The 72,089-nt window shown below is 35.7% G+C and overlaps 2 protein-coding genes and 1 non-coding gene across 3 annotated transcripts; all 3 read left to right on the forward strand.

The window, feature by feature from the left end:
- Window positions 1–10,660: 10,660 nt before the first annotated feature.
- LOC149844936 (uncharacterized) lies at window positions 10,661–45,927 on the forward strand. The gene is made up of 7 exons (XM_089997391.1): window positions 10,661–11,069; window positions 11,201–11,297; window positions 11,412–11,527; window positions 15,159–15,203; window positions 37,706–37,731; window positions 40,451–40,586; window positions 45,569–45,927. Exons 1-7 carry the CDS (start codon window positions 10,727–10,729, stop codon window positions 45,673–45,675), a joined length of 870 nt encoding a protein of 289 aa, XP_089853517.1. The 5' UTR covers window positions 10,661–10,726; the 3' UTR covers window positions 45,676–45,927.
- A 9,065-nt stretch (window positions 45,928–54,992) lies between these two features.
- On the forward strand, window positions 54,993–55,072 carry TRNAL-UAG (transfer RNA leucine (anticodon UAG)). Its single transcript has one exon. It is a non-coding gene; the product is annotated as a tRNA-Leu (tRNA).
- A 4,897-nt stretch (window positions 55,073–59,969) lies between these two features.
- Window positions 59,970–65,348, forward strand: LOC149844938 (transcription termination factor MTERF8, chloroplastic-like). Its single transcript, XM_089986542.1, has 2 exons — window positions 59,970–61,003; window positions 64,984–65,348. Exon 1 carries the CDS (start codon window positions 59,970–59,972, stop codon window positions 60,969–60,971), a length of 1,002 nt encoding a protein of 333 aa, XP_089842668.1. The 3' UTR covers window positions 60,972–61,003; window positions 64,984–65,348.
- The last annotated feature ends 6,741 nt before the right edge of the window (window positions 65,349–72,089 follow it).

The following is a 72,089-nucleotide window of genomic DNA, read 5'->3' on the forward strand; positions in this document are numbered from 1 at the left end:
CCCCAATGCTTAGTTCAGTTGGTACATCACCATGGATAAGACTCGTATTGTCTAGAAAATTTAAGTGAATGGGGATATTCATGTGGTATGTGTGTTTTGGGGGGTTTATAATTATTGAATATCATTGTAATACGATGCATACGAATGTAGTTGAGGCATACGTACAATTGTTTATATGATATAATTCATGTATATGCAGTTGAGACATATGTACGAATGTTATTGTATTATGATTCATATGTATGCAGTTGAGACATACATATGAATGTTATGTGTTGTGATTTGTGTACATGCAGTTGAGGCATATATACAAATGCTTATATAAATTAACGTTTATGTATGCAACTAACATATGTACGAATGAATGCGATGTATGTTTATTATTATACGCAATTTATGGGATGATGTATGAAATGAGACATAATGTATAGATGCATATATTAAAAATTAACCGCATGAGGTTGTTTGCACATATTAGAATGTATCTGGTTATGGTATATCAAATATTCATGGGTGGATGACATACATGTAATGGTTTGACATGTATATGTAATGGGCATTGACCCTTTATGATGGTTTTAAATATGAAACCTTGTGAGACATGATTGACATTTGCAAATGTGGCAAATGGTGGGTTATAAAGGTTATGCATGTTCAAAAGACATGTTTTGTATTTCGTATTGACCCCAATATTTGTTTTATATACTTTAACTATATTCTATGCATTAAATCTTGCAAGTATGGCAAGTTCAATCTATGAACAATGTGTGTGATCGAATAGCATGACATTTATAGGTGTTGACCCAAGTTATTGTTTGTTGTGTTAAATTTTTGTTATTCGTATTTTAATCTTCAATTCGTGCATATATGATTCATGATATGTATGATTGAATAACATGAAATTTGTGGGTATTGACCAAAGTGCAACTGTTGACGGAATGTTGCCTAGTATGTTCATTTACTTTGTGAAATGATATGTATTGAGAAAAAGTTATCAAAAATTAAAAAAGTTGCACTATACGCTTCACTCTGAAAGATAGTGTGACATTGACTCGTACTATTGAGGTCGAGCAAATGGGTCAAATGTGAACTTGTGTCTGCACTAACTCTGTGGAATTATGATCCTGTCAAACATGGACTTTGGCAATCTCATCGGTCAAACATGAACCCCTCTCCTACCATAGAGGTTTAAGGGGACTTTGCGCTTCAATACACGTGGCAGAGTTTGAGCTACTGTTGTATGTCGATAGTAGTGTGATTAAGATATCCCAGTTTGAGGGATGATGTGACGATGTCTCTCAGACTTTGGTGCTAGTTTCTTGTTCTTCTAGGGATTAAAATATGAAAAATATAACTTGTATGAATGAACACCTCTAGGAAAATCTGTGTACCTATCAGTGTTGTGAGAGGCGTACGCCTCAGTACCTGAAGCATACGCCTCAGAGGCGAGGCGCACGCTCAAGGTACTGAGGCGTGCTGTGATGCGCAAATTGCCGGTGGATCCACCTACTGAAGCCTTCCTTCATCCCCAAGTCTTCCTCCTCCGCCCGATTTGTCGGTTGTGCTAACCCCAAGTGCCGGTGGATCCACCGCCAGGTGATGGCCAGCTGCTCCACCGCCGCTCCCTGCCTCCCCTCCCACCGCTTCACTTTCATACCAGTTATGAGAGGCGTACACCTCAGTACCTGAGGCGTACGCCTCAGAGGCGAAGCGCAGGCTCAATGCCTCGCTTTGCCTCATCACATTTAACAACCTTGGTACCTATAGTTGGTCGGGCGTGGTGCCCTGGGGTAACATGATGAAATTTAAGTTTGATGTTTGCAAGCATTGCATAAATTACAAAAAAAAAGTTAATTAAAAGAAAGGAAAACTATTCATGCATGAGATAAGTCATGGCATGACTGCATACTTGTACGCATTTAAATTATTTACGAGTATGCTCGTATATTTGATTTGATATATGAATAATTGTATGCATGGAATATGTGTGAGCATGATTGCATGCTTAAATGAGATAAATGTTTAACTGTTAGCATGAATTAGTATGCGAGTATAAGTTTATGCTCGAAGACATGTGTGCATAACTGTATGCATGAATATAGGTACATATGATTATATGTTTGAATTATGTGTACTTACGCATAAAAATATATGTAAGTTATATGCTTTATTTAATTATAGATGTTTGTGTAAGATTGTATGCTTAAGTACATATAAAGGAATGCATGTATTATATGTTTGATATACGCACAAGAGTGTGAGTGAATAATTTGCTTGTTGAGACCTAGTAAGGGTCTTTGGAATTGTGTTGAGACATGATGTATCTCACTATCATTTTCTTTTCTCTTTTCAGCTCTACAGGAATATGCAAACGGATGTTAAGATACATGATTACTTTTGTGTTGGATTGGACTATACCCTTCTACTTCTTTTTGCATTTTTTGTAGAAACTCTGAAATTTCATTTATGACATAAATGAAATCATTTTGTGATATTTGAATTATAATGGTTTGATTCAAACTCTGTGACACACCTAAGTTTGGGGATGGTTTTAAATTGGTTTGAAAAAGTCTTCCACTGTGTTTCAAAAAAAAGATTTCTAGTCAAGGTGGGGCATTATATTGGTGTAGGTGTTCTTTCACATTTGACAAACAAGGTCACCCCATCTTCCAGAGTGTGACCATCACCCAACTTTCAGAGTATAATAATTAGTGCAACTTTCCTTATCTTTTTGAGAACTTTTTCTCAAATTCATGTTATTTCTTAAAGTAAGTGCAACATAACACATTTCATAACATGCATCTCAAGCATCAATTATATTTTCCATACTTGCAAATTTAAAACATGAATAGCAAAACTTTAATATAGGAAGCAAGCATTCACATGAAAAGTATCCAACGCATTATAACATGAATTCACTCTATTCTTTTCCGAACTGGTCCTTGGACATTTCCAAAACCATAGATTTGCACATTTAGCTCAACTATGACCTTTCATGCATATGACATACATGCATGACAATGTCTTCATTTATCATTGATGCATATGCCATAATTGTGAACATACATCATATGATTTTCATTCATCCATGAATGTATATATCATAATTGTAAACATGCATCATTCATCATTCATGTACATGTCATAATTGCAAATATACATCATAAATCTTCATTCATTCATGATTTGCTAAACTTGCAAAAACCTGATATGATTTTCATAAAATTTTCACACCAGATCATGCTTCAAAAATTCAACAAAATTTTGTTTAGGATGCCCTGACTCGTCCCTGATCTAAGGACACCAATTTTACCAAGAACTCATCTCTAACTTCTCCTACACAAGTCAGATTCCAAAACAAGACCGAATCATGTCCATTTAGAACATGATTTTCATAAAATCATTTTATATTTATAAAATTCTCAAATAAAAATATCTAGGACACTATTAAGGTGTCCCAGATCATACAAAATTGTTTCCCTATTAAAAGAATTTAGAAACTCATTTTTGACAGACAAAACATATTGTTCTTTCTGTCTCGTCGGTTTTATACCCCTGGCTTATAAAATCCATCAAAAATCTAAATTCTAACAAAATAAATTCAAAAAAAAATATTAGATCATCCACTGTTGTGTCTTAGACACACAAGAGGTGTTTACCTCAAAATTTTGAAACTCGTAACTATTTTAAACTGAATAAATTTCCAATCAGGGTAAAATCTATCCTTGACTAGGGTCGGTTTTCACATTTCAATATAAGATTTTTATAGGATAAATCTGATTGCTAAAAATTCTAAAAAATTGAACCATAAACAAAGTACATACTGACAACATCCCACAAAAATCACCACAATTAAATTCAACCTGATTCCACTTCAAATGGGTCATTCATTCATCACCAAACTCGAATGGGACAAAATAGACAGTCGTTCTTGGCTATTTGGTTAAGCCAACTAGGTTGGGACCTAGTTACCCCAACCAAAAGACTAACTAGGAACCCATGCCTTCTAGCTGGTTGGATCTCAACTAGTCCTAGACCTAAACCCGATTGGTCCAGATCTAGACCCATATCTGGAAGTTCTATTTGAGCTTCCCAAAGGCCAAACCCCTCATTTTCTCTTTTTGACGTAACTTTCTCTCTCTTGTGCATACTCCCTTTACTCTCATAGTGAGACCCTTACCTTTTCACACTCCCACCTCCTTCCTCACCTTGCTGGATGACCCACTTGCTCCACCACCATCTTGTGGTTGAGTTGCACCACCATGGAGCCTTGTTGTAGTTGGTACACTACTGAGTAGGTGCTTAGTCCATGTGAAGGCCTTGGGTTGGAGGAACAACCTCCCTAGTTGAGTGTTGCGGTTGTGGACAACATGAGCTTATGTGTGCGGGAGTTGCATGTGTTGGTGTTCTTCATTCTTTTTTAAGAAATTAGTGAGCAAGGTAGGTGCTTGATTCCCCATCTCGTAGATAGTAAGCATGCTAGGACTGCATGTAGTATGTGATGTGCCTTTTATAAAATAGCATGCTTAGGATCATGCTTAGAATGCTCTAATATATTGAAAAATTTAATTTTAGGTGATGTTTGTGGTTGTTGATAAGTTTAATTGAGTTAAGACACCCCTATGAGTGTTGGAGTTGAGTTTCATTCGAGTTGGATGCTTCAAACCTTGAGAATTCGGTGTTTTGGAGGTGTGGTAGACCAGGAAGCACTGATAACATACACCATCCAAGTGTACTCAAGTCCCAGGATATCAGAGAACATATACCTTGCAAGTATACCCAGAATCTACAAATTATCCAATAACATACACCTTTCAAGTGTACCCAAATTCTGTCACCTAGGGTTATCTTTATTAAGAGAATCAGTAAGACATATCTATGTATCTTTTTTTTTTCATATGCTATTTTGCAATATGCCACTTATGGCCATAATGCCCAAATATCCCCTTTCCAGGGTAGCTCTCTAACATTGCCTTTCTTGGTGAGAGAAAACAAGCTGCCCACTCATGGGTGTTTTTGCTAAGGTGTTATAGACACATTCTGCCACCTGACATAAGATAATTTTTATGAGTACAAGGCATCTCACCTAGTCTCTAATTACTTGGATGGTAGGAGGTCTGAACTGTCAATGTGTCCTAGGCGGTAGGTCACATGACTGCTTGAGTAGTAGAGGATGCATCCTAGCATTTTATGCCTTTGTGGGGTCTCTCTCAAACAAGCTCCGGCCGCTTAGAAATCCGAATCAGTAAGTCATTTGGGACATAAAATACTTAGCATAATAAACATCCTTTTTGGTCTCCTCTATCTCGATGAATTTCCCATGCGTACCCGATAGGAGTGATAATCAAGATAAACAAATACTTTATATTTGATCACATTTAATTTATGTTAAACATGTATTGAAAACATGCCCTAATATTAGAAAAAAATCAATTAGGAATATTTGCCCATTGTTGCATGACATTAATTGAAAATATGAAATTATTGAGAAAGCCACATGTGAGCTTCTGAATTGGCTTTGGTTAAAATTGTAATAGCATGCATCAATTTTAAACTGTGTTGAAAGCATGCAATTAGTTATTCGTATGCTTAATCGTGGTTGTGTTTTCATAATTGTAAATGAATACATGAGTACCTGCTTTAAATGCTTAATTGTTGCATGATTAATTGTTATGGTTATTATGTTGAGATGCATATGACATCAATGGGGTAAGATTATGTGTATTTTTAGTTTTGTATAAGCATGCAATGTTAGTATGTTCCTACTGAGACTCGATGAGTCCGACCCTATATTTTAATCAATCAGGTAATGGATAGTTTTTGTCTTGGTGGAGTGATGTCGGGATGCGAGAGGCGGTGTCAAGAACCAAACTTTTTTTAAGATCTCAAAAACTTGTTTTTAAAACTAGTTATGTTTCTAAGACTATCAATTTTACTTTGCTTTATTAGGACGATCTATTTTACCTTGATGTATTAGGATGGCTACATTTTAATTTAGAATTAGATAGATATGCATGCTTAATGATTGGTTTGAAATACATTGTATGGATCGTATGTTAACCTTTTGTTTCAAATTTAGATTTTTAGTTAGAATTGAATTACAAGTGGACATGTACCCAAGTCAAGAATGAGATTTGAATCCATTCCAATGTTATATTCAATTACCTGTATCCCACCCAAGATTTCTTACAAAAAAATGAAAATAAATGTTTTTATTGTATTCTGGGTTCTTTGATGAAAATATTTGTGTCTTTGGTTGCCTCTTCCTTGGACTTGATTCTATTGAGCTATTAAACACTAGCGCTTGCGCACAAACTGACCCTTTAGAGCTTAGTTTGGTTAGAGTAATGCCGTATATAGGACACTTATTTATGATTTTTTCTTTCTCGAATTTGGTTATAGAGAGCTATTAAATACTAGCGCTTGCACACAAGTTGACTCCCTAGAGCTTAGTCTGGATAAAGTAATATCATAGGTAAGGCATCACACTAATTGCCTTGTAAAAAAAAGTGGCTAAGTTTTCGGGTTAAAATTTTTGGGGTATTGCAACTTTGGTATAGAGCGGGATAACTTTTTTTGGATTATGACACGTCTATCAATCTGTTATCGCAACTAAGTATATTTAAGCTTTATTGTATAATTTCAATATGCACTTATGTTAATAAAATATTGTTTGCTTTGTGTATGAGAACCTAGAAATGTCTAAAGATATCACTCGATAGACATGACTACTAGGCATGCAGTTGAGTTATATATAAAAATTTGGAATATTTCCTTTTATTTTATTTTGTTCAACTAGATGGCTTGGTCGGCAAGATGCAATAATATCATGGACACATTAAACAAGCTTACCAAGGTAGTGACCCAGTGGGTGGCCACAATGCAGACCATGAAAAATAACCTGCAACAAATAACCAATAAAAAACAGGTTGTAGGTTGAGCAAGTTGACCTTTTAGAGATTAGTCTGATTAGAGCAATGCCATAGGTAAGGTTTTTGACTTTGATAGTCTCTTTCTCAAACTTTGTTCTATTGGGCTATTAAACGCTAGCTCTTGCGTACAAACTGATCCTTTAAAGCTTAGTCTGGTTAGGATAATGCTAAAATAGGGCACTTGTCCTTAGTTTTTTTTTTTAACTTGGTTATAGGGTGCTATTAAACACTAGCACCTGCGCACAAGCTGACTCCCTAGAGCTTAGTTCAGATAGAGTAATGACATAGGTAAGGCCTCACATTAATTGCCTTAAAAAAAGTTTTTGGGTTAAGAATGTTAGGGCGTTACAACTTTGGTATCAAAGTGTGATAAAATTTTTGGATCATGGCTTGTCTAGCAATCCGTGATCGCAAGTAAGCATACTCTAGCTTTATCGTTTGATTTCGATATACACTCATGGTAATGAATATTTATTGCTATGTGTACGATAACCTAGAAATGTCTAGGTTCTTCACTCGATAGACATGACTACTAGGCATATAGTCGAGTTAGATATAAGAATTTGTGCTATTCTCTTTTGTTTCTTTGTTCGGCTAGATGGCTTGGTGGGCAATATGCAACAATATCATAAACACGTTGAACGACCTTATTAAGGTAGTGACTTAACAGGCAACCGCAATGCAGGCCATGAGAAATAACCTGCAACAAATAGGCAAGGAAAAGCAGACTGTAGGTGCAATGATCACCTACAAAAAATTGATGGACATAGATACTCTACATTCGTGGGCAAGATTGACCTTGAGGCTGCCGAAAATTAGATCCAGGAGATAAAACACATTTTTTGCATGCTCGAGTTTTCAGATGACCATAAGGTCAATTTTGAGACATATCAACTGAAGGAACATTCAGAAAAAGTGGTGGGAGATTGTCCACGAGGTCAAGTTCCAGAATAGACCTGTGATCTAGATACAGTTCATTGAGGTCTTTTACGCAATGTATTTTTCGAAGCATGAGAGGACCAAGAATGTAATACCCAAGATTTTTTCATAGATTTTTTATGATTATTAAATAAATAAGAGTGAAATTTTGCATCAAATATGGTTTACAATTTTAATTTATATTTAAATTATTAATTGGCATTCAATTTATATTTAGATGTTTAGTTTCTATTTGGTACTTAATTAAGTCTATTAAGGTATTTGGACCTAGTTGGGGATCCAAGTGAGGGTCGCCTTAATGGATCTTGGGTTTGAACCCACTTGAAAAAAGGGATCTAAGTGGGGGGCACATATGGAGATAATGGAATCATTGTTTGTAGGGACCGCCAATTAGGGCAACCCCAAAAGGAACTAAGAGGAAGCTTGTAGAAGCTTCCCTCCCCTATAACCCTCTCATTTTATGCATTTCTTTCATTCTCCCTTGTTGAGGCCTAACCCTGACCCTATCTCTTTCTATATCAAACCTTGATCCCATCTCATCTCCCTCTCACTCTAACGCATTGCTTCTCATCCTCCATCTTTCTCTCTATCTCTCAATGTCTCTATCTCTATCTTCCCTTCACGATTTTGGAGAGGAGCATCATTATCGACTTTCAAAGAAGTCATTAATGTTTTAAGGAGTTCTTTGTTGGCATTTTTGTAGGAATCAACATTTTTGAAGGTTCCTTTTCCAGTGATTTTGGAGAGCTCTACTCCATTGACAGTTTGGTGAAGCTCCATCTCCAACAACTTTGGTGAAATTTCATTCCCAAAGTTTTTGGTGATTCTCTATTTCTAACAAATATGAAGGAGGTGTTCTTAAGACAGACTTCATTCTCCATTTTGGTGAAACTACCTTCCAATATTTTTGAGGATTTCTTTATTCTACGATTTTCGAAGATTTTAGATTTCTACATATTTGTAAGGTAGATAAATACCCTAACCTTGCATGGTTGTAGAACTCTAAAGCATGTCAAATATGAATTTCATATGCATGTTAAATTTGAGTTTTATGTAAATCTGAATTTTAAATGCATGCTATAATGATATTTTATGTGAATTAGGATTTATTCATGTGTTAGATTTAGGATTTTCCCTAGATCTGAATTCTATATGATGTTAGAATTATGTTTTATATAAATTTGAGTTTTAAATGCATGTTAGAATGATGTTATATGTGAATTAAAATTTATTCATGTGTTAGATTTGAGATTTTTACAAAATCTAAATTCTATATACATTTAGAATTAAGTTTTATGTAAATTTGAATTTTAAATGCATGTTAGAATGATGTTTTATGTGGATTAGAATTTATTCATGTGTTAGATTTGATGTTTTCCAAAAATCTGAATTCTATAAGCACGTTAGAATTAAGTTTTATGCAAATTTGAATTTTAAATGCATGTTAGAATCATGTTTGATGTGAATTATAATTTATTTATGTGTTAGATTTGAGATTTCTCTAAATCTGAATTGTATATGCATGTTATAACCATGTTTTATGTAAGTCTGAATTATTTATGCATGTTAGAATCATGTTTCAATGCAAATCTAAATTTATATATGCATTAGAATCATGTTTCTATACAAATTTGAATTTATACATGCATTATAATCATGTTGCTATACAAATCTGAATTTATACATGCATTAGAATTATGTTTTTATGATATTAGTTTTTTAAATTTTCTTTAATTAGGTCATTGAATCAATTGTTTTAAATGATGGCTCCTTATAGTTAATTTGATTATCGTTTTCTTTGATTTGATTAGAGCTTTTTTTTTTATTATTTTTTCATTGATTAGGGCTTTGAATCAAATTTCTTAAATTATGATTTATTTTCTTGCATTTTAAGGTTTTTATGATTAACTAGGGTTTGATAACTTGTTTTTTATAATTAATTTGATTTTAGGGTTTGATATTTTTATGATAAACTTTCATAATTAGATGTAATATAACATTGATTAAATTATTTACATATTAAAAAATATAATTTTTTATTTTTTTTATCAAATTACTCAAATTTTAAACATTTTTAAGTTTTTAGATCGAATCCAAGATTTTGGTTTTGCAATATTTTTTTATGGTATGGTATTTGGATCTAATTCGAGATCCATATTTTGGGCAAAAATCTATGATTTTAGACATATGTTCATAATTGAATCCATATTCGATACTAATTATAACATTGTGATATTGAAAAAATTGTTGCATATTTATTTTATGTACTTTTTTTTATCTTATGGTATTTGGATCTAATTTGAGATCCGTATTCAAAGCAAAAATTTATGATTTTAAACATATGTTCGTATATGGATTCATATCCAGGGCAAACATCCATAATAAACATGTTAAAAATATATAAATTGGTGGGTAAATTGGGTCATACGAGTAAAAACTATGTAATCTAACCTAGTATCCATGTCTCTCCAAGTTGTTTGCACATCTTCGTCAAACAACATATATTTGAAGCACACCATTTGAACAATCCAAACAAACATTAGACGTGGTGAACAAAATGAACGAGTGTTGTCTATTTTTTTATTCATAATTCTGTACAAGCCATCAAACAAGCCCTATGCGATAAAAAAAGTTGAGACAATTGTGGTGGTATTTTGGGGAAGATAACATTAAAAAATTGGAGGTGGCAGTGAAGGCTTATTTTTCAAACTCACGTATTGGTGAGGGAACCATTTTCCAACTTTTTTTTCCTTCAAAATAACCAAACCTTCGACACTGATGAGAAGCAATTTCCCGCCGGTAGCAGCACCGAGGTCCACCGCCACATATACTCGCACTGGCGCCCCCTTTAAAAAATGAGAGCGCTCGTCCGGACGTCACTGCTCTGCGCGCTCTCCCGCTGCTCTCCCTGCTCTGGTCTTCCGATCACTCCCTCCTTCCCTCGCCGGAGAATCCCGTCCGGCGTCTCCGCCGCAAAACCCTCCGGAGCCACCAGGAGCCGAGCCTTCTGCACCAGCGCAGCCATTGATAACAGCAGCAGCGCCTCCATGGAGAAGCAATTCGAGGAGTTCAGGGCTATCCTCGACGATTCCGGAAGCGTCCGCGAGCGAATCCGTTCGGTGGTGTCGGAGATCGAATCCGCGGTTAGGGTTATGCAATCGAACCTCCTCCTCGTTCACCATGCCCTAATTTCACCTGGCAAGCGTTTTTTATTTCTTTCGAGATTTCGGTTTCATTGGTGTTCGTTCTTCATTTTAGTTCCACTTATGAAATTGTTGTTCGGTCTCTTGAATTTTGCCTGTTGATGGAATTTGTGGTGTGGGATTCAGAGGTGTTGGAGAAGGCAAATGTTCAGATATCAACCATTCGATCGTATTTTAAGCAGCTTTCGGAGATTATTAGCGAACGACCAGGGCAATACTATAGGTTGGTGACTTGGTTCTTGTTTTTTTCTTGCTTCTCCATTTCAATGTAGATAACTTGAGCTCCGACTTGATTCTTGCTTGTATGGAATATAATTAATGTGTGTAACAATAACAGGTACCATGGAGATTGGAGAGGTGAAGCGCAGTCGGTAGTTTCATCGCTTGCATTTCTGCATTGGCTGGAAACGGAAAATCTGCTGACGCATGCAGAAGCAGAGGAGAAGCTGGGATGTGAGCCGCTTTTCTTTTTCATTTCTTTTTGTTTTTTCGCCGGTTAATAGTTTAAGTTTGTTTGCTTAGTGAGTTGGGTTTTACTCTCTGAAAATAAATGCTAATAAGCATTCACGAAGATTGGATGTCTCCTTGATGTTGGGTTGTAACCGAAACCTGAACCAATAATATGATTCAATCATGTTAACTTCTATTATAGAGTAGTCGGTTGACTACTCTAAACCACCGTGGTGCTTACCCATGTGGTCATCGGGGTCCTGTGTCAAGATGAAGGCCTAGGATCGAATCCTGCTGGCACATGGGGGCTGGCGTTGCTTTACCACGGTTGGGTCATGTAGGGCTGGGTGGTCGTGTCCTCAATCCCCGGAGTTTTACCTCACAGTGAGGCAGGCCCCTTAAGTGGCCCGTTTCTGGGTGAGGGTTTTCCTTTGTCATGAAAAAATGGGAGTAGTCGGTTGACGTACATGGTTGGAAAAGAAGAGATTTGGAGTTCAATGCCGATGTGCGCCCAATGAAACAAAATAAATTAATAATCAAATATGAAAGTTGGATAGGAGGGCTGTTGGACTGGGTATTCTTCAAGAGAGGCAAGATGATCTGGGATCAATCCTTACAATTTTTTTTTTGTAGCATAAATCTAAAGATCCTTCTGTATAAAGTTTCCTAGAGTCTCCTTGAATGGTTTTGTGCATTCAATTTCTTCATCACGTCTCTTGGTGAAATACCTCTTTTTCTGAAATTTTGTGTGTTTATCGACTTTTATTATACCCAACAGGACAAAAAAATTACTGATATTATCATTTGCCTCGAAACACAAAAGACACATGGATATATATCCAACATCCTCGATGTGGATACGTTATTCTAGGATTAACTACACACACATGATACATACTAGAACATTTTAATAATTTGCTAGAACATCTTAATAATTTAAAAGTGCATTAAAAAGTATGAATTGCCACCTCGGAAGGGCCTGCCAGGGTTGTTGAGCCCTGATCTTCCCCCCAATCCATAATCTCACACATATATTTGTTACTTCAAACAGGTGACAAATAAGGATGTAAAGAAATGGAGATCTCAAGCCTAGAGGCACGTTCTTAAGATCGCTATCTTTAGAATTTCGATCGCCCCACTCCGGGAAATCCGAAGATGCGAGAAGGGGTTTGTTTCGACTGAGTTCCCAGTATACAACTAGGCTTGAACCTCAAGAGAGTCACTGCTTCGCAATACCAGATAACCTCTCCCACACTTGAACTCTGCAAGCCAAACCGGGAAGAAAGAAATGAGAAAACTGGAGAGTCAGAAATTTCGATGCATCAAAAGATAAAAAGCGAAGAGATTTATAGACTTCTAGTAATGCCAAAACGTTTTGCGATAAATGAGATTAATGGCCATAAATTTGACGATTTGAATTTTGGACGAAAAGGTCCTTGAACAGTCACCCACCTTTGACTGTTGATTAAGGCCTTCAAAACCGTCCAACAACCACAATGCACCATAAACTCAATATAAATGCAATTAAAATCTTTCAAACGGCCAAACATCTCAAAACCGAAAAGTCAAAACGGATATTTGCACCTCATATGCACCTCGCGCCGCTGCGAGCGTGCGAAGTGCAAAGCGCGCCATCAAAATGCCACATTGCGCTTCAAGCGCCCTTGGGCACACACGCCCGCGCCCGCGTGCGTGCGAACAACGTATCCGTTGCTGCACGATGCACAACAACGTTCACAAGCCACCTAAAGACTCAAGGCTTACCAAAGTAAAGAATAGATAACAAACCCTCTATTTAAACCACTTGAAAAACTTTTCTCTCTTAGATATGGGACTAAACATTTTCAAAGCACTTTTGGTGGGAAACAAAAATCACCAAGATTTTATATTTTAAAACTTTTCTAACAATATTAACACACACATGTATGTATGTATGTATGCATGTATCTGTGTGTATGTATCTATTCTGATTTTGACAACGAACAACATGCTGGAACTAGTTAAAATGTTGTTATAGTGGTGTGTGTGTGTCTATATATATATTCTGAATGGTCTTGTTTTAAATTGCTTGCCATGCTTATGTAATAAATTTTTCAATTTTTTTTTGCCATATTTTCTTATTGTATGATTAAGGATTATATCATTGTTTTAGGAGACAATTTAGGAAAGTTGGATCAGTGAAAAGTGAGAGTTTTGGGTTAAAAATTTATGGAAGTATTTTTTAAGGAATTATGAAAAACAAAGGAAATTTCATTCAGCCCTTCATACAGTAAGCTAGTTCTTGGGCAATCCTGTTTGTGAATAGCATCAACATTTCGTTCAGCCATTCTTGCATAAAGGTATTTCCTATAGTAACTATTTGAATTGAACGAGGTAAGGTGCATGTTTGTGTGAACTAGAGTTACTGAAAGCTTCTTAGATATGTGGAATGCCCACTTCCCGGAAACTCGCTTCGGAAGTGCGATACTGCTCGCTTTCGAAACTTGATGAGAACCTCGATTCCCCGACGCTTTTCTTATGTTTTCCACACGCTTCATCTATTCCTCTTATATGTTCTCTTACTCAACTTTTCATGTTTTTTTGTGTTTTCTCTTTCTTCTCACTCACTTCCATGTGCTTTCTCTAAGTTGGTAGTCATCATTTTTAGATTTTGTTAAAAATTTAATTCATACACTAAAAAATCATGAAATTTAATATTAGTCACTTTTATTTTAGTTTTTATTTGTGTTTCATTTTGATCCCCATTCAATTCTCATATATATATATATAATTCCTCACTTCTCGCTTCCTATACATTTTAAAATGCATTGCTTCTCGCTTCCTGCTTCCCGTATCGTTTCCTGCTTCTGCTTCTTAGTCTAGCAACCTTGGTGTGCACACGTGCATATTTGTATGTCTTCTGAATTGGACAAGAAGGGATTGTCTTTGACATCTCATCAAAGCAAGCAGGGTTGGAGTGGTGCTTGGGAGTTGGGACCATTCAAATGGCTCCAATTATTTGTTTCCACAGGCAGGATTGAGCTCATGTTTTTGTGCTTTGCTGTATATCCAGTTTATCATAATATTTGAGTGTGTCAAAATGCATCCTAAACCTCTTTAATTCAAAATCTTCATGGTTTTCTGCAATTCAATGACTGGCCTTAGTAGCGTACTTCCATTTTTATGAGTTCGAATTATTACACATTGGCAATTAGACTGATAATTGTAGTGATTGGTAACCAGGCTATGTGATAATTTTAGTACTTGATTCTATTTCAACAATATGGCCTTACAAAATTAAATGTGCCAAAAAAAAATCAACCTCCCATCTGAATTATAAAAACTTATCATTGCCAAATTGAAGGATACATTCATATTTATTGCACTTGGTCCATGTGGTTTTGTATGGTTGCAATCATTAGATTTGATCTCCGACTTATTAGTATCTTTCTAATCTGTTAACTGCAGTGAAGTGGCTATTTATGAATTAACCCAATTTCTTTTCATTTTCTTATATTAGCACATTGATCTGATATTCAACATTGTATGGAAATGTATATTCTGACCAGTTTTCGGTTGATGTTATCCTGTATTCTGATAGCGAAGATCTTTTAGATTGTCCGCTAACTAACCATTATGATTGTTCATTGTCCAGTGGATCCATCCCAATTTTGTCTTGACATTGAAGACTATCTTATTGGTAAGCGATTGATCTCTTTTTTATGATACCCCTCTTTAAAAATGTGAATGAAGATCCCAGTAAACATATGTTGACCTAGAAGTCATATGATGCTCCTTTTCCTTGGTGCCATGGTGTTTTGTTATTCTGAGTCTTTGATGCAGTAAACTGTGCTATTTTGTAATGGGAACTATATAAAGCAATAAAAAACCATATCTATTCTTGGATTTGTGGTGGTGTAATTATTTTGCAGCTGTATCATGATTTAGTTTTTTCTTATGTCACACTACTTTCTCTATAAGTGGCATTCTTAATGGGGAATTGTACACAAGTAGACATACTCCATATCCTATGGCTGCATCTATATGACCTATGTTTTGAGTTTTGATGAGTTCACATGTGGAAAATGAAATATAAATTCTCCTTCTTGTGGAGACATGAAAGTAGGGCAGGTACGTAGGATATTGCTGTTAATTATTGAAATCGGGAAACTAGCAAGAACAAAATGAGAAGAGAGGAGAATAGAGAGGGAAGACAACTTAAGCTTCATTAACAAAAAACCTGAAAATGTTACAACATATAGGGGTCGACCCTCCTTTACATTACAAGACAAAAAATTAGATACCCACTATCCCCTTGAAACATTACAAGTATACCCCTTACTAGTAGGAATATATACACAAATGTAAAGGGTAGCACAAATGAGAACACATTACAATTACACTGCTCAACACTCCCCCCTCAAACTTGAGATAATGCAAGAGGAATCATGCCAAGTTTGGGAAGGAATGACTAAAAGTGTAATGGGGCCAAATTCTTTATAAACATATATGCTACTTGATCCTTGGTACCAACATGTTCTAGAGCTATGACTTCATCTTCATAAGCTCTTCTGGTGAAATGACAATAAATCTCAATGTGCTTAGTTCTCTCATGGAATTCTGGATTATTGGTGTAACGACTTCGATTTATAGCTCGATTTTTTTTTAAACTCGGCGAAAACAGGCAAATCGGGATTATCATAATTGCTGTACCAAACTATTCACTAACTAAATTGCAGAAATGAACGTAAATAATTATAAATTAAATTGAATTGAATTGAATTGAATAAAAGTTCAAATTATCCATAATAGTCCAGATTCGAAACTACCTTCAAACAAAATGTCAAAGCCAAACCAAATCTTCCTTTCACGAGGAACCAAAACCACTACCTCGACAGGTAGCAAGCAAAGTTCACTGACAACTGAGTAGGTATAAGGTCACTCGGCCTCTTCAGAACCTAGAATTTGTTAAAGTAGATGAGTCAAACAACCTGAGTTTGAGTAGAAAATAATATACTTGCAATAAATGCACGATATCAGAATACATTTAAACACAACCTCGCACATCAATCATACAATACATGACTTAGCAGGCAATAAACATGAAATTATGCTAAATAACAAAATAACAAGACAACTTAGATTACACTCATTAATGCTAAGATTTACAACAATGCAACAAATCATGCACATGCACAAACATTTACAGGAATGCATGAACATATACAAGATGCATGAACTTACCATTTCAGCAATGCGAGTCCTTCATGCATGAGTAAGTTCTTATATTCAATTATCATTTTCTTGCTTAAATAATACATGCAATGGTCTATCTACATGCATTTCACATTCTGGTTTTACTTGCCAAATTACACATTTGTGGGTACAACACAGAGTCTCTCTAGTTTGGAGGTACGACCCAGGCTTGTACATTCATGCAATTGTGTTTTATTAGCCTGCGTGACGTCCCAACACTGGTCATATCTCTCTCGAGAGTTTCCAAACTCTTGCAACCTGATATATCAGTATTTTCTCATGAGTCTTACCTACCACACCGCAGACAAGTCATGACAGTTCCCCCTAACACCAACTCTGTGGATGGAGGACAATGCAACCTTTCATGTTTAAACAACATTTCCATAGAGTCAATAGCTGAACCATGCTTATTCTCCTAATAAGCCACAAGAGAATTAATTTCATTTTGATTTCTTAATTAACTCTTTTGTTAAGTGTGGCAATGCAAATATGCAACCACATTCTTGGTTTATACAACAACAATAACAACAACTACGCCTTCATCCCAAAACAATTGGGGTCGGCGATATGAACCAAAAAAGAAAATCATTCTGGGTCTTCCACATGAATCCTTCTCCTCCAATCATTTCTATCCAATGCCATGTCCTCGGTGAGGTTCAAATCATTCATATCCTTTCCTATCATCTCCATCCAAGTCTTCTTAGGCCTACCCCGACCTCTTTTAACTAATATATTTTCCCATTTCTCCATCCTTCTAACTGGAGCATCATTAGGGGCCTTCGCTGAATATGTCCAAACCACCGTAAACGATTCTCTCTCATCTTATTTTCAATGGATGCAACGCCTACCTTCTTACGTATCTCCTCGTTTCAAATCTTATCTTTTATTGTATTTCCACACATCCATCTAAGCATACGCATCTCAGCTACACTCATTTTTTAAATATGATGTCTCTTGGCAGCCCAACATTCCATACCATATAGTAAAACGGGCCTAATTGTCATCCTATAAAACTTTCCCTTCAACCGCAATGGCATTCTACGATCGCACAACACTCCAGTTACACTTTTCCATTTCATCCACCCAACCTTTATCCTATGATTTACATCTCCATCAATTTCTCCATACTTTTGAATAATAGATCCCAAATATTTGAAACAATCATCCATCAATATTTCTTGCTCACCAAGCTTCACTACACTCCCATCACTACTTCGTTGCTTACTAAACCGACATTCCATATATTCTGTCTTACTCTTACTCAACTGAAAACCTCTTGCTTTCAATGTCTGTCTCCATAATTCTAACTTAGCATTAACCCCAGCTCTAGACTCATCAATCAAAACAATATCATCAGCAAACAACATATACCACGACACATTTTCTTGAATTGATCTCGTAAGCTCATCCATCACTATAGCAAATAGGAAAGGGCTTAATGCATATCCTTGATGTAACCCAACCGTTATAGGAAAATTGGTTGTCACCCCTCCACAAGTGGGGACATTGGTTACTACTCCTTCGTACATATCTTTAATTATACTAATGTACTTGAGAGAAACACCTTTCTTCATCATTGTCCACCAGAGAACATCCCTAGGTACTCTATCGTATGACTTCTCCAAATCAATAAAAACCATTTGCAAATCTTTGTTCCTCTCTCTATATCTCTCAATAAGTTGTCTAAGAAGATGTATAGCTTCCATAGTTGATTTTCCAGGCATAAAACCAAATTGATTCTTCGATATCATGACAACCTTCATCAACCTATACTCCATCACCCTCTCCCAAAGCTTCATAGTATGACTCATGAGTTTTATACCACGATAGTTTGTGCAATCTTGTATATCACCCTTATTCTTATATAAAGGCACCAAAGTACTCTTCCTCCACTCATTAGGCATTTTATTTGTCTGCTAAATCTTGTTAAAAAGATTTGTCAACCATTCTAAACCTTTCTCACCCAAGCATTTCCAAGCCTCGATAGGTATACCATCTGGGCCAAATGCCCTTCTTGATTTCATTTTCTTCAAAGCCTCTGCGATTTCTTTCTTTTGAATCTTGCGCATGAAGTCACGATTCATCTCACAATTCTTGGTTTATATGTAATAATATTCATGGCAATTCAAATATAGCATTGCTTCACAATTCACTTCAGGTATTCAACTTATGCATTTTCAGATCATGCTATCACACAAGTATATCATGTATCATTACATGCATACATTCAATTGCAAATTTCATATCATAATGCTTTTACACATGACACAAATACATTTAAACATTGCCAATATCATTATTCATTATGCTTGTTGCATAATCAGTTTGCCTACATCTAATATCACAATTTATGTTTAATGTAATGCTTAACATAAATTGCCCATAAAAAAGACTTGAGCATTTGAATGAACAAGTGAGGTAAATTCAGACCTCTATTTGCCTGTTTTTGTAAAATCAACTAGAAATCATAGAAAACAGATTCGACTTTCATTTTTTTACTGAGTACAGTTTAATATGTTAGGAAAACAGATCTCGAAAATCCATGACTTGAGAAGTTTTTGATTTGCCGAAAGATAAGAAAACTATAGGTTGTAGATGGGTGTATAAAGTTAAAACTAAGAGCGATGGCACCCTAGAAAGAAACAAGACCCGGTTAGTTGCCAAAGGGTATGCATAAGAATACAAAATGGAGTATGATGAGACATTTACATCAGTAGCTAGATGACTTCAGTTAGGACTCTTATTGATGCTGTTGCTATTAAAGGTTGGCCTATATACCAAATGGATGTTAAAAATGCATTTTTAAATAGAGATTTAAAACAAGAGGTTTATATGGATTCACCTCTTGGATATGAAGTCCCATCTAGTAAGGTATTTCGATTGAGAAAAACTCTTTATGATTTGAAAGAGATACCTAAAGCCTGATATGATCACTTTAGTTCTGATACTGCTATGTTACTAAGAAATCTGATGCATGAATTGTTATACTTTTCTTTTATATTGATGCTATGATCATTACAGGTGAAAACAAATAGGGAGTAAAGGATATTAAATGTATCATAAAAAAATATTTTTAAATAATTGATCTTGAATTTCTCAAATTTTTTCTTGGAATTGAGGTTGCTTACTCTCCTAGAGGATACTTGCTTTCTTAAATCAAGTTTGCTAATGATATTATTGACAAGTCAAACATTACTAATGAAAAGAGGGTGGACACACCTGAAGTTATTTGTAACGACCCCAAACTGACCCTAAAAAATGCAGAAAACCTCCCAAGGACTAGGGATACATTACATATTTAATATTCACAACCCATCGACCATTTCAGACATAAAACAAATTTCAACCATGAATTGAAATTTCATCTACTAAATCAAATAATGTTAATCAAGTTTTAAATAGTTTTCAAATCAAATCTAGCCAATCCAGTATACGTCAGAACTTGGGCCACCAAACTATAATCCTCATGTCCTCCAACCATCTCATCATCACAAAGCCTCAGTGCTTAAAAAACATTTTAAAAAAAGGGTAAGAACCGAAATCCTCGTACGAGACCCTCTAAACTCCCAATAGTAAGGAAATAAAATAAAGTAAATCAAGCATAAGTTTAAGAGAGAGCACAAATAACATATCATCAGAACAAATTTAATATCTAAGTAGTTCAATCAATTAATCAACAATTTCATGCTAAATTAAACTGTTAGGGATGCATGAAATCAATGCTAAATATTTAGGAATGCAAGAATCAATGCAACATGCGTGAATAACTTTTTAAGTTAAATTATCATAATTGCTTTTGCATACATGTCCCTATTTAATGCACACAAATTTGATTTTCACTTTCTTACAAACCCACATATACTTAAAACATGCAAAGTTTTCGAGGTCCAAAGCAGTTACCAGTGGTAGTTTCACACACAATTTGTATTTTTATATACTGGTTCTATACTTGTTCTTCGACCGATATTAGAAATCATCACCATCAATCAGAGCATTAGTAATCATCACCTAATGCGGGGACGACAAATAAATCAATATCCATTGGCGTCACTTTCTTTGTATATCAATAATTATAACTGAGTCAACACCCCCATGCAAAGTAGTTGAAAGTTTCCTATAACAGTGGCCGAGAACACAAACCACACATCGGGTTGTTGGGGACAACATATGCACACGGTGCTTAGCATCCTCACAGTTTCCCATGACCGCCATCCAAATTTTTCACCCTTTCAGAGGGACACCAAGAAAGAAAATTATTACACTGTTTGATCTTTTTACCATCTTAATTAATTAGGAGTTTTTAACACACGAATAGTTATGCAAATCAACATGCAATAACAAATTCGGGCCCTTGCCCTATCAAATTCAACAATATAATTATTTCAGAAAAATCAATTTTCGATAAAATCATTTTGCAATGCAAAAATCATAATTTCATATTTTGTAAGCAACACATACTCAAGGCCCTCAATGACCCGACAGTAGAACAAACATTACCACAATAAATTAGCATTGCAAGATTTTTCAGTGAACATGAAACACACATAATTAATCAAAATTTCATGTTCAAACACAAACAACATTATATCTATGTCACATGGGTGCGGGTGCGGGTGCGGGTGTGGGGATGCGGCATTTCCAAAAAACGCGGGTGCGGGGGTGCGGCAGGGGCAAAAATGTAAATTATATATATATAATTTTGAAGTTTTAACAGTTTAACATTTAACAGTAAACATTGTCATAAACTCATAATATGATTCATCATGCATGCAATATATCAACCTAAATATCAAATTATCAATCAAATAAGTAAAGCAATTACATAAATCGACCTAAATATCAATCAAATAAGTATTGTATAAAAGAACTAAATTACATACCAAAGTATATCCTGATGAAGTAATGAATGCTAATAATTTTCTTCTTCATCATCAAATGCATCATTAGAAGGAATACTGGGCTCAGCTAAATCCATGTTTGTTACGTTGAATTCATGTTCTCCCTCGAAGTCACACTCTTCTGGGTTTACATCCCAAAATTTGGATGTTCCTTGTCTGCATTATAAACCCAATTTGAAAATGATAAATACAATACAAATATATTTAAATGAAAACTAAGAAATAATCAAATAACTAAGAGAGCAAATTAGTACTTGTATTCATCATTGCTTCGCGAAAGTAATCGAAGATTTGAATGAACATATACTAAATCCTCTGCACGCTTGCTGGTGAGTTTGTTTCTCTTCATGTTGTGGATTTGAGAATATGTGCTCCAATTTCTTTCACAACAAGATGAACTAGCAGGCTGCGATAGCAATCTTAATGCAAGATGTTGCAGAAGAGGTGTTTCTGATCCAAATGTTGACCACCATGTGATAGGATCTATATTATCTTCTTCTCTCGCGAATAATGCCGGTGCATATAATCTCGAAGATGAAAATTTTCCAAACTCTTGTGTGACTTGATGTAGAAGATATGCTTCTGGAAAAAGTCCTGTCATACACATATTTCTATGTCTTGATAGCTCTGGGTCTAAATTTGGAGGGACACAACCAATACCACCTGCCCGCCACTTATTTGCATAATATTTTGGATTAAGAGAATGTGCCATGCAATGCAAAGGAGTGTTGCACTTATCCCATCTTCTGACTAAAATTGAATGAATATGATTAAAAAAATCTGAATCATCCAATGCACGATTTTTTTCTTCATGCATGAACACTATAACTTGTATTTTTTCAATCGTATTATCCCACATTTCATAAACTCTGTGAAGCATGGGCTCATCCTTATCAACTTCTCTTAACATTTCCCAAATAGGTAGCGTAAATTGAATGAAGTATACCATTCTGTCCCAAAACTCATCATCAAGAATAAATTTCTTAATTTCTTGAGCCTTCATATCATCATCAACACGATAGAATATCCAATTTTCATCAGTCACCATGTTAATCAAAGCATTCTTCACTCTTTTAATCCTCTTCATCATCACAATGATGGACGCAAAACGTGTTTCAGCGACCTTCAACAATTTCAAATCAGAATGCCTATTAAATATAGCATTAACACGATGGTGGTTGACAATAAAATTCCTAATGCTTTTGACATTTCTTTCTAAATCTTCAATTCATGAACATAAAGCATATGCTTGTGAATTTTCTTCTTCTTTGGGGTTGCATATGCTCTTTAGGGCTAGATTTAAGCTGTGTGCTACACAGGGAGTCCAAAAAATATGAGGGTACTTACTCTCCAAACTCAACGCTGCACTTTTACAAACTGGGGCGTTGTCTGTAATGATTTGTACCACTTTCTGATCACCCACTTCTTTTGTCACTTCTATAAACAATCCCTTCAAATACTCTGCATTTTTATATTCCCCAGATGCATCAACTGCTTTCAAGAATATTGAGCCACTAAGCGAACAAGCAATGAAATTGATTAATGGACGCCTTTGAATACCTGTCCATTCATCAGACATAATGAAAACTCAATTTTTCTTCCATGAATATTTTTTAATTTCTAGCAACCTCTCCACATTTGCCCTCTCTTCTGCAAGAAGTGTGGTTCGTATTTTTTCTGAACTTGGAGGCACACAACCACTCAAATTACAATTTGCCAAGGATGTTACTAAATCCCTCCAATAAGGATTTCTAGCCGCATTAAATGAGAGTGAACCAGAAGAAAAATACGTTCCAACTTTTCTATCAAATTCTTCTCTTCCATATGTATTGAATGCTGCTTATATCGTTCCTCTACCTCCTACATTGACTTTTCTTTTTTTTTCAGTATCTTCTTGGTGGCTTGCAAATGGCACACTGACTGCAGAAGAATCGACCATTGCCTTTCTCTTCTCATATTCTTCTTGTATTTTCTTGTATTGTCTTCGCATTGCCTCATCAACTTTTCTGTAAGCTGAAATGCCATGTCCTGGTATCTTCAACAAATGAGCCTTCACTCTTGTGTAAGACCCAACAAAATCTCTTTCGCAGAGCTTGCATCAAAATCTCTTGTTTCCACCCCCTCCTTCAGTTTTTTCAAGTTTATCTACATGTACCCATAGTGGCCCCACACCATCAATCCCACTGCAACTATCAGCAAAACTAGCAGCAGAACTCACATGTTGGGATGAGGATGACGCAAGTCCTTTCCCTTTATCCGTCATTTTTATCCTGAAAACAAAAAAAAAACACAAAAAAAAACACATTACAATTTTCAAATCAATTCGAAAACACAGGGAGAAGGGGGGGCTCACCCCCTCCCCTGCCAACCCAACAAGAGAGCGAGAGCGAGGGGGGATCTGCCCCTCCCCTGCTGAAAACAGAGGGAGCGGGGGGGGGGGGGGGGGTGGCTCAACCCCTACCCTGCCGACCCAAAAAGAGAGCCAGAGGGGGGAGGGGTTCGACCCCTTCCCTGTCGACCCAAAAAAAGAGCCCGATGGGGGAGGGGCTCGGCCCCTCCCCTGTCAACCAAAAAAAAAAAAACAGATGGGGGAGGGGCTCGGCCCCTCCCCTGTCGACCCAAAAAAAAAAACAGATGGGGGAGGGGCTCGGCCCCTCCCCTGTCGACCCAAAAAATAAAACAGATGGGGAGGCCCCTCCCCTGTCGACCCAAAAAAAAAAAAAAACAGATGGGGGAGGGGCTCGACCCCTCCCCTATCAACCCCAAAAAAAAAACAGATGGGGGAGGGGCTCAGTCCCTCCACTGTCGACCCCCAAAAAAAAAAACAAATGGGGGAGGGGCTCGGCCCCTCCCCTGTCGACCCCCCCCCCCCCCCCCAAAAAAAAACAGATGGGGGAGGGGCTCGGCCCCTCCCTTGTCGACCCAAAAAATAAAACAAATGGGGGAGGGGCTCGGCCCCTCCTGTGCCGAAAAACGAGAGAGCAGGGGGGGCTCAGCCCCTCTCCTGCCGACTCAACAAGAGACCGAGAGAGGGGGGGGGGGTGCTCGCCCCCTCCCCTGCCGACCCAAGAAGAGAGTGAGAGAGGGTACATACCTGCGAAAGGAGAGGAGGAGCCTGGGAGGCAGAGCTGGGGCGGCGATGGGAGAGAGCTCGAGCTCAGGGGGAGAGAGAGGAGAGATTAGGGCAAAAAATTTTTTTTGCCCTAATCCTCCTTTTCATCGGGGAATTTTTTTTCATGCCCAAATCGTGGACAAAAATGACCCTGGGTGCGTTGACCGCACCCAGGGTCGTGTTGACCGCACCCGGTGTCGCACCCGCACGTGCACCCGCGTCGCGTCGACGCGGGTGCGGCATCTGTTTTGCCGAGTCCCTGTGACATAGCATTATATATATATATATATATATATTATTGTGAAGCTGTTCAAAAAGCAAACAACATATATATTTTATGTTGTGAATCTGCTCAAAAGTAATCATCATAATTATTTATATATTTTAGGCTGTGATTCTGTTCAAGAACTCAGACAACATACTGCGAATAACATAACTTAAACAGCGTAATGTAGACAGCATATGCAAATAACATAACATAATGCAAACATATGGTAAACAACATATCGTGGACTTCATATGCAAACGGTGTATTCTGACCGCATGTGCAAACAATTTATGTATGATAGCATAATGTAAATAATATATATATATATATATATATATATATATATATATATATATATATATATATATATATATATATATATACTGCTGAAATCTGTCAAGAACGCAGAAACCACATATGCAGAAAATCGCAGGCATGCTGAAAATCAAGAAAAGCATCAAGAATACTGAAAATACATGTTTTATGCATGCAGAAAATTGCAGACATGTTTAGGAATTTAGAAAATCAGATTTGAGCATCAAGAACGCTCAAAATACATGATATATGCATGAAAAAAATTTCAGACATGTTCAGGGCTATGTAACAGGGATTCAGCTAGCAGGGTTCTGCACCCGCGTCGAGTACCCGCGTCGACGCGACTCGACGCGGGTGCGGCCAACCCGACCCTGGGTGCGTTGATCTCACCCAGGGTCATTTCGGTCCATTTTTTGGATATTTTTTTTAATTTTTTTTTGCACTATGAAATGGGCTGCGGAATTTAAAAAAAAATTCTTTGGGGGGGGGGGGGGGCTCTGCCCCCCTATACCCCCCTTATATATGTATTTTACATTTTTCCCCTGCCGTACCCCCACACCCAAGGTTTTTGAAAGTGCCGCACCCGCACCCATGTGACATAGGTTCAAGGATGCAGAAAATTAGATTTAAGCATCAAGAATACTAAAAATATATATGATATACACGCAGAAATTTGCAAACATATTCAGGGATACAAAAAATCAGTTTTAAGCATCAAGAACACTAAAAATACATGGGATATACATGCAGAAATTTTCTGACATGTTCAATGATAAAATACATGGGATATACATGCATAAATTTTCTGACATGTTCAATGATACAGAAAATCAGTTTTAAGCATCAAGAACACTAAAAATACATGGGATATACTTGCAGAAATTTGCAGACATATTCAGGGATACCGAAAATCAGTTTTAAGCATCAAGAACACTAAAAATACATATGATATACATGAAGAAATTTGAATACATGTTCAGTGACGCAGAAAATTAGTTTTAAGCATCAAGAACACTAAAAATACATGGGATATGCATGCAAAAATTTGCAGACATGTTCAAGGATGCAGAAAATTAGATTTAAGCATCAAAAACACTAAAAATACATGAGATATGCATGCAGAAATTTACAGACATGTTCAGGGATGCAAAAAATCAGATTTAAGCATCAAGAATGCTAAAAATATACATGGTATGCATGCAGAAATTTGCAGACATGATTAGGGATGCAGAAAATTGAATTTAAGCATAAAAAATGCTAAAAATATACATGGTATGCATGCAAAAATTTGCAGACATGATTAGGGATGCAGAAAATTGAATTTAAGCATCAAGAATGCTAAAACTACATGTATTATACATGCAGAAAATTTAAGACATGATTAGAGATGCCAAAAATCAGATTTAAGCATCAAGAATGCTAAAAATACATGTATTATACATGTAGAAAGTTTCAAACATGATTTTCCCTTAAACCCATACGATTTAAGTCATGCTAAACCCTCGTTCTATCAGAAAAGAAAAGAACCCATACCTTGATGCAGCAAAAACGCGAAAAGAATAGAAGGTGGAGAAAGTGATGTCCTCTCTCTCTTTTTCCTCTCCCTCTTTCTCTTTCTCTCTCTTCTTTTTCCAATGTTTTTGAGAGAGAGAGACTTAGCCTCTCTCTTTATAGAAAAGGGACTCTTCTAGGGGGTGATGCCCCCCCGCCTTCTAATTATGCTTGGGATAGAGTTCTATTTGACATAGAACTCTTCCCTAACTTAACTACCCTCATTTAAATATATATATGTTGGTTGACACCTAAGTTTCACATCTTCAATGGCAACTCATTTAGGCTCTAAAAGTGCTAACTCATCCCATAGAGGAGATAGGGCACTAAAAAAGTTACGGACACTCATGTCTCCTTGCTTGGTAGTTCTAATATTTTCTTTCCAAAAATGTTGCCTTGGAAGATCTTTTTGGGTATACATACCCTTCATAAACAGCTATGCTTCTTTGGTCTTGGCAATGTTAGCACGTCTATGTCACATGGGTGCGGGTGCGGGGGTGTGTCACTTTCAAAAAACTTGGGTGGGGGGTGCGGCAAAAATAATATATATATATATATATATATAATTTTTAAGTTTTAACAGTTAACAACAGTAACACTAATGAAATAAAAAACAATTATGCATCTGGGTTTTTTCCAGTAGTAACCAATTATTAAACACTAGTAACCTTGTTAATTATTAAAATTTGAACACTAGTAAATTAACCAATTTACTTGTATTAGTCACATCAAATGATATACTTGTTTAAGCAAAGTATCAAACAGAAAGTTTGTATAAATACAGGGTCAAAGACAAGACCTAAGCACCTAATACTATTCACACTTTACGTGCTAGAAACGTCAAACCACATGAATGAGGCCTGCATGGCTTTCAAATAAATTTCTGCGAATTCTGGTTATTGAGTTTAATGGCTTTCGTCAGTGCTGTTCATGAAAAGGCTGAGAACTGTATTCAAATGAAGTCTTGAAGTGTGTTACTGATAGAATCAGTAGTTTGCACTGATGTGTTCTCAGTGTTTGCAAGAAATTGCAATTGGTTGTAAGAGACTTCAAATTACTGAAGATTCATTCTATATAAATAAATGCAAGTAAACATCACTTTTTCATTGGGAGTTCATAAGACTGACATGTTTTTTCATAAGATTCAATATGCAGCCATGGAATCATCGGAGCCACTTGTGGTACAACATTGGATTTACTCTTATTACATTGTTCTAGAAAAAACTTGTACATTGAGATTCTTCTTCTTCTACTAATCACTTACAATTTTTTTAATGTCAGAATAATCACTGTATCCAAGTTTATGATGATTTCAAAAGTTCAAGGGGCGAGAGATAGAGAGATTGAGAGTGAGAGGAGATAGAGATGGAGTGAGATTGAGCGAGAGACAGAGGGAGAAGAGAGATGGAGAGAGCGAATGAGAGTAAGTGAGAGATGGAGAGAGCGATAGTGAGAGAGATAGAGAGATTGAGGGTGAGAGACGGAGAGAAGAGAGACAGAGCGAGTGAGAGAGAGTACCTGAGGAGGAGAGGTTCGGCGGAGAGGTCGGCGTCGGGGTCTGGCGGAGAGGTCATCGCCGGCTTCGGCTTCAGGAGAAGAGGTCAGGAGGAGAGGCAGGGATGATTAGGGCAAAAAAAAATTGCCCTAATCCTCCTCTCCGCAACCATTTTATCGGGCGTAGTTTTTTTTAAGGTCTAAAAATTGGACAGAAATGACTTTGGGTGCGTTGACCACACCCAGAGTCGGGTTGACCGCATCAGGTGCTGCACCCGCATGCGCACCAACGTCGCGTCGACGGGTGCGACACCTGGTTGGCCGAATCTCTGTGACTTAGTAGCACATATTTTTATGTCAACATTTGTTCATAAACTATGTAAGAATTTTTGCATGGTGACTCTCAATCCTCTACTTTGGATTGATAATCACTAATGACTTTGGCACGATCATCTCCTTCAAGAATTTTAACTTGTTCTCCTTTTTTAGTAAGCAAAGGTTGAAGTTTAGAAATAGCGCCCATCACATATTCCCAAAGCTGTTAAATTGTAATTCATAAGACAATGTATTAGTTGTAGGGGTATTTTAGTCATTTCTACATTTTACGCATATTCATGTTTTTGAATATGATTGTAATTTCTCATTTTTATTTTTTCTTATTTTTGTTCTTTTATGTAATATTTATGTACACAGTCAGTGGCTAAATGCGTACAGTGTACATACAGGTTTAAAAAAGATAGACGTTCTGATTCCCAACGTCTCTAATAAGAGCCGTTGGGAATAGCCCAACGTCTCTTTGAGTGTGCTTATAAATAAGGGCTATGTGAGCCCAATGAGGTATGTAATACAGTAAGGAGTTGTCTCCTTGAGCTTATAAACACTGTGCATTTATTGCACTTAGTAGCACATATTTTTATGTCAACATTTGTTCATAAACTATGTAAGAATTTTTGCATGGTGACTCTCAATCCTCTACTTTGGATTGATAATCACTAATGACTTTGGCACAATCATCTCCTTCAAGAATTTTAACTTGTTCTCCTTTTTTAGTAAGCAAAGGTTGAAGTTTAGAAATAGCGCCCATCACATATTCCCAAAGCTGTTAAATTGTAATTCATAAGACAATGTATTAGTTGTAGGGGTATTTTAGTCATTTCTACATTTTACGCATATTCATGTTTTTGAATATGATTGTAATTTCTCATTTTTATTTTTTCTTATTTTTGTATTTTTTTCATTTCTTATTTTTGTTCTTTTATGTAATATTTATGTACACAGTCAGTGGCTAAATGCGTACAGTGTACATACAGGTTTAAAAAAGATAGACGTTCTGATTCCCAACGTCTCTAATAAGAGCCGTTGGGAATAGCCTAACGTCTCTTTGAGTGTGCTTATAAATAAGGGCTATGTGAGCCCAATGAGGTATGTAATACAGTAAGGAGTTGTCTCCTTAGACTTATAAACACTGTGCATTTATTGCACTTCTTTTGTGGTGTCAAGCTTATAAACACCGTGCATTTGAAAACTTGATTGTTTGCAAGGATTCTTCACATGGTATCAGAGCAAGGTTGGAGAAAGAAAGATCGTGTGGATTCTCACTTTTTCAGGTACCTCAAAAAGCGTGCCTTCGATTTTTTGGTGATTGAAGTGGATCCTCTTGTTCATCCAATATTTTAGAAGACTCTTCTATCAAGAAAGGTTTAAAAATCCTTTGTGGTACATATTATTTTTCATCATCTCTCCTCTCCAATGGGTGAAAAAGACTCATTTTTCTCTCAACTTCAAACTCAATGGATCCAACTATCACGTTTGGGCCAGAAACATGGGGGCTCATATTAAAGGGAAAGGGCTTTGAGGCTATGTCCAATGCTCGATTCTCGAACCGGAGCCAAAGATAACCTTGATGGAGAAAGGAGAAAGGAAAAATAAAAATCCTTGAAGGCGAAGAAAGAGCCAAAGCTCTTGAAGACTACACAAAAAAGCATGAAGAATGGGAGATGAGGAATTTTAAAATCTTCTCATGGATTTTCTCATCCGTAGAAACAAGAATTAATGCCAATATTATCAAGTTTAAGAAGGCTTCTCAAGCGTGGGAGTACCTTGAGAAGATGTACACCTCTAGGGACTTGTCCCATAAATATTACCTCCAAAAGAGGGCGCTAACTCTTTATCAAGGAGAGATGACTATAAGAGAGTATTTTGCTCTCTTCTATTTGGGATGAGCTTGCTATGCTGGAACCCAAGTGGAGTGGAGAAGCCATAGAGCTTCGTCATAAACAATTGAAAGAAGATAAATTTTTTAATTTTTTGAATGGGCTTAGGCCTGAATTTGAACAAATCCGGTCTTCTCTTTTATCCGCCTTTACTTCCCCTTCTCTTGAAGATGTAATTACTAAACTACGTGGGGAAGAGACTCGTATGGGTATAAGCAAGAACAACCCAAGTGTTCTAGCTACACCTTCCAATAATGAAGAAAATGAAGGAGTTAATGCCGTCTAAAGACCGGAGAACAACTTAAGGACCTACAAGCCTCCTCACTTCAAGAATCAAAACTCAAGTGGTCAAGGAGGGAAGAAGGATTACAACAAGCTTTTATGCCATTTTTGTAAGGAACCGGGGCATATCAAGCCTATTTGCCCAAAGTGGAAAAAGTTACTTGCCATGGCTACTACGTCCCAACCTCAAAAGGAAGAGTGCTCGTCATCTTCAAATGGAGCTCTCTCATTGCAACAAATCGTGGATGCACTTCAACCTTGAAAGTAAACGACTTTGAATACATTAGGTTCAATAATGAACCAATACACATGCACATGAAGTGTGAATATACCCACTAAAGGGGAAAACACAAGCACATAATGTGCTAACACATAAACCCACGAAAGGGGCAAAGATGCCTATAAGGCATAAATTAATATTATTGAAGAGAAGAAGGGTGTAACACCCATTACAATGGAGCAAAAGCTCCTTCAAGAAGTGAGTAAATACAAAGGGGAAAGCCCCTATTTATGCACAAAGAAGAGAGAAAAGGAGAGGCCAAAAGGGGCTCCCCATAGAGACGTTGGGAGCCCCCAACGGTCACATTTGTGACCGTTGGAGGCCCCAACGACTCTATGTGGAGCCCCCACTTGCGTGAAATAAAAAACAAAAAATATAAAATGTAAACTAATTCTAAAAAATAAATAGTTGTTTTCTAAAAACAACTATATAGCAAATGCAAAAGGACAGAAATACCCCTATCAGGTATTGCACACATATATGTATATATTTATATATATATATACATATATGTGTACAAGTACACATATTTTAACAAACCTCTTCTAAAAGGAGCTATTTCCGGAGCCGCCATGCCAACCTTTTCTCCTCCCGGTAAGACCTCTTGGCTTTTAGATTCGGGTGCTTCTTTTCACATGACTCCAAGTTTTAGTTATTTTTTCGAATACTCAAAAAATCCCTCTCCATCTTTTGTTTCAACCGCGGATGGAACATCTCTTGAAGTAAAAGAAATATGAAATTTTGAAAAACAAAGGTTCTTTATTCCATAAATTAGATTTATACCCAAATTAAACTTAAATTTGCTTTCTGTTTCTGAACTCTCGGATCATGGGTGTGATATAAAGTTTTCATCTAATAAATGTTGGATACAGGGTCGCGGGTCCGGGAGATTGATTGGGGAAGGCTCTAGGAAGGGTGATCTATATTATGTTGATTTCCTTTAAATTCCAAAGAACCCGTTTTGTAATGTTGTCCAACAAAAGGATATTAATGTGTGTCACAAGAGACTTGGACATCCAAATATTGCAAAAATTTCTCATTTACCTTTTGTTAAAAGTTTATGTAAAAGTGATTTCACTTGTAACGACTGTATTCTTGGGAAAATAAAAAAATTGCCTTTTTGTCAAATATCTATGTTTACAACAAGACCTTTTGAAATTATCCATTCGGATGTATGATGACCGACACCTGTCCTATCAAAAGGAGGCTTTGCATATTATGTCATTTTTGTTGATGACTACATGAGATATTGCTGGATTTATTTTCTTAAACACAAATATGAAGTTTTCTTGATTTTTAAAACCTATCATATGATGATTAAAAATCAATTTAATGAGAATCTAAAATTTTTTAGAACTGACTGTGGTGGAGAATACCTTTCAAGTGAATTAAAAAATTATCTTGAAAGTCATGGTATTCTTCACCAAAGATCTTGTCCAAAAACCCCTCAACAAAATGGATTAGCCGAAAGAAAGCATAGACATATAATAGAGACAACTCAAACATTATTTGTTTCTCAAAACATCCCAAAAGGTTTTTGGGCTGAAGCGGCCTTAGCATCTGTCTATTTGATAAATCGGCTACCGTCTAAAAACTTGATCAATATCTCGCCTTTTGAAAAATTGTATACCAAAAAACCTGACTATAGTCGGTTGAGAATTTTCGGTTGTAAATGCTTCGTTCTTACTGACAAGAACGACAAGCTTTCACTAAAAGCCATTGCCTGCGCTTTTCTTGGATATTCCGAAACCCAAAAAGGGTTTCGTTGTTATGATATTAAGAATGACAAGCTATATGTTTCCAGAAATGTGAGTTTTCTGAAAAATGTTAATGGTTTTGAAAGGAGTGAACCCTTTGTAGAAAACATGGATTACTCTTTTTTATTTGAAATGTTAGCACATGATGATGATATTGATGACAATTTCATTCATAATGACGTCAATGATAAAGAAGATGGCTCTTCCCATCCACCTATCTCCCAACATAGAAACAAAGGAGCACTGAGAGATCCTATAACATATACCCATAGAGATAGAAACAGTTTTAGGAGTGCAATTGAAAAATTCAGTGAGCCTTGTGGGTCCAATTCAACAAATGATGAAAATCTACGAAGAACTGAGAGAAATAGAAAGATGCCTTCTAGGTTTATTTCATATGATTCATTTACTCCTAAACATAGAGCCTGCCTTAGCGCCATTCATTTCTATATAGAACCCAGAAACTTCGAAGAAGCAAAAAAGAATGATGAATGGCTGAAAGCAATGGAATGTGAGATTTCAGCTCTCAATAGGGCAAAGACTTGGGAGTTCCAAAATCTTCCTAAGGGTAAGCAAGCAATAGGGTGTAGATGGGTATTTAAGGTAAAAACTAAGAGCGATGGATCTCTTGAGAGATATAAGGCTCGATTAGTTGCAAAAGGATATAGTCAAGAATACGGGATTGACTATGAAGAAACTTTTGCCCCTGTGACCCGAATGGTCACTGTCCGATGTCTCATTATCGTTGCCTCAATCAACAAATGGAACATTTATCAAATGGATGTTAAAAACGCCTTCCTTAATGGTGATATGAATGAAGAAGTATATATGGATGCTTCACCAAGAATGAAGACTCCCAAAGGGAAAGTGCTTCGCCTTCGAAAAGCACTTTATGGTTTAAAACAATCCCCCAAGGCTTGGTATGATAGATTTAACTCCGTAATGTTAGAAAATGGTTTTTCTTCCTGCTTCACTGGCACTGCCTTATTTGTTAGAAAAACCAATGCAGGGATTGTCATTCTGCTCTTATATGTAGATGATATGCTTATAACTGAAAGTGATTCTAAAGGGATTAAAAGCATAAAATCAATTTTGAAGGATAGGTTTGAAATGTCTGATTAGGGATTTCTAACTTATTTTTTGGGTATTGAAGTAGCATACTCTCATAGAGGGTATCTTTTATCTCAAATTAAGCTTGCCTTTGAGATTATTGACAGGTCAGGTATTACGGATGATAAGGTTTGTGAAACTCCTGCTATAGTAGGAGCCAAAATGAAGATTGATGATGGTACTCCTCCCTTCGATCCCACCCCATACAGAGAGCTTGTGGGATCTTTGATGTATCTGAGTATTACTAGACCAGATATCTCTCATGCAGTTTATACTGCAAGTTAGTTCCAACATGCACCAACATCAGTTCACATGAGTGCCATCTTGTGGATTGTGAGATACATAAAAGGCACACTAAACAAGGGAGTATTCTTATTATCTTCTTCTGAATTAAAATTAATTACTTTACTGACTCTGACTGGGGAGGTGACCTAAATAACCTTTACTCCACCACTGGTTTTTGTGTGTTTTTAGGAGACTCGCTGATTTCATGGAGGTGTAAGAAGCAACAAAAAATGTCTCTATCCTCAACAGAAGCTGAATATCATGCCATGTCGACTACTACCATGAAAGTTGTATGGATTCATCAGCTATTAGAAGACATGGGGATCTTAATAGAAGGGCCCACCAAGCTATGCTGTGATAACAAGAGTGCAATATACATTGCCAAAAATCATACTTTTCATGAGCGGACTAAACACATTGAGATGAATTGTCACTATGTTCGGGAAACGTATCTGAAAGGAGGTATAGATCTTCCATATGTAACTTCAGAATATCAGTTGACAGATTTCTTCACCAAAGCCTTGTGTGCTCCGCGGTTCAATTTCCTCCTTGGCAAACTTTCGGTCATCTTGCCCTAAGTTTGAGGGGGGGGGGGGTGTTAAATTGTAATTCATAAGACAATGTATTAATTATAGGGGTATTTTAGTCATTTCTACATTTACGCATATTCATGTTTTTTAATATGATTGTAATTTCTCATTTTTATTTTTTCTTATTTTTGTATTTTTTTCATTTCTTATTTTTGTATTTTTTTCATTTCTTATTTTTGTTCTTTTATGTAATATTTATGTACACAGTCAGTGGCTAACTGTGTACAGTGTACATACAGGTTTAAAAAAGATAGACGTTCTGGTTCCCAATGCATTTATTGCACTTCTTTTGTGGTGTAAAGCTTATAAACACTGCATTTATCTTGTGTCTTGAGTATTTGAAATATCAAGTTATTTGAAAACTTGATTGTTTGCAAGGAATCTTCACAGCTTCTTTCCTTTAAGATTATTCTCCATGGCAGAAGCTCACATTATATAGTATGTACCATTTAATTTGAAGGAGAGGTCTATCTTGGAATCATGCGCCATTTTGAATGTGAAAAGGAAGAGGGAAATGAATAAGTAAATATGAAAGAATCTCTCCTTTAATCACCTCAATCACCAGGAGCACACCAACACATGACCACTCTCCGCAAGTCCAAAAGCACTATGACTTTGATACCATGAAACAAAGTATGTGAAAATACAAAACAAAGTGCACATGCACTATTGCAAACCCAATATGGGATAATACACAAAGCATTGAGGCATTACACAAGCACAAAGTGCATACAAGACTTCGAAGAGTAAAAAAGATCAGCACAACAACATAAAATATATATCTTTGCACATAAAATGCTTAAGTGAAGCATTAAGAAATAGGGACAAGAAGTCCCCTATTTATAGGATACAAGAGAGAAGGAAGCTCCCAAATAGAGCTGTTGGGAGCACGATCATATTTATGACCGTAGGGACTCCCAACAGCTCTATGGTACAAAAAAACAAAGAGCCCTTCATAAATACAAAAAAGACAGAAATATAAAAATAAAATAAAAGTACAAAACTGTCCCTAGTGGACAGTACTTATTACAATGAGAGAAAAAGATGAAAATGCCCTTGAAGGGCATTACCTATTACAAAATAGTTTATAACATAATATATATATATATATATATATATATATATATATATATATATATACATATATTTTAACAATAGAGAGACCTCCCAACGGCTAGATTTCTAGCCGTTCAACCTAGTCCAATGGCTAAAAAACTAGCCATTGGGGCCTTAGTCAACCTAGTTTGACTAAGTCCAAAAAAAGGAAAATAAAGAAAGAAAAGAAGAAAACTATATATATATATATATATATATATATATTAACACTTTGACCCAGCTAGATAGCCACCAAGACCTTTCCCAACTATAACTGCAGACATGAAGTCTGCCCAGTAGGCATAGTTTTTCCCATTTAGCTTCACGGGGATAATTTGGATTCCTTCTTCCTTCTCCATCTCATACCACAACCCCCAAACTATAAGTTATATGCTGCTCACAAAACACTCAACAGCCAAGAGAGTACCAAAGATATGCTATATATAACACTCACAGCAGAAAGAGAACACAATAAAGGCACTGATACACAGAACCTATATGGTGCTATCAATGTCTTCACAAAGGCAATTACGAACAACCAAACAAAGCCTCAATATGTGTGCTCAACTAACTAACACAAGTTACACAACACTATAGGCCCAACAACGACTGGGAGTTATCAATGCACCTTCACAAAAGCAATCACAAATAACCAGGTACAACCTCAAAGTGTGTACAAAAACAGCAAACACAACACTATAAACCCAACAACAGCTAAGATATATCAAAGCACCAGCAACCCAACACAATATGCTGGTCGAAACAGAGAAAAACTACAGAAAATGGGTTACCGTTTGAACTAAGAACCCAAATCTATCATCAAAATTGCACCCAAACACCCAAATAGCCCTTCAAATCAGTCCCAATCTATCACACACCAAAAAATGACCAGATTACAATTGATTTGGGCAAACAAAACCCACCGATAGCATCACAATCACAAACTTTTTGCATTCAGGATACTGTTCATCAGTTTTTTCAGAAAATACAAGAAAATCCACTAAAAATTGAGATTTCATCCGACCATTAAAATTCTTGATTCATTCAATCACAAAAATCAAGAGCTAATGGAATCCAACATCAATCGACCAAAAGTTCAAGACTTCAAGGTTGGTACGGACGTCAGCTGTGGAGAACACAAACTGAGGTGGGTCTCAGCACGATCGATGCAGATGAAGCTTCTTACTCTCACCGATCTTCAACAAAGCACCCTTTTATTTTCAATAGAGCTCTGATACCATATTGAAATCGGGAAACCAGCAAGAACAAAAGGAGAAGAGAGGAGAATAGAGAGGGAAGACAACTTAAACTTCATTAGCAAAAAACCCTGAAAAGGTTACAACATATAGGGGTCGACCCTCTTTTACACTACATGACAAAAATTTAGATACCCACTAACACCTTGAAACATTACAGTTATACCCCTTACTAGTAGGAATATATACACAAATGTAAAGGGTAGCACCAATGAGAAATAATACACATACTGATACCACAATTACACTATTCAACATTAGTGATAATGATCATGTTTGTATTTTGCATATTGTATAATTTTGGGAAGTCCAAAACTGATAGAGGAAAATATTTTCCCATTGAATGGTATTTTTTTGGATAAGTTATTTTCTTTCTATATGTGCTTTTTATGCATCTATATTTAGGATTTACTGATGCATGAAAATCTGCACTTTTGCAGGATTATGTTTCATGTCAAACGAACTTGTAAGCATTGATGGAGCTACCCCCTTTTTTTATTTTTGCTTTGCTTGGGTTTTGAATGAAATTTTCCTTTTGCTTTTGTCCTACTATTGCATGTTATGTAGCTATCGTGTACTTTTTGAGCAAACACTGACTTCATCTAACCATCACATTTGTTATTCTTATACTTTTTGAAATGAGGAGCTTCTGGATGGTGGTTTTATTTTCTTGGAATTGGATATATAAACAAATGGTGTAAGTTTCAGTTTACCAGCAAGCATTTGGTTTACTTAAGGCTTATGTCACATGGATGTGGTACGGGGTACACTGCGGATTCGCTTGATACAATACAACAATTTTCAAAAATTAGGATTCGGAGATACGACTGTACATGCATTGTACATATTTATATATAATAATAATATATTATCCATTAAATGTATATTTATAAGCATATTTTTTTACTGTGTCGGACACCCTGTCATGCATTTTGGACACTGTGTCAGGCATCATGTTGAGCGTGTCAGATACCATGTTTATTGTGTCAGACACCGTGTCTGTGTGTCAGATACAATGTCATACATCGTGTCACAAACATGGTGTTGACTGTGTCCTTTATGAATCACACTGAATCCCATGTCCGAATACATGTTGCGCCATACCGACACGCAGTGCGCCCCTTGAGGGGCATGTCCCTGTGACAGCTTAGGGATCATTTGTTTTATTCCCATGGAAGGGAAGGGCCTTTCATGAAAAGGGGTGCAGATTTCTAAAAAATCCTGTCATCTTGGCCTTCCAATGAGAATGCTTTCATGGGGGGAGGTACGGAAGGATTCACACATGAAAATTGGTAGCAGTAGAAAAATGGTGCCCACTTGTGCCAACATGGCACTTTCCCACCATGATGATTTGATGTTTGTTTGATTCATGGTGGGAAAGGGAAAAAAAAGATTGCCTGCTCAGCAGTTTCCCATGAAAGTTGCATGAAACAAATGAGCACTTAGGAGAATAATTTCCTAGAAAAACCTTCCCTGTTACGTCATACTTTTTTATTGGTAATTCATGCATGTGTGTTTGCAATTATATGTTTCGTGATACTATGTCACGGAAGTCTTCATTTTTTCTTATATTGCATTTGAGTATTCCTTGTTGATCAGTACCTTTTTGTTGCTAATTGGGTTTTATGTTGTGGGCTTTAGTTTCGTTGTTGTCCTCAGCCTTCATGTAGATATTGAAAATTTAAAACCATACTCAGAACAGTAGAAATATGTCTTTCTAGATACTAGAGCAACTATACCATATCCCATAATGTACCACAGATGAAGGAAAGGAAGTTATGTGGGAAAAGATGAAAAATCGTGTGGCTGCAAGAGTTCAATTGTGGATTGCTAGATACATATCCTTTGCCGGGTAGAATTACCTTAACAATGGATGTCATTGCTTTCTCATATCTGCTGTCGTTGCTTTGGCTCTTCATACCTGCTAGCAATCTTCAAAATTCTAGGGAAATCGACAAAAGCAGATATCTAGAATTAATGAGGTAATTAATTTGGAAGGGCACCAACAATGGGAAAATAGGCATTTAGTAAGCTGAAGTCAGATCACATTTTTATAAGATCTTGTGACTGTTAAACAAAGTTTTTTTGGCCAAATGGTGGTGGGCCCCATGCACTGAAGATAAGCCATGGCCCAGGTTCCTAATGACTAAATATAGGTTAAGTGACATACCAATGGAATGGGCCATTCCTAATAAATAGAAGCATCGTTCGACAATGTGGAAGGCCTGGTTGTCAGTCTTTAATAATTTCATTCATTGCTGGATATAAATCTAGTCATGAATAATATGCCTTTCTAGATACTAGAGCAACTATACCATATCTCATAATGTACCAAGGATGGAGGAAAGGAAGGCATGTGGGAAAAGATGAAAAATAGTGTGACTGCACGAGTTCAATTGTGGATTGCTAGATACATATCCCTTGCCGGGTAGAATTACCTTAACAATGGATGTCATTGCTTTCTCATACCTGCTGTCGGTGCCTTGTCCCTTCATACCTGCCAGCAATCTTCAAAATTTTAGGGAAATCGACAAAAGCAGATATCAAGAATTAATGGGGGAAATAATTTGGAAGGGCGCCAACAACGGGAAAATAGGCATTTAGTAAGCTGAAGTCAGATCACATTTTCATAAGATCTTGTCACTATTAAACAAAGCTTTTTTGGCCAAATGGTGGTGGGCCCCATGCACTGAAGATAAGCCATGACCCAGGTTCCTAATGACTAAATATAGGTTAAGTGACATCAATGAAATGGGCCATTCCTAATAAATAGAAGCTGTGCATTTATCAGAACTAACTCCATGTCATCAGGTGGCTAGTCCTCTAATTAAACAATAGAGGTACTAAATCTCTAAATCAACTTGTACATTCTGGTCATGTATTCATATGGTTTCTATCCATCTCTTTAGTTGTTTAGGTCTGATCTAATGATGTATACTCTGCTAGTTTAAAGGGATTAGAAAGCGGAACTGTCCCCTTTTCCAGTTGCTGGGGGCCTGGACACTAGCAACTGGTAACCTGTTAGACATGCATCTTCTGTTAAAGAAATTGTGAAATTGCAAAAATGTGGGAATTTGTTCAGGCACAAATGCCAGTTATATTTGTTTTGGTAAAACTAGCCTACCAAATACTCTCAGGCCTTGGACATGTCTTTTCTGGTTATTGATATAAATATGATTTTGCAGCCCAGATTTGTGGTGAATCAAGTGACTGCAGACAATTGTGATTGTCCAAGAAAGGTGCTCAAGTTCCTAACCGATCTTCATGCTTCATTCCGTTTGCTCAATCTTCGAAATGACTTCTTGCGCAAGAAGTTTGATAGTAAGTATGCTTATGCTTTCATATCTATAACATAAATATATCCCTATCTATGTATTTTTTGAATTAGATATATTTCAAAATTTCCAAGTTTTTCACTTCAAAGATGCTAGCCAATCTTTTCTTGGTATCTTCTACATTCTGTTAGTCATCATCTCTAATAATCATATCATCCACATATAAGAGAAATATACCTCTTCCTTGAAAAGAAGATGACACAAACAAGGCTGAATCGTAATAGCTTTGCTCAAACGCAAGGGACTTAACAATAGAACTAAACTTTTCAAGCAGGGCACGTGGTGCTTGCTTGAGCCCATACAAGGCTCTTCTTAATTTGCACACTCTTCCTTGAGAGTTTGAATACACTTGAGGTAGCTCCATCTATACCTCTTGATCTATTACTCCATTTAAGAATGTATTTTTTTCATATCTACAACAACAATTGCTAGAGCTTAAATGGTGGTCATATGGGCCACATGTACAAAAGTTTCTGCAAAATCTGTTGTAAACTGCTGGCTATATCCCTTTGCTGCCTTAGTTTTTATTTTGTAACGCATTTGTAGCAAACCACATTATTTTCAGATGATAGTTTCACAAGGTCCCATGCATGCATCCTCTCCAAATGACTCAACTCTTCAGCCATAGCTTGTGGCCACTATTCTTCAAAAGTTGCCTCAGCATAAGAGTTAAGCTCAACATATGAGTAAATCAAAGTAGCTGCTTAGGAGAAAAAGACTCATAAGATACAAAGTGAGTGGGAAAAATAAGAACTCTTGAGCTCCAATGTACATGAGGAATAAAAGGTGAAGAAGGTTCTAAACCTGTGTGTTCAGAACGAGCTCAAAATTGTCTTCTAAGTTCCCTGATTCCTCAGCTTCCATTTGTTCTAAAAATGGTATCTCAACAACATTCTCTTGCATCCTAGAATAGATCTGAAAAAAGCTATTGCCCCCAACTTGAGTTCTCCCCCCTTATCAACTCTTTCTTCTGTTGGGAATGGTATAAAAAAGACAAGTCAATCCAACTTTCTTTTTTTCTTTAACTTGACTAAAATAAGGTGTATTTTCATGGAATATCACATTCCTGAATATCCAAAGCTTCTTCTTAATGGGATCATAGCATTTATATGCCTTCGAACCACTCGAAAAACCTTAGAAGCAGCACTTTATTTCTGGAGGAGAAAGCTTATCTTTATACCTATCAGGTAAGAGAAGAAAATAGGTAAACCCAAAAATTCTTATCAACTTATAATTTGGAGCAATTCCATACAATTTCTCATAAGGAGATTACTAAAAGAAATGAGAGAATAGTAAAGCCTCAAAAGCCAATATGTTCCTTCTTTTCTCTTAGTGTGTAGAGGCTGCACACTCTTCTTTCCCTTTTTATTAATATAGAAGCCCTAATGAGGCAGTACATAAAAGTTAACATAATGAGTACAATTACAACACTGCCACTGAAGTGGTGTAAAACATAAAAATAGTAAAGTATACAAGTAGCAAGGAATATATTGCAATACAACCAACTAAAAATAGAAATGAATAATTGTGACAGGTGGCAGTTGAATGTGGGATGAATGAAATAACGATAATGCCCTTGGACTGATACACAAGTTCAGTTAATAGAGATATACTCTTTAAAACTTCAGATGACATGCGATTAATCTGATAAATTGCCATGCATAGGTGTGGCCAACGGGCCGGGTACCCAACGAGATCTCGGGTACTCGGCCTGACTTGGGCCGGGCTTGAGCCTCATTTTGAGGACCTTGCCTGAAAAAGTCAGGCCAGGCCTGACTTGATAATATATTGGGTTGATCTTGGGCACTGGTGTAGGCTCGAGTTGGGCTTTTATGAGACCCATAAAAAAACTTTTTATCCTCACAACTTTTTGGGTTACATTGAAGCCTTTCATGTATGATGGAAAAAACAAAGGTTTTTGCTTTTATAATGATGGAGAGCTACTTAACCTCTTCACCTCATCGATATGGTACTATTCCTTCCATGTGGTTTTATTCATGCATAGTTGAAAAAGCATGATTTTTCGTTTTATAGAAGCGCTATTTAATGCTCTCTCTTTTTTATAGAAGTACCATTTAATGCTCTCTCTCTTATAAATGCCATGCCATATACTTAGTGTTTTATCTCATTTTAAAAAAGAACATGATAAAGTCTTTTAGCATAGGGGATTAGTACCACATTGACTAGGGAAGAGAAGTAAACCCCATGAAAAAGTATAAATAAGGGATAATTCTTCCTTTACACAAGTCACAGTTTGGCCTTCTTGGGTCTGTCCTGACCCGATCCAGGTAATTGTCAATTTCGGTGGGTCTTGGGCAGTCTTCAAACCCCAGTTGATTAATTTCGCGCCTAGCCCAACTCGTTAATTATCGAGACAGGCTTTCAACAGCCAAAAAATATAGCAGGCCTCTCAGGCCCAAACGGGTCACAAATTAGTTAGATCCGATGGTCACCTCTAGCCATGCAAACTGCATTTGCCCAGTAGATCTTAGGTAAACATCCACCAAATAACAAAGCTCTAGGGGTGTAAACACCAAACAACATGCGTCTATTTTTCCTTTCAGCAACCCCATTAAGTTCAGGGGTGTAGAGACACGACTTTTGATAAGCAACCTCTTTCTCCTATAAGAAACTTTTAAACATATGACCAACATATTCACCACTATAATCTGTGCAAAGAATCTTAATCTTAGCAGCAAATTGAGTTTCAACCATAACATAAAATTTCTTAAAAATATAAAAAAGTTACACTTTTACTTTTCATGAAATAGACCCAAGTGTATCTTGTACAATCATCAATAAAGGTGACAAACCTTAGACAAAATTGGTGAGGGACCCCACACATGAGAATGTACTTGGCCAACCTACAACTCTCACACTTCTTTACATGACTTGACATAACCACCTTATACCTATCTAGACTCTCTAAGGATATCAAATACTGCGACCTAGAGCTGGAAATATGACCCAGTTTTTGGTGTCTCAAAATAGACTCATCTAAAACCACTATTGCCAAACTAGGACCAACTCCATATCTCCTCTGAGCACTTATTTCCAACCAGTCCAGGTATTACATGTCTTCTCTTCTATGGTCAATCCCAATCATTCTCTTTGATAGTTGATTCTGCACAATACAATCAACAGAAGAAAATGTAACATTCCAGTTAAGCTTAGTAATTTGGCTAATAAAAATAAGATTCATAGCAAGAGAGGAAATATGATAAACTTGAAAAATATTCAGTTTACTTTCAGGACAAAAACCTTCTAGCCCAGTTTGATTAGCCAAGTTTGATTGCTCATAAATTTGCTTTAAATACCCCCAAACATACTTGGCTGCTTCATTCTTCATAATATTGACTATAATGTTTTGCTCCACAGAACTCAAGAGCCATGACTTTAGGGTTGTTCTCCTACTCTATAATGTTAATGTCATTTCAGTTTGGATTTGGTATCATCCAAGTACCCACATAGCCAAATCCCTTGACCACAATCTTTACAAATGCAGTCTAATATGAATAATTTGTCCCATCCAACTTAATGGGAATGATATGAATACCTTCCTTCTCCATTACTCACCAAACCCCTGATATTCAAGAATCCTTCACACAATAACAAGCGAGAATACCAAGCAAAAACAAGTAATATGCAGCACCAGCAACACCGAAATACACTGCACACAAATATATGATAGTACCAGCAAGATTCAAGAACGATAGCACTTGCTGTCACATAACTACGAACCCAACACATCTCTGCCGATACACTATCTCAAAGGAAAACCGGCTCAAGAACTTCAATCAAAACAACAAATAATGACCAGATGCACAAAGATATACCCCAAACACCAAAACTGCAAAATATTCTAACAAATTACAACAGGATACCATAGCCGATGCATTCAAACATGGTAAAAACAGGTTACTGCCTGTAGGAAAAGCTCCAAAAAGGCAATAGAACTACGAAAATAAGCCAATGCCCTTCACCAAATCACTTGCTTAGTGATTCAACACTAAAAACGACCCAAAAGCATAGATTTCCAGTCACTGATATCCACGGATAAGATCAGAATAGACAAATGAATAAAAAATGGCCCCTATTTATCGCCTTTTCAGAAAATCCTAATAAATCCAATATTGCTCAGATCGCTCTAATTTTTGATTGAATAGCCTTCTAAAATCAAGATATAGATGATGCATATCTCAATCAAAATTTAGAGTGATCTGACCAATATTGGATTTATTAGTTTTTTCTGAAAAGGCGATAAATATGGGCCAGTTTTGATTCATTTGTCTATTTTGATCTTATCGTTGGATATCAGTGACTGGAAATCTATGTTTTTGGGTTGTTTTAGTGTTGAATCACTAAGCAAGTGATTTGGTGAAGGGCATTGGCGTATTTTCGGAGTTCTATTGCCTCTTTGGAGCTCTTCCTACAGGCAGTAACCTGTTTTTACCATGTTTGAATGAGAGCCAAACTGCTCCATCTGTACTGCACTTGCTGACATCAACACTCTAGCGAATGAGACTTGATGCAGGTCACGGAGAACAGCAGAATGAAGCCTCTCTCTTCTCCTAATCTTGCTCTCAATCCTCTCTGCTAGATGAGATGGCTTTGACACCATATAAAGGCAAATAGAAGAACTAGCAATGAAGATCAAGAACAAGAGAAACTTTATTAAGAAAGAAAATGAGGGTTACAACAGAATATATGGGACGTCCTCCCTTTCTAGCAGCACATCTGAAAATGAACCATAAAAGCCCTCTACTTTGACTCTTGCAACAACCCCAAAAGAATGGACAAGACTGCCCTAAGTAAATAGCATAAAAGACAAGTGGGGGGTAGCACCGTGCATAGTAACACAAGTATAGTACATATCTCAACATTGAACATGCTTCATGGTGTTAAATCTGAGTATAATCCTATGTTGGTCTTGCTAAATGAACGTTCTTGTTTCTCCTTTCTTCACAGGCTTGAAGTATGACTTGAGAAGAGTTGAAGAAGTTTACTATGATGTTAAGATCCGAGGCTTGGCTGGTGATTCAGTGGAGAACCGTACTGTAGGGGATCAACCTTAGCTAGAAAATTTAACATCGCTAAAGCTTGAAATTTTCAGTTAATGCATCAACTTGATCGTACTTGCTTCATTTGCATCCTGTCCTCATTTTTGGTTTGACCTGCAGCTTATGAAGGATTGCTTTTGAGTTTTTCTATGTAAAAGCTTTTTGGTTGCTCTGATATCATACTAGCTGTTGAGTTTGACGAGTCTGATACATAAAGAATGCTGATTAGTTTTGTAGTAGCGGGCACCTGTTCATGGTTTTAAAGAATCATAATTTATATCACTAATGTTTTGAAAATGTTCCTCTAGGTACATCTGAGGATACAGGTATTTGAATGAAAGTTAAGTTCCAGTATGTTAGAGTGCTGATTGCCAAATTTTGAGGTTGTCCATTCACAACCCATTTTTTTTGATGATTTAGTGTCAATGTTGGAACTATTGAATATTATAAGAATTCTTTTGCTGGACTTTTGTGACAAACGTTGACATTATTTGAAAATTATTGCAAAAAGGTGATATGTTTTATGTGCAAAATCTTGCAGGAAAAATTCAAAATTTGTTGTTTCTTTCCTTTAAGTTTTAAACAATGTCACAGATTTCGCTGATATTTTGAAAATATCATGATATTATTGGCATTTTCAGCTAGGTTGATAATATAGGCAATAATTGCGGTGTTTTCAAAATATTTCCAAAATGAAAATATTTCGATATTTTCACAATATTTTGTGATATTTTAAAAAATCATATTTTTATATATTTTAGTTTCAATTTTTCAATTTTGTTTGTATTTTAAAAACTTTAAAAATTTGTTTCTTTATTTTTTTGCAAGAAAAATAATAGAAAACCATTATTTTCCTATGTTATTATTATCCATATTTTTTGAAATATTACTGCTTCTGAGATTTTCTTGAGAAAAATCACTTTTAGAAAAAATCCTCGAGAAAAATCCTCGCAAAGAAATTTCCTTGAACATTTCAGGTGGCTAGTCACGATTTTAAATATGCATAATATATATATTTTTGCTAAGACCTTCCTAATAATTGTGAGAACAAAAAAAGTATTACAAGAAATTGATGGCCAAATGATCGCCGTTTAAAACGTTAGTCACTATGAGCTGTCATCTAGGGGATTTTACTGTTTTATAGGAAGTGGACATTGGTTATTCGTTGCTTTATCTATCTTTACTTTTTGTTTATTATTATTTTTTTTGGCAGGTTTAATAGCCTCAGTAGGGTTCAAACCTCACTTTTGCGCCTTCACCGTCTAGTTATCATATTTGACCTCATTTAGGCCTTGTTTGGATGATAAGGAGCAAAACCTAGTTTTTGTCTGACCAGGTTTTGCTTAAAACCAATTTTTTATCAAACTTGGGTTGCCAAAAGCCAACAAAAAAGGGCTTTTTGGGTAATTAAAAACCTGGTTTTCAGGTTTTTGATAATTAAAAACTAAAAAAAAAAAAAGCTGGCCATTTTTCAGCCAGCCTGGTCATGTCCAAACACTAAAAAAAACCAAATAAAGAAACCATGGCTGGCGTCCGCTGGAAAATGGTCGGGTAGGTGCTGCCCTTGCTGGGCAGCACCAGCTCGGCCATTTCCCGCCCAATGGCTGATCGGAAAATGGCCAATCATTTCATAAATCCCCATCAGGCAGAAACAGTTCGGCCAGTGACTGGTTGGAAATGGTTGGGGCAGGACTAGAGAAAGAGGCACGTGAATTCAAGTGTGGTTATGGTGCTTCATGGTGAGGATGGCCAAAATGATATTGGTAAGACTTGGTTAATGTTGTTGGCCGTTTTTGTTAGTCCCATTGGGTGTTCTGGTGCCTTTAATTGGTGAGCTCTATAAGGGCATGGGTGTTGGTCTTCACTTGGGTTTTACTTTGCACGAGGCCATGCCCATTAAGTAACCTGGTTATAAAAAAGAGGAAGAGCAAAGGATTGGGCTTGTGCAAGGAATTTGTAATACATGACAATTACGAAAACCAACCCAAGAATCTGAGGCCTGGGAGACTTAACAAATACCAAATCACAAGTTATCTTGCGCTGAATCAACCAAAACAATAACCAATTTTATTAACCAATAAAATGAATATCATAAAATAGAAATAAATAAAGTACTTAACATAGAGTCACACTGTCAAGAATATTAGAAACCAGTCACGTAGACTCGCATGTTTCATGTGGTAGTCAGCCCATCACTGAGCTCCTGGTCCTGAAAAATATTTTGAAATATCGAGTAAGAATCAAAGATTCTTTATATGAATTTCTCAGAATGTCGTGCCATGGTAAGAGCTGCGAGCGAAATCACATAGCTGAGGTACCTTCTCAATGATCTTGGATGCCTCCAAAATCAATCGACTCACTTATATTGTGACAATCAATCAACACTGCATGTAGCCGCAAACCTGGTGTTCCATGAATGCACTAAGTGTAACGACTTTAGCTTATTTTCGTGAAAAGTGAATTTTAATTTTATTTTTTTAAAAACAATTGCGAAAACCAAAACCCAAGGATTCAGAGTCTCACATACTTAACAACTACCAAAACTACAAGTGATCTTTATATTGAACCAACCAATCAAATAACCAACTTTATTAGGCAAATAAATAAATGTCATAGAACAAAAATAGAAAATATAATCTAGAGCCACATTGTCAAGAAAATATCAAAACTAGCCACACGATCTCGTAGGCTTTCTGCGACAATTATTCCCATCACTGAGCTTTAAGTCCTAAGAAAAATATTTGAAATACTGGGTAAGAATCAAAGATTCTTTGTACGAATTTCTCTAAAAATCTAAATGGGCAAGAGAGAGCATAAATGAAATTCATGCAAGTATTTAGAGGAATATAAGAATAACAATTTTATAATTCATTTATCATTCGAGCATCTAAAGGCAAGTATCACACAATAACAATTTCTTACATGAATCAAAACAAGTAAGAATGCATGAACTAATGCAGAACAATAAATATGCATAATTCTAATGGACATGCATAGATAATTTATTAAGTTATTATCAAAGTTCTCTTTTGCATGCATGTCTCTATTAAATGCATAGAATTTTAATTTCACTTTTCATTAAACCCGTAGATACTCAAAACGAACACAACAATCCTCAAAGTTCAAGATAGATTCCCAGTTATAGCTTAACACATAACTTGTATTTTTTATTATTGGGTTCTACACTTGTTCTTTGATTGATATCAGGAATCAACACTATCTATCGGAACATTAGAAATCAACAACAAATGTCGGGACACCAAAAAAATCAACATCCACCGATGCCACTTTCTTGGTATACCAATAATAACAGTCGTGTCTACAATACCACCTCCAGGCAAAGTGACTGAAAACTTTTTAAAATCGTGGTCAGAAGGTGAACGACCTTATCGGGTTTAGGGACACAAACGCACACAGAGTTTTAGTATCCTCATGATTTTTCCAAAACTGTCATCCAAGATTCTCACACTGTAGAAGGGACATCTAGGAAGAAAATTAATTACACTGTTTATCTCATTTATCTTTTTAATAAAAGTCAAGTTCTTTATACAAACCGTTTTGCAAATCCCAACACGAGGCCTTGGCCCATTACAATTTTAACAGTGCAATTAAATTAGAAAACCAATAGTTTTATAATAAATTTTGCAGTGCATAAATACGACTCTTGAAACAATATATGCTCTTGGCCCACATGGCCTACAATGGTTCACATCTAACCACCGATGCATCTTATGCAAAATCCTCAGTAAACATGCAAATACACAATTATTCAAACATGTCCATAATACACATTCATCCACACACAACCAGAATGTACATATAAAATAAATTGCATATGCATACGAACAAATGCTTACAATATGCATTTTTCTTTCATGATCCATCTCATGCATAACATTCAAACATGCATGTGATCATGTTAATGCAACATCAAAATAACTTTAGAAATTACGTGTGCACGATATGCACATTTATGCCAACATGATATTCAGTTGCTTGAGCATACATAACCAATCTAAATATAGAGTATGATGCATAATTCTACAGCCCATATGCATGTGAGCCCGAACAATGCAAGGCTGTTCAGGTTGCACAACACATGAAAATAAATTTTCTTCTTCGGTCCACAGGTGTAAAATCTGCTCACATCATTTTTTTTAAATCTAGTATATGCATATGACCTTGAGTATAGTAAAAACATGAAATCGGGTTCATGTGCAAAAATTGTGTACTTTGAGACACGGTTCATGTGCAAAAAGTTGTGTATATAAAAGTCTGGCTCATGTTTTCATTCAAGCACATGATAAAAGTAAATACCCAACAACCAGTGCAAACCTGGCAGATCTGGACCAGATCTGTAATGTTGAAGAAATTGGTAGATCTGTCCAGATCTACCAACTCATGGAAATCGACAGATCTGACTAGAACCACATGTGCCTATTGTTCGGTAGGTCTGATCCGAAACAACACCATGTCCTCTATCGTTAGACCAAAATTTTTTAAAGAGAAAATGAAATCAAGAAGGGCAGTTGGCCCAGATGGTATACCTATCGAGGCTTGGAAATGCTTGGGAGAGAAAGGTTTAGAATGGTTGACAAATCTTTTTAACTTGATTTGGCGAACAAATAAGATGCCTAATGAGTGGAGGAAGAGTACTTTGGTGCCTTTATATAAGAATAAGGGTGATATACAAGATTGCACAAACTATCGTGGTATAAAACTCATGAGTCATACTATGAAACTTTGGGAGAGGGTGATTGAGTCTAGGTTGAGGAAGGTTGCCATGATATCGGAGAATCAATTTGGTTTTATGCCTGGAAGATCAACTATGGAAGCTATACATCTTCTTAGACAACTTATTGAAAGATATAGAGAGAGGAACAAAGATTTGCATATGGTTTTTATTGATTTAGAGAAGGCATACGATAGAGTACCTAGGGACGTTCTCTGGTGGACAATGATGAAGAAAGGTGTTTCTCTCAAGTACATTAGTATAATTAAAGATATGTATGAAGGAGTAGTAACCAATGTCCGCACTTGTGGAGGGGTGACAACCAATTTCCCGATAACGGTTGGGTTACATCAAGGATCTGCTTTAAGCCCTTTCCTATTTGCGATAGTGATGGATGAGCTTACGAGATCAATTCAAGAAAATGTACCGTGGTGTATGTTGTTTGCTGATGATATTGTTTTGATTGATGAGTCTAGAGCTGGGGTTAATGCTAAGTTAGAATTATGGAGACAGACATTGGAAGCTAGAGGTTTTAAGTTGAGTAAGAGTAAGACTGAATATATGGAATGTCGGTTTAGTAAGCAACGAAGTAGTGATGGGAGTGTAGTGAAGCTTGGTGAGCAAGATATACCGGTGAATGATTATTTCAAATATTTGGGATCCATCATTCAAAAGTATGGAGAAATTGATGGAGATGTAAATCATAGGATAAAGGTTGGGTGGATGAAATGGAAAAGTGCTACTGGAGTGCTGTGCGATCGTAGAATGCCATTGCGGTTGAAGGGAAAGTTTTATAGGACGACTATTAGACCCGCTTTACTATATGGTACGGAATGTTGGGCTGCCAAGAGACATCATATTCAAAAAATGAGTGTAGCTGAGATGCGGATGCTTAGATGGATGTGTAGAAATACAATAAAAGATAAGATTCGGAACGAAGAGATACGTAAGAAGGTAAGTGTTGCACCCATTGAAAATAAGATGCGAGAGAATCGTTTACGGTGGTTTGGACATATTCGGCGAAGGCCTAATGATGCTCCAGTTAGAAGGTTGGAGAAATGGGAAAATATATTAGTTAAAAGAGGTCGGGGTAGGCCTAGGAAGACTTGGATGGAGATGATAGGAAAGGATATGAATGCTTTGAACCTCACCGAGGACATGGCGTTGGATAGAAATGATTGGAGGAAAAGGATTCATGTGGAAGACCCAAAATGAATTTCTTTTTTGGTTCATATCGCTGACCCCAATTGTTTTGGGATGAAGGCGTAGTTGTTGTTGTTGTTGTTGTAGAAAATGCACATGTATAAACCAGTAAGATCAGCCCATACCCTGGCAGGTAAAACAGATCGTATAACATGGTTTCAAACTATTGGCTGTCAGTTAGTCATAACACGGTAATCCTGGACAAATCTGAACCAGATCTGTCCACCTTAGTGTGAGTCGACAACTCAGTTATTTGTTGCGTTACTAGTACAACATGCTATTGACAACATGCAGTGTGTTGGTTGGTAACATGCTTTCAGCAGCATGTTACTGCTGTAGCTAGTGTGCATGACAAAATTGGCAACATTATGCTGCCAAAAACAAAATTTCCTTTTTACCAATCGAATGCCGATATTAAACCAATTTCGACAGTCTAACACAGTCCAATAAAAACTTTGATATAACATAAATATGACAACCTCAAAAAACACTTTATCATGAACATAGATAGTGCTGAAAAAGAAATAAATCCGCTGAACAGTCTTAAAAACATATTCAATATAACAGTTCTTAAAAACACATTCAATATGATAGCTCTTAAAAACAAACACACTTAATATGACAGTCTTGCTGGAAATCGGCGTGAGGTCTGGTTTGGACCAGATCTGATCCAAATAAGACCATGACATGCCAGCCAATGCACGGTCAATCCCCTATACATACATATATGTAGGTTCCTGCGGCAGGTCTGTTGACTGTTCTAAAACATGTAAACACACAGTTCAGGTTGTTTTTTTTTACACTAAAATGCGCAATCAGATTTACTGTTTCAAATGTAAAAACATGCAATCAGATTTGCTGTTTCAATAATGAAAACATGCAACCAGATTTGCTGTTTCAAACATGTCACACAAATCTGATTTGCAGTTTTAACAGGAAATCATGCAAAACATATCTACAACTGAGAAATATGCAGAAAATAACACGCAGGTCAGACTTTCAGTTTTAAAACACGAAAAAAGTAATCACGCAAATCAGAAATCGTGCTCATGCTAAAAGAAATCGATGGCTGCTCTAACATATATATATATATATATATATAGGCTAAAAAGGAGAACAGAGAAAATCGACTCATATATATATATATATATATATATATATATATATATTCAAGATTAGATTTTTCCCTTTTCCACTAAAAATCTCACATAAACTTGATTTAGATTATTTCTCTTCAATCAAAAGAGGAACCCGTACCTTTGATCAGAGAAGAAAAAAAAGCGAAAAACTTTTTCTTCCTTCTTCTTTCTTTTCCTCCTTTTTTCCTTTCTCTCTCATTTCCCATAAGTTTCTCTCTCTCTCTTTCTCTCTTCTATTTTTTTTTGTGTTTTATATACTTAGTGGGCTCCTCTAGAGGGTGATGCCCCTCTAGAGCTTTCCATTTGGTTAGGGATAGAGTTCTACTAGTCTAGAACTCTATTTCTAATATATTTTCCCTTTTTAACTACCTTTTTTTATCTATTTGTTATTTTATTTTATTTCACTTAATTATCTTTAACCCATTTGGGAGTTTTTAGAGGGTGATGCACCTCTAGATTCTCCTAATTAGGCGAAGTTCTACAAATGTGGAACTCCCCCTTATCTAGAAAATAAAATTCACAATTTATTACTAATTAATATTTTATTAAACAATAAATTTTTAGAATATTCCATATGGTACCTTCCTCTTCTGGGAGTTCTTTTAACATGAAATTTCACTCAATTTAACTTTTATATTGAATTTAAAACTTTAAAGTAGTTGGAATTGGATTTTAGATCTTGATCCAGATCCATATTCAAGATTCAAATTCATATCCAATATCTATATGGATCTCAGCCTGGACCAGATCCTAATTAATATGGGTCTTGGGTTGGGTCTAGATTCATATCAAATTAGATCAAATAGATCGGATCTAAACCATAACTGATCACAACGAGGTGGGTTATTTTTTAAAAAATGCAATTTTCGGGCTAACTATAGCTCGAATTCAGAAAAAAAAAATCAATGTCTTCAGAATTTTGAAATAGATCTAATGATATACTACATGAATTTTGCCTGAATTTAACCCAAATTTTGCTCGTTTTTTGCTCGATTTTAAAAATAAAAAACAAAAAGTTTTTACAAATCTTATTTGCCTCATTTTAGTCTTGCTAATGGGTTATGGGCCACACCCAGATTCAACTAACATCATCTAAAAAAGAGGATTTCTATCAACTTTCAAAATACCTAGCCAAATTTTCAGAATTTAAAATGATAGAAAAACCACGATATTACACCAAGTATATTGAGTTTTATTGTCACTTCGTAAGAGAAAAATTACAGCAATGAGAGATTGTTTCCAAGTTCATCCAGAGCAAACATCAACGAGTAGATATCTTTACTAAAGCTCTCAATCCGGATCAACTTACTTATTTATCGGGCAAGTTGGGCATGATCAATCCTCATGCACCGGTTTAAAAGGGAGTGTTAAACCATTCCCAATTTGGACGTCGCGATGGTGGAATATATGCATTATCATGTTATCTTTCTTACTTACTGATTGAGGTGATAACAAAAAATGCCAGCCGATATTGGAGATCAAATGTCTTGATATATGTGAGGTCTACAATTTGTATTCTATATTCAAGTGAGGCCGTTCTTAATTTCAAGGACTCCATTCTCTAACAATATGCATGAGTTCCACTTAATTCTTTGCAAATTGTGTCATGCAGAGTAGGGTGCGAACAGGTTTAATATGTAGTTCATCATGATAGATCTGAATCTAAAATATGAACATTGTACAGCTAGTATCAATCCTAATCCAAATTAGATTTGGTGCATTAGAGTTGAATTGGGATCCAAATTTTAAATGATAATATTCGATAGGTTTTAAACAAGGGCTTTACATGTAAAAGGTGCAAGTAGATTGTATCTTATCTGAATCCAAATATAGATAACATGGAATGCACCAAGACAAGTTCATATCCATACCTAGAAAGTCCAATAATGTATGTCTGAAATGGGAATCAGCTTCGGCAAGAGTTTTTCTTGCTTCGGCAAGGGTTCCTCATCATTAAAAAAAATGGGAATCAGCTAAAACAGAATTCAGATTCGACCAAGAGGCTTACATATAATCTGATTTGGATTTTAGTTGGATTCACATTTTACTCATTCGAATGCAAAACTCGATACTGAATCTAGATCTTACTTTAGCCACTAAATCCAACTAAATGGACTCGGATTTGGTCCGATGTCAGACCTGAACCATAGCCCTTGTTCTTCGACGATTTGGAATTAGTCCGTCATTCTGTATGCCGGTGGCTCGGTAATTCTATATTTAATATATTTAAAATTAAGCTGAACCTATTATCAAATCACGACAGTTTGGCCGAGTGGTCTAAGGCGCCAGATTTAGGCTCTGGTCCGAAAGGGCGTGGGTTCAAATCCCACAGCTGTCAATATTTGTTTTTAATTTTTATTTTTTGAAAGGCAGATCCCCACCAGTTATTCAACTTACCATTGGGTTTTGAACCTGCAACGTCCCACCCACAAGGAGAAGTAAACATACAGCTCCTCCCAACCACACGGAGACCCATTGGTTTTTATTAGCTTTTTTTTTTTGTTTATGGGTTCTTTTCTCAATGCAGCCTTATGTTGTTTTTTCTCTCATGGACTCTTTTCTCTCGAATGGTTCATATTTATTCTTCTTTTTAGCATATAGCACACACACACACACATATATATATATATATATTGAACCAGGCTACTTAATGGGCCCACCTCCCTGCAAAGTAAAACTTGGGGTTGAGGACAACCCAGCCTTAAGTGCCTCAACGGCCGTCCCCAGTGGGATTCGATCCGGAGCCTTCAGCAGGACCCCACAATGGGTAACACTGCGGTGGTGCCTACACTTCATAGGCATTGAACATAGTGTAATTTATAGGAACCTAATATATGGTAATTTTACATTTTAACTTTTAGGGTTTGATTTTTTAAAAATAAATGCTTATTTTTGGAGAATTTTACTCAAACACGGATGCATGAGTTATTTTTACCCTCTAAAATTACTTATTTGCCTTTATTTATGCTCTCTAGTCCAATATGGACTTTCTCCTTTGCAACCAAACGTGCTCCATAGTCATTCCAACCAACAATCACAAGGACCTAACCATTACACATATAAATGAAGACAATCTCACTTCCTCTTCCAAATGCATAAACCCTCATCAGAGCTATCATTTTCCAAACACCCATCGACCATGTATCTACCAAATGCATAAACTCCTATCCCAACTGCCACTTTTCAAACATAGCCGCCCGTTTGGATGACACCCCCAAACCCAATTTTTTAAACCAGTTTTTTACATGAAAACCAAGTTTGGTCCATTGTTTGAATGACACCAAACATGGTTTCTATGAAAACCAGGTTTTGCAAAATCTGGTTTGAACCCGGTTTTGAAAAAAACTGGTCTTACCTAGTTTTTTCATGAAGGGGTAACATGGTCTTACCTATTGAGTTACCCCTTCCAATACCCCCAAAAGTCCCTTTGATGGAACTACCTTTCCTTATTACTTAGTTTCCTAATCTCTTGATGTGGCCAGCCTTTGCTAGACCTTTTTAGGGTCTTCTAAAAATAACACCACCCCTATGAGGTCTTATTTTGGAAATTTAAAAAGTTTTGACTTTTTTCATTTTTACCTTGTTTTTGGTAACTTTCAATTTAAAGTTTATTTTTGTTTATATTATTTTAAACTTTAAATTAGGATGCCACATAGGATGGGATGACCCACCTATGAACTCCTACAATTTTATAAACTCTAGTTAATTTTTGAAATCTATTTTATGAAATTCAAGTCAAATTAATTTCAAATTAAAAATGTTTCATAAGTTAATTCGAAATTCATATGAAATGCTAATACATATATTTTAATTAAATTCAAGCCTAATTAAATTTATTAATATATTTTTAAAGTTTTAAGCATTTAAATCATTTATTTTAATTAATTCTACTGAGGTAAAAATCTGAATTAAAAAAAAATGATTTTAAGAAAATGTTCTTTGAATTTTCTAGAACCCTAGGCGTGTATGGGTTATATATATATATTCTAAACCCTATAAGCCCTCAAATGCATTCTTTTTAGTTAAAATTTGAGATTTCATTTTAGTACATAATAAGAAAATTCAAAAATTCAAAAAAAGGTCTAAAAAATCCTGAATATTACACGTTTGCATCAGCTGACCCGGCCTGCCATGAGGGCGAGGTTTACATCAGGATTTTAGGCCCAAGCCCATTAGGAACCGGGTCAGGTTTCAGCTCGATCCATTAGCAGGCCAGCCCGCAGGCTACGGAGCCGGCCCAATGGACCTGAGTTATAAAAAAATAAAAAAAGTAAAAATTAGTTTTTTATGAAAACTAGAAATCACATAGTAAATGAAAACTTGTTAATTACTTTTAATTATCTAATTAATTGCATTAATTTTAAGAGAAAGATAATTAATTGCACCAAATCACATTAATTGCACACACAGTTGAGTAAGATTATTTTGTGTAGGAATCATCTTATTTGAGCCTGCCCGAACCCGGCCTGCTTAAGAACAGGCCCAAAACTCGACCTGATAGTAAATGGGCCGGACCGAGCCCATTAGCGGGCTGGGGATGCCCGATGCCCACCATACCTGTAAGACCCAAATCCCCCCATACAATATACCGTTTTTGTATTAAATTTTGTTGCTAGTAGCCTACCCAACTTGTTTAGTACCGCGCTTAACTACCATTTTTCTCTTTCTCAATAAAAAAAAACTTTACCGTTTTAATTAAATTATACCTGACCTTAATATTTTTTTGAGAATTAGTACCGCATTACTCTTTGCTTTTTTTTTTTTGCAGAGCTAGAGCTACCAGGACAGATGTAGGGCTGGTAAACCAGCTGAAGGAGCCGAGCTTGAAGTGTCCAAGCTTGGTTCATTCCTGTGATGAGCCAAGCTGAATACAAGCTCATAATGAGTCTGAGTTAAATGAGCTGAGTTCGAGCTGACTTTTTTTGATAAATAAAAGTTCAAGCTTACTTATTTACCATAATATTTTGTTTTAAAGCTCGAAGAAATAGGATTACAAAAATTACATATAAACATATATCTAAAATATATTTCCTACTGTCTAAGGAGCTTATATGAGTCCAGCTGAACTTATTGTTCATATTGTTCATATTCAGCTTGTTGAGCCTATTTTATGAGTTCAGACATCACAAACTGCTGAGCTTGTTTTCCAACCCTAAGATTATGTGCCAGGGGAGAGACCCACTTAGACCATTGAAAAAAGAGAGCAAATTTCCAACCCAACTGCCTTCATCAGTTTGCCCAAAAAGTAAATTGTCAGGTTCTAACATGATCCCATTTTCAATTTTTTGTGGATAACAGAAAAATATATATAACATGACACGATGAAAATGCTTTGATTTGACTTATTTTTAATCAATGTGATCTTGAAACAAGTTAAGACAATTTTTTTTGACTTATGAAAGGTCAATTTTTTTAGAAAATAATAGAGAAACACTTGGCATTAGCTTGCTTGAAGTTAATATGACAAAAAATAAAAATGTTGTCAATATGCATTTTCAGATGTTCCTTTTAGCCAGAACTTAAAAACCAACTGAATTTTGGTTGGGACTCGTTTGCCATCAAGAATCGATAGGCTCTTCTAAAGGCCTGTTATGATGCAACCATGAGCATTTCTGTGATTTTCATGCTCCAACAGTGGACGGGTCTGCAATGGTAAGAAATAATCTCATCCAAACCAATCAATTCAACTGTTCATTTATTTATGATAAATAATTGGGTTGCAGAAGAGGGGGCAGAGCCAGAGATCTAAACTACGGTGAGCATAAATCATAAAAAACAAACAAATTAAAACCCTAAATTCTAACACAGACTCATAGATATGTTAATTGAAAAAGAAACATAACATCCTTAAAATTCTAACCAGAATTCAAGCATGCATTTATGAAATCATGTTTAATATTGATTGAAAAAAAAAACCTAGTTAAATATTTATGGTATTTAAAAACTAAATAAAAAACTTAAATTCTAACAAAAATCAAAGATTTAAGATTTGATAAGTTATCACCAAAATCAAGCATTCATTAATGAAATCATGCTTAATGATATATATAAAAAACATAAAAAAACCCAAAAATTATAATTAAACATTTGCATCATTTGCAAAAATGCAAACCAATATCGTCATATCTAAAAAATTCATGGATTTACGTTGATTCATAAAAAAAACTTAATATTTTAACTAAAATCAAGCATTCATTACATGTCTAATACTAATTTAAAGACACAAAAAACCTTAAAATCCTAATTAAACATTTATGCTACTTAAAAAAATAAACTAAATAAAAAACAAAAACAAAAACAAAAACAAAAACAAAAACAAAAACAAAAACAAAAACAAAAGCTCTAACAAGCATCATACATTATGCTAAAAAAACAAATAATATCCTTAAAATCAAAACATAAAAAGAAATTAATGATATACAATATTTAAAATGTATCAAATTCGATGAGTTTTTTAATATTATTCTTTAAAATTGGGCTTCACTTCAACCCAAAAATTTTTAGGACTGAAGGGCAATAAAAAGTATTTTAAAAAATGAATTAAAGTTTCAATAATTACTAAAAGAAAATGCATATTAATTCTAAGTTTATCAACATCTTTAAATATTTAGTAATTACAAAACATAATATTTACGAATTGTTCTAGTTGTTTCCACATACTACTAATTATAAAATAGGTTTTATGTAAATAATTGGTTTGGGTTCGGGTATGAAGCGGGTTCAGATTTGGGTTGGTTAGGTTTTATAATATGGAGAACCATTCGGGTTGGGTAAAAAAGTGGGTACGGTCCAAACGAGTTCAGGTCTTTATTTGCAATACCCAAGATCCGGGCCGTGTTTCCGGGTCTATATTTTGGATCCTACACGAACCCATGGGTCTACTAAAATCGGGTCGGGTCAGGTATAATCGGTTTAGGAGCTCGGGTAGGGTCGGGCATACCCCGATCCAGTTACAACCTACTTACCCGACCCAGTTGCACCCTACTTAGAGTAGAGCTTCCCTCCCCCCCCCTTAGTTTTGCAGTCTTGCGGTCAATCTCAAGCAAGACGAGGTGCTCTCTCTCTCTCTCTCTCTTTTGTTCTTGGTGATGATGAATCCTTTTCGACAACACCCATCTTTGAGTTTGTGGTCCATTCCTTTTGCATATTTGAGACGTTGGGTGCTATCATTTTCCACCACCATCAATGAAAACCACCCACCATCACCATCCCCTCTGAAGAAACCATCACCAAATATGGTCGATTATCTCATCAACTCATGTGGGTTCCCTTCAGAACATGCTATGTGTATTTCACAGAAGATAGGAAGCCGGGATATCATTTCAAATGCTGAAAATGTGATCAATTTCTTGAAAATTAGCGGTTTCACCGACACCCACATGAAGAAACTCATTAGTTGTTATCCAAGAGTTCTGGGAGTTGGTTTAGAGAAAGGCCTGGAACCCAAGATCAGGGCTTTTCAGGATTTGGGTCTCTCCGGCATTCGGCTTGCGGATTTGATTGTCTCGCAAGCAAAAACTCTGAACAGAGATATTGGCAAATTGATAGCATCCATTGGCTACCTTAGGGCCTTGCTTCATAATGATGAACATGTGGTTCGGGCAATCAGGAACTCTACTGGGTTCTCTACAAGTGATGTCAGGAAGAGGATGGAACCCAACATCTCTATTTTGCGTCGTTGCGGCTTTGCCGAAGAGGCTGTGTTGAAATTTGTGGTTAGAAAGCCTATGCTTTTGATGGTGAAGCCCAATCGGCTTGAGGAAATTGTGAAGAAGGCCTATGAATTGGGGTTTGAGCAAGGATCCGGCATGTTTCCGCAAGCGGTTTGGGTCATCTCCTCGATGAATCAGTCTACTTGGGATTCCAAATTCGAGATCTTGAAGCGCTTTGGATTGAATGAAGACCAAATTCTTTTGGCCTTTCAAAAATGCCCGGTCTTTCTGTCAATGTCTGAGAGAAAAATGCAGAGAGCAGTGGAGTTCTTCATGGATGAGCTCAAATACAAGCCTTCAGAAGTAGCAGAGAATGCAACTATTATGAAATTGAGCATGGACAAAAGAATTATTCCTCGGCATTCTGTGATGAACATGTTGGTTTCAAAGAAGCTTCTTAAGAGAAATTTAAGAATGTCAACTCTCTTGATTATGAGTGAGAAGAAGTTCTATGAGGACTATGTGCTTAAGTATAAGGATGGCCATCCTGATGTGTTTGATACTTATGCAAGGATGACAAAATGAATCCTTGATTGATTGATTTCACACTGGCAAAGGTAAACTAGTCTCACGTTCATTCTTGAACTTTTTTCATCTCTATTGGATGAGTTTTGTAGTGCGTACTTAGTTTGTTTAAACCTTGAAATTCAATAGTTGTATCAAAGCATAACAACATTCTCTCGTAGGCAAGGTGAGGAAGAAGTATTTCAATCAAACAAATTGTATTTATTGAAGTTACCCTTCTTGCGAAGCACTAGATTTGCACTGAGAAACAATTCCACATTGAGGTCTCTTTATTAATTCGAGTTCTGTGGAGACTATGAATATCAAACTGTGCATACAGAAAAATGTGGTTCTTCTGTCAATTTCGATCTTTTACTGGCTGTTTTCTTCCCTTAATGCAGTTGTCTTGTTTTTTTTTCTTTTTTTGCTACGAGCAAGTAATTTTTCTTTTACAAAATGATAGTATGTTGAAAGAGGACATTCACAAGGTGTTAGTTGTCCACTGAAATACCTGTTTTTTAGTGGATTCACAAGCTGGAGTTAGGCAAACCCCTATCAGATGACAAGAATAATTACATCAAGCGCAATCACTGTTATACAGGGAACCGATCTGGAGGCTTATCCTTCCAAATTCTATCACTATCAATGGTTCAGCCTGGTGAAATACCCAAAATCATGACACTGTCACTTTCACTGAATGAAGAATTGTGTGTAGGCCACTACTTGCAGAAGAAAGATGACCATCTTTGCTTTGTAGAGATGGATGGTCAACCGTTAAAAATGGCTTGAACGATTCTTGGTTCTGTTCTTTCCAACATCTGCAGTGAGCTGTGAGTTTTACACATTCAGGTTACTGCCAAGAGGATCATTCTTATCCAGAATGAAAGACCAGGTAGTGAAGCAAGCAATCCATGATGAGGGCATGATTACCAGGCAGAGAGACTGAGGGAAATTGGGAAGGCGACAAGAAGCAGCTAGATGCTCTGGTTGCTCTCAGTTGTCCACTTGTTAATCATGTGTGGTAGAAATCAATCCATGCCACATTGCGCTTTTGACTCTGAGCTTGAACTTTAACAATATGAAGAGTCTTGCACAAGCCATGGGCAGTCACATCCAGAATGGTATGGTAAAAGAAGTAACCTTATTTGTATTAGAAAAAGATGTACTGAAGCAGCTGAAAAGGAGCCTGCAGGCTCCAGGATTACTTGGAATTTTGTATTAGTTTAGTTTTTCCACTCTGTGCATTTTGGACTAGTTGGTGGGTGTGCGTGCATGCATGTGATATAAGTCAACATGCCTGTATCACATCACAAGAACTTCTTGTTCTTTCCAATGTTGGCAGAATAATGGTGATGATGGGCATCTCAAGTGCCAAGAATGCCATAATATCAAGGGATTTGGTTGAAGATTGAATTATCCTATCTCTCTTCAGATGGAGGAGGTACACAAGGGAGTGCTTTAAAAATATTGATATTTTATGAAGGTTTTCATAGGTTCCTGATGATTGGAAGTGTACATGCTAAAATTGGTTCATTCCCACTCGAAGAGAAAAAAAAAACTTATGCCCATGCTTATTGCACTGTAATAGCAGATTTATATCAGTAACCATGACATATTCATTGTTGGGCACATTTTATTATATGGCTGCAGTTTTTTTCTTTCCTCTTTTGTGGCAAATTCATCAGTATGCACGACCAATATTGTTGCGTTAAAATATTTGATTTTGGTTTCTGATTTTTTTAAGAGTCATCATCAAACATGTTAAATTGGAAATAATTCTCATCTTAGCTGGCCAAGTTTCAGTCGGTATATGATAACTGACATAAGGCGCCGGCCATGTTTTCTAGTTGAAGTTAACCATTAAATATTCTATTACATCATTTTATGTCTGGGAATGAATTCCTTTTGTTCTGCTCTCATTGATTTCACGTGTCCAATTCAGTTTGCCATTGCACAATCTACTTGCCTAGTATTGTCATATTTTCTTGAAAACAAAAAATTGCACACTGTAAAGCTTCACGTGTAACAAACATATGTTTTAGAAAATTCCATCAGGTCTTTGTTCAAATAATGTGTGTGGTGATTGATCCAATGTGGAAAATTATCCGGTTCCACATCCCCATTGAATTGCCAAGATTTATTGCAATCAGCAATATTTTATCTTTAAGGCTAGTTATCCTCTAATTGACTTTTGTCATTCTCTTCTTGTGAAGGGAGTCCGTATAATCAAAATCCTCTTCAACTGCAGAATTTTATATTTTGAAGTTCTGCAGATCAAGTTTGTTCTGTAACTGCAGGGTATGCATCTCCGCACATCATGCACATAAGTTGCCCTATATTCTGATTTAGTAGCTTTAACTTGAAGGTTAGCATCAGCCTCGAGTTCACATTTGGCCATTTTGTTTGTATGAACGCATTCAATGTAACAAACCAGTTACATGTCCCACATACCAACAAGTGACAAAGAATATATATATATATATATATATATATATATATATATATATATATATATATAAACTAATGTGTAGGTTACAGACCATTTATCTCCCAAACCATCCCAGGACCCTCTAAAGACATACTTGCACGAGTTTTTTGCTTAATCCAAACATGTAGATGCATTTATTATTGCTTAATTACTAACAACATTGCTTTGAATCAAATCAATTTAACAAGAATTCTTGATTTTTTAGTTAATCAAGTTTTGGTGTAATATATACCGTTGATTTTTTTTTTGTTGAGCTAAAAACATATCTTAACATGAGAAATGTTTAAGCTAATACATGTTTTCTGGTAAATAAAGCATGAAGATCATATCTACAGGTTTAGATTAAACACAAAACACATGCAAGTATGTTTTTTAAAGGGGTTTGGGACATTGAGAAGCCTTCTCGTTTTTTGGCTTCTCTCATTCAAGATCCTGAAAAAGATTATTCATATGTTGGAACTTCTGTTTCACAATTTTCTTTGGCAGGAGGGTGCTGCTGGTAAGCAGCCTCATCTTATTGCTTGGGACAATCTTTGTAAACCTAAGATGGAAGGAGTTGGTATTCACAAAATTTGGGAAGTTCTTGCAAAATTGGTGATTGATGTGTTGTGCAAAGACTGGGAGTGGGCTGTATTTACTTGAGCTAAATATTTATGGGACAGAAGTTTTTGGGGGCTGAATAGTATATGCTGTGGCTCGGGTGTGTGGAAACGTATTGTTTGGGGCTGGTCAGGTATAAAGGAGTTTATTTTGTGTGTTGTGAAGGATTGTAGTCATACAAAATTCTGGACTGATCCTTGGATGGGATTTCCGTTCATTTCCCTTATTGATTCTCATGATTTGAGACGCCTGTCTAGAGTTGAGAAACTGTAGGTGTTTGAGGGGCTTGCTATTTTTGGGTCTTGTTATGACCCTCTTTACCTTGCAGCAAATTTGGAATCAGGTTTATTTATTCTCTACTTCTATAGGTAGAGATCAAATCTGGTGGAAAGGTAGTAAAGAAGCTTTGTTGGTGTCCAGGAAAGAGATTTGAGACTATCAGAGTGGATGCTGATCATCAACTTTTGGTACAATAAAGTGTGGACGAAGGGTGTGATCCCTAGAACTTGCTGGGTTGTATACTTAGCTTGTTTTCAGAAGCTATTAACTCAAGACAGGTTAAGGAAATTTGTAATTATCTTCCCTAACAGGTGCTATCTATGCTGTAAAGAAGAGACACTTATTCTTTACATGTCATATTTCTTAATCGGTGTAGAAATTTGTTTCACAATTTTGGAAGACTAGGGTGCTGCACTCAACAATTGTTAAAAGAACTTTCTTGGACGTCAATCCAATTCAATCAGCCTTGTCTTAAAAAATGTGGGGATCCTATTTTTCATGTTGTGTTTTGGAGGTTGTTGACTATTAGAAACTCTATTTGTCACGAGGATGAAGTCTATTCTAAAGAGAGGTTTCTAAGATCTATATGGAATGCCTGTGCTGAAAGTTTCATGACGTGTAACTGGCCTGATGAGATGCTTCTTATTATCAATCTTTTTGTTGCAGGGGGACCAGCTGTTGAGCCTCTTTTGGGGTTTGATGATCACGTTGTTTTTCAGCTTCGCTAGTTCTTCATATGGGCAGTTTCGGTTGCTGGCTATTGTTGCTTAGAGTAGGAAAAAAAATTATTGGTTTGAGAAGTGGCAATGAGAGATGGTTGTTGGAGGGTGAATGTTGCAAAATTTTCGTTGAAGACATGGATGCTCATCTCAGGTTCTTGTGGCATCGAACAATAAGAAGTGGTGTGATGCAATTAATGTTGCGTTAAAGGGCCGTGGGAGATCTTCCACTGCGTTATCCTTGGTTTCTAATTTCAACATTAGGTTGTATTTTGTAGAGACGTCCATGGCTTATGTTTTATTCTTGCTCTGACATGATGGTACTTTGAACTGGAAAGATAAGCCGCTGGATTGGCTCCCTTCTATCGGATGATTGTTTGTAAATGTTAATTTTTTATTAATATAATTCTGCGCAGTCTCCAGCTTTTCCTGGATGATTGTTTGTAAATGTTAAATTTTTATTAATATAATTCCGAGCAGTCTCCAGCTTTTCCTATAAATGATCTGGAACCTGCACATTTCTCTCTCTCTCTCTCTCTATCTATCTATCTATCTATATATATATATATATATATGAGTAGAGAGTAGGTACTTGAACATTAGGTGTTTGTGATATGTGCTTGATGGAGTTTTCAGTTTTTTTTCTTTTTATTTTTAAATTCTGACCATACAGATGTGATCTATGTACTTGATTTTATAGGGATCAACTCTTGAAGTGTTTGATTCCGACCCATGGGTGGATTTTTATAAGGTTTGAAAAATCAATGGATCAAAATCTTTGTAAATTTTTGATGCTCCAAGTATAATTTTTTTTTTATCAACAACACATGATCTAAGTGTGAATTCCTCATAAATTGACCATGCCCAACACATTTAGGGGGTCGGAACTGCGAAAAAACCCCTAAACAGCAGAAAACCCCATCAAGCATGCATCCCAAGCACCTATGCTCTCTCTCTCTATATATATATATATATAATCTCGCTGGAACATGAGAATTATCACATGGATTTTTTGTTTCTTTTCTCTTAATCTAACCATGAGGATGTGATCTACATGCTTGGTTTTATAAGAACCAGATATTGAATCATCCAATTATGATGCATAAACAAGATTTTTTAAGACTTTGAAATAAACGCCTCATAATCTTCATAAGTGTTTAAGCATCCAAAACTTATATTTTTTCATAAAAAATACATGATCCAAGCATTGATTCCAAGCAAATTCACAATGTTAAACACATCTACATTGTTGGATTTGCTAAAAAATGTTGGAAGTGCCTAGTTCAAGCTGTAGTTCTCATATATATGACAACATATATATGAGAACTAAGCATATTAGGCCCTATTTTTCTGCCCCATAGTTTTGAAGTGTTTTATGGTAGATCTTAACTGTTAGATGTGTTTAGCATGCTCGATTTAGTGAGAATTGATTCTTAAATCATGTTTTTTCCATGAAAAAACATGATTTTATGATCCAAAAGCCCGTTCCCACTAAACAAAACCTATAGATCACATCTATGGTGTTAGATGTGAGAAAAAAAAGCCCCAAAATAACATTTTTTGAGGGGGCAAAACGGGGCAGAACCAGAAGGTGGGCAGGAGCGCATTACTCTCTCTCTCTCTCTCTCTCTCTCTCTATATATATATATATATATATATATATATATATATATATATATCGCGTTGGCCGTCCATTGCAGGGCGTGATGGACGATCAATGCAAAAACCATTAAAAATGCTAAAATAGACTTTTTGAGCATTTTAGCATTTTTAGAGTTTTTTGACCATTACTAAAGGTCCGAGTAGAAAATGGGACCTTGAGCGGTGGTCACTAAAGGTAAAAAATGCTCAAAAAGCATGTTTTTGCCCCTTAGCATGTTTTTTGTGCTTGTCCATCACGCCTTATGATGGATGGGGTGATGGATGGGCAGCGTGGTTGCGCAGGTAGCTTCACACCTATCACTCACTATATATATATATATATGTGTGTGTGTGTGTGTGTGAATAGGCTACTAATGAAGGTAAGGAACTAATGAGTACAAATCATTCCTTCAATTTTTTTTAATTTTTTTAGGTCAAATGGTACACATGTAATTTACATGGTTTATTTAATAGGAGACTTGTTTTGAATCATGATTATGACAAGTAATTAAGTTTTTAAAGGTGTCCAAAGATCAATGGCCTACAATGTGCCAAAATTTCATACACATTTTTACATAAGAAAAGCACGATCTAAGGCTTGATCCTTAGCAAACAAACCATGCTGAACACATGTATGTAGTTAGATTGAGTCGATATAACTTGCACCTATGATTTTCAGCTCATTAGTTTCTTACCTTCATTAGTAGCAAATATTTCTCTCTCTCTCTCTCTCTCTCTACATATATATATATATATATATATATATATAGGGTAATACATTTGTGCTAAATGAAAATGCTAAATGTAGTTTATGAGCTTTTTTCATCTTATTTTTTAAATTATGATGATATAGATGTGATCTATGTACTTGATTTTATAAGGATTTACAAGAAACCAAAAAGGATTCACATTCCAATATGATGGGTGTTGACCAAAGGACTCTATTTGACAATTTTTAGGAAAAGTTTTACCCATATTTGGAATTTCAGACACCTGTAGCCCATATTTAAAATTAAAGGTGAAAGGTTGGCTCCTGAAAGGATTTTTCCTATATTTGATATGAGAGAAAATGATCCTAAATAAGTTGAGAATTTGGCGCTTTTGGGTGTACAAAGAATTTTGATATATTTATAGGTATTTAAAAAAATACACCATTTTTCAAGGACAATACGATTATTTTTTATTAATTTAACAAAAAATGACTATATTGTATGACAAATTTGATGTGTTTTGTCAAATGCCCTGCAAATTTTGAAATTCGCCTGATGTTCAATTTTGTAGGTTCACTATTTTTTATGAACTTTTTACCTTTAGCATGAGCGAATTTTTCTTTATTTTTGCACGTTACGTCGCAACGCTCTTTCATCTCGCTAAATCTCACTAAAAATGAAATTCACATGATATTTCTACAAAAATCATGAATTTTGCACAATATACGATGCAAAATGACTACATTTGCAAAAGCTTCATGATTTTTGCATCTATAATACAAAAATTGTGATACTACTTGCAAGTTTCATCAAGAGTTTCACATTGGTGGTTGTGAAAGTCTACCTTTCGATGCAAAATTCATAAAGTTTGCAGAATTCACAAGCTTTTGCATGCCGTCGACTTCAAGAGATGCAAGATTTTGTTTTAATGTGCAAATTTGCCTGAGTGCAAATTTTATTAAGAGTTTTGGATTGGTGGTTGTGAAATTCTTGAAATGTTTGTGAAAGTCCTAAAATTTCTTTTTAGCGTGAGAATTATGTCAGCATTAAAAGCAACGTTCCATTTCTTAAAACCTATTATGCTCAACCTAGGGCTATTTTCACATAACTTAGGATTCTTGTAGTCTCCAACCATTGTTTTGTAATTACTGAAGCGTTGTTTTGTAAATATCATTGTTCTAAGTATTGAAGCATCATTTCATATTTGTGGATATCCGTACGAGCATAGTATAAAAGCAAAGCTAAGGTTTCATAGAAACTAGGGTTTTTCTGGTCTCCTACAAGTAAAAAATTATGGCTATTTTGTTAGGGTCAAACATCGATGATGAGAAGATCGATGACACTTCATCGGTGGAAAACCATTGACGGTGAGTTTTTTTGGTAGGTGCATCTTATAGTATGGGTGAGATAGGAAATAAAAGTCCGCAAGTTGTTCATGAGTATTGCAGTTGGTCATCTGAAAACTCGTTCTCATCATATAGAGAACGTGAACGATGATGATATAGAATCGATGGTGAGGTTTGTGGTTTTAACAAACTGTGATAACCGAATAGCGTGTTGAACGATGATGATATAGAATCAATGGCATATTGTATTTTCTTTTCATCAACATAGAGTAAACGTATCTCATAGTCAGCGTTCGATCACATGGTATGGGTGAGATAAGAAATATTAGGAGAACAATATAGAGTGTAGAGTCAATGATGGTTTACTGTATTTTCTCCCTATCAAAGATGTGGTGATATGCAACATTCTTGAGGTCTAAGAGATGAAGGTATCTTTGCACATGATTTATTTTCTTCATATCAAAGAGGCAATGAAAAACAACATTCTTATGAAAGAATGAAATGTATGAACAACTTTATTTTGTGAAAGAATTGAATGAATGCAATCTATTACCATTCATTCATTTTGTGAAAGAATAATATTAATGCAATGTATGAATGACTTTATTTTATGAAAGAATGTAATGAATGCAATGTATGCGTGACTTCATTTTTGTAAAAGAATGTAATGTATAAATAGATTCATTTTGTAAAAGAATGAAATGAATACAATATACAAGCAACTTTATTTTGTAAAACAATAAAATGAATGCAATGTATTACCATTTATTCATTTTGTAAAAGAATGACATGAACGCTATATATGAATAATTTTATTTTGTGAAAGAATGAAATAAATGCAATGTATGAGCAACTTTATTTTGTAAAAGAATGAAATGAATGCAATGTCTGAGTGACTTTATTTTGTGAAAGAATGAAATGAATGCAATATATGAGCAACTCTATTTTGTAAAAGAATAAAATGAATGTAATACATGAGCAACTTCATTTTCACAAAAGGGTGAAAAATTCACAAGTATACATGCAATTTTTTTTCAAAATAAGTGAATTTCTTCTTTATGTGCAAAAAGTTCACAAAAGGATTAAAAAATTACACGTATACAAAATATATCGCACGTATACCAAACATGCGAATTTCTCATAAATTTGTGACTTTCTAACTAAATATGTGAATTTCTAATACAAATTCGCATATAGACATTAAATTTTTTATACAAATTCACATATATACATGCAACTTTTCTATGCAAATGTGCACGTATATATGCGATTTTTCTTCAAAATATGTGAAATTCTTACTTATGTGCAAAATTTCATCATATATGCACCATTTTTTCTTTAAATTTCATTGTTAGAGAACATATTTGCCTATTTAACAATACATACAAACAAAGTTTCTAAAATTTACAACTAAAATTCATCTATAAACATAACAAAACAAGTACAACTTCTGTAAACCTTGTATGAAAAATTACAACAAAATTTTAAATACAACCATGAATAAACTTTACATCAAAATGACATCCAAGTTTTTGTTCATTCTATCAAAATTATATCCATGTATTTTATTTGTCAAAAGAAAATACACATAACCATTGATGTATACTCTCCAAGATTGTCCAAAGCTTAACTAACTTTTTCTCGCCATCCGACACCTCATCGTCTGATGCTTTCTCTACCTCCCCCTTAGTTGGCTCATTGCAAACAGATAGTTTTTTCTTTCATATTTATACAATTTCATCATACACTTCCTGTAAACAGATATATCATTATGAAAAAGGTTATTATTAGACAACTAACAATAACTTACATAAAAAAATATAATAAAATATGACATACAATATACCTCAATAATTTAATTCTTCGCCTAAGCTCAAGTGTTGCATGTACATTAGGATAAATATTCTATAATGATACCTGCAACAATCATATACCAAGTCAAGAATATGTATACGTACAAACTGAGTTAAAAAACATGTGCAAAGTAATTACGAGTTTGTTTGCTTAGAAATATCTTGCATAACAGTAGTCATCTAGTCGGTGTAAATGTCGTAGCTAAATCACTCTGAAAAAAAATTGAACATGCAATATAATATTTAACCTAATGAGTACTTGAGAAAAATAAGCATATTATTGAATAAGTAATGTTATCATACCATATTTTTAACATTTTGATCAACAAAATCTATAGACATCGTGAAATTATACAACCTAAATCCTTTATATTCATATCCATTTCCCAAAGAACCCAATGATAATTGCCTTAATTGATAGAAATCAAGATTTGTAACATAAATCGAGTTTAAAGTCATTGTATATTTGAAAATTTATGTTATGTAAAAGTAAATATTAAGCACATCTTATCACATTCATATAATAGATACGACAACTGATCGGTTTCCAAGCAATTGTGAGCCCCTTATAGATGTTTTGGCATTTGAAGTATTTGTTGTGAATTTCAATGTTTACCGATTAGTTTATATTAGACAATAGAAAAATAATAAAAACCTCACTTTCAAGACTCATAGATAAATACGCGATATAGTAAATGGTTTTTGGCAATCTGCATCATGCTTTTATTTGCTTAATATGGTACTTTTGGAATCTCTATGAATCTTTATAGTGTTGTATCATCAAAATAAGTGATACATTCATGCTAGATTTAAATGAGTTTACATACAAATATAACAAATAAACAACTAAACCTGTGACATACTCATTTAACTAACCAACAACGTTTCTTCTCCAAATAGAAGCACTTTACTATATTTTAGCATTGGGGTCGGTGACCTGAGATTGCAGGCCTTTCTTGTGCCATGTTTATATATAATACCTTTCGTGAGATATCTAAAATATATACAGCAAACATAATACATTGTAGTAGTTCATTGAAACACACTATATAAATTACAAAGAGATAATTTATTAAAAACTACTAGCTAAATATTTTTTTAAAGCATAGAATACTCATACGTACTTTTATGAATGTTTATGCCTGTTGTGGCTAATCAGACCACATAAAACATATCATTAAGTTAACAACAATCACTCAAAAAGCCAACAAACCACAATAACCCCCGTAACCCCTATTCAATGCTTGTGTGCAGTCAATCTCAACCATATCTAACTAATTGAATGTTTGTGCATAGTTAACCCGAGCCCCACTTCACCAAGACAAAACAATCAAATATTAAGTACAAGACAAATAAACAAACATAGAATTTTTTTGAAGGGGTTGCTAAGACCTTGCAATAGGTAACAAAGGACGTGATTCAACAAGTAATGCATACTCTCTGGCACTCAGAATACTCAGTGGGAGCTAAATAGAGGCACTTGCGACACTAGGCCACCCTCTA

This window comes from Nuphar pumila, chromosome 2 (genome assembly GCF_984573655.1).
Source record: "Nuphar pumila chromosome 2, dmNupPumi1.hap1.1, whole genome shotgun sequence".
Lineage (NCBI taxonomy): Eukaryota > Viridiplantae > Streptophyta > Magnoliopsida > Nymphaeales > Nymphaeaceae > Nuphar > Nuphar pumila.

Bases quoted from the DNA above. Each gene is read 5' to 3' on its own strand.
- LOC149844936 (XM_089997391.1), top strand. From the start codon at position 10,727: ATGAGAGCGCTCGTCCGGACGTCACTGCTCTGCGCGCTCTCCCGCTGC. The intron at 11,298-11,411 runs GTTGGTGACTTG...TAACAATAACAG, and splicing joins CGACCAGGGCAATACTATAG to GTACCATGGAGATTGGAGAG. The intron at 37,732-40,450 runs GTAAGCATTGAT...ATGATTTTGCAG, and splicing joins GTTTCATGTCAAACGAACTT to CCCAGATTTGTGGTGAATCA.
- LOC149844938 (XM_089986542.1), top strand. From the start codon at position 59,970: ATGGTCGATTATCTCATCAACTCATGTGGGTTCCCTTCAGAACATGCT.